This window comes from Canis lupus, chromosome 9 (assembly GCF_048164855.1).
Source record: "Canis lupus baileyi chromosome 9, mCanLup2.hap1, whole genome shotgun sequence".
NCBI classification, from domain to species: Eukaryota; Metazoa; Chordata; class Mammalia; order Carnivora; family Canidae; genus Canis; species Canis lupus.
Window position 1 is genome coordinate 33,237,152 of NC_132846.1, and position 60,948 is coordinate 33,298,099.

A 60,948-nucleotide genomic window follows, 5' to 3' on the forward strand; every position below is an offset into this window, starting at 1 on the left:
GATTTTATTTATTTATTCATGAGAGACACACACAGAGAGAGGCAGAGACATAGGCAGAGAGAGAAGCAGGCTCCATGCAGGGAACCTGATGTGGGAGTGGATTCTGGGACTCCAGGATCACGCCGGGAGCCAAAGGCAGATGCTCAACTGCTGAGCCACCCAGGCATACCCAAGCTTTGGATTCTTAATCTCTTTTCTATCTGCTAATTCCTGCTTCCTTAAGGCTCGGGCCCTCATCTCACCTCCAGGTCACCTGCTTTGACCACACACCCCTGGATAGCATTGGGCATGCCTCCTGGCACGCAGTGACCCCTGGCAAGCTTGGAGCAACTGAGGGTTATGTCTTGTCCATTTTCAAGCACCCACTACAATGTGGAGCATAGAGCAGATGCTCTGTAGACACTTTCATGAGTTCTCAAACATCGAGACCCATTTTACATACTTAATAAAACCATTAAGTATTGTGTGTACATTCTTTTTTTTTTTTTTAATTTTTTTATTTATTTATGATAGTCACACAGAGAGAGAGAGGCAGAGACACAGGCAGAGGGAGAAGCAGGCCCCATGCACCGGGAGCCCGACATGGGATTCGATCCTGGGTCTCCAGGATCACGCCCTGGGCCAAAGGCAGGCGCCAAACCGCTGCGCCACCCAGGGATCTCTGTGTGTACATTCTTTTATAGATTTTTTTTTCTTGATTTCATGAATGGTTGCCACTGTAAAGTTTTAAGTTTGTAAATGCAGCACAGAGTCTGTGTTTTAGTATAGATCTTCCCCATCCTTCCCCATCCTTCCAATAACATTTTGTGGTTCCCAGATTCTCCCCTGGGCTTCTGGGTGATTGTGGTGGGATGTCAGTAGGGGGCCTCTAACCAGCTTGTCTCATAGGAACCACAGAATGCCACTGAGGTGCTGTTAGGGCTTTTCTCAGCAGATGAGGAAACTGCTGTGCCAGAAGCAGCAGCTTGCCTGAAGGCTCAGCTGGTAAATGACATAAACAAAACACAGGCTGGGAACTGGGCCTCCAGATCACTAGCATTTGAAGTTTTGGTGCAGTTTGTGTCAGGTTGAGCTCTGATATGGATTTGTGATATGGATTAGGTGTAGGGTGAGTGGAGGTATGGAGTGTGCCTGGGAGGCTGGGCAGTGGTGACCTTTAGTACCTCCCATCTTCTGAATAGGATTCCTTGTTAGCTGGTCCTCATGGCCTTTTTCTTGTTCCTTTAGTTTATCAGTCATTCCCTAAAACAGTGACACTCATTATAGCTGCCAAACAAATGGTCGGGAACTAGGCAACTCCAATTATTAAACTCAGCATGTAAAATCATTTAATCAGAGCTCGCAGGACTGAGGGGCAGTATTAAAAAAGAAATAGGCACCCTGTCTTGTCCCTAGAATGAACTCTTTTCAGGAGAGAAGAGAGCTTATTTATTGTGGCAGGAGGAAGATATAGTGTAGTAATTCCATGAAGAAAGGACGTAGATGGAAGTGCTTAGAGACGAGGACTCCACTTGAACTCTGTTCCTGATTTCTTTTTTCAGTTTAATTTTAGAACAAGTATGTAATTACTATGTAACTCAATTTCCCCCACCATAAAATAGAACCACTGCCTTTTTAAAATGTATTTATTTATTTATTTTTTGTATCTTTAAGATCTCTTATGATACTACCCTGGAACCTGGAGCAGAAATGTCTGTATCATCTTGCATTCATCCAAATGGTTGTAGTTATGGACCTCATTTTATGGTGGTTTTAACTGCAGTATGTATGCCATCTTGGCGGTTCCACTGAGTACAAGGATACATTTTTTAAGGCTTAGAAGCCATAAGCACACATTTAAAGGGTAATTTTGTGTTCACCACTATTTGCCTTTTTTTTTTTTTTAATGGTATAGGCAGCCTTTTGTTAAATGTGAGATTATGGAGGATGGAGCATTGTGCTGGGAAATGTAATAGTTGGAAAATACATCAAACACTAATCCAGACAGATGCTGGTAGTGGCAGCAGGCTTTCCTTCATAACTTTTTTTTTTTTTTTTTTTTTAAGATTTTATCCGATGTGGGATTCCATCCTGGGACTCCAGGATCACACCCTGGGCAGAAGGCAGACGCTCAGCTGCTGAGCCACCCAGGCATACCATCCTTTATATCATTTCTAACTTCTTTTGGATTGAGAAGGATTCTTCCAGAACTGTGTATACAGGGGCAGGAGGCTGCAAGGGGACAGCCAGCCTCCGACCCAGCCACCACCACTTGGAACGAGCATGCACATGGGTGCCGCATAGTCCCTTTCTGTCTCTCCAAAGGTGTTGCTACAACACATTTTTTGGAAAACACGCTACTTGTCTTCAAGAATCTCATATTCTTTTCTAAGGAAAAAAAATTAACATTCTTCTCCTGACTGCCAGAATTTAAAGAAATAAATGCATAATCCTGGCAAATAGGATGGAACTTGTAAATGACCACACAGAATATGCTTTCCTCACAACATACAGAGGCATGGGCTAAAACCTAATACCTCCATTTAATAAAATTAATTTCACTTAGATGCTACCCAGAAAGCTATATGTGCATGTTTGTTTGTTTGCAATTTTTTCTTTCAGTTGTTATTGGCCTTCAAAGTTGTTTTTGTATCTCAGATAGCTTTGGGAGCCTAAGGACTAGTAGACAGAAATTACATAAACTGCCAAGGTGGGGAGTGTGCAGTGTGGATAGTTAGGGAATTAATGAGGATTCAACACACTTTATGGTTCCTGCAGCCTTCGTGAAGACCCTGTATCAGGTCTTTTAAATGAGGAGGATTTTATTTTATTTTATTTTATTTTTATTTTATTTTTTTTTGAGGAGGATTTTAATATGCAGTGTCTCTCTCATTTCATTTGAATCGAGCTCTCTAGGGTCCAATGTCAGTGGAAGAAACTGCAGTCATTTGCTCTGGGCAAAACCTTGTATTCTTACTGCTTGGTAGTGGGACTTGGAGGGAGAAGAAGGTTAACAGGAGGCCAATGGTAAGTGGTAAGCAGACCCACATTAATCAGGGTATTTTAGTCAAGCAGAATCACAGAGTCATTATAATTTTTTTAATTCCCCATATAAGCTCTTTTTTTTTTCCTGATTTTTTTCTGTCCTTCTGTCTCATTAGGTTTTTTTTTTTTTAATATTTTATTTATTTAGTCATGAGGGACACAGAAAGACAGAGACATAGGCAGAGGGAGAAGCAGGCTCTCCGCAGGGAGCCCGGTGTAAGACTTGATCCCAGGACCCCAGGATCACACCGTGAGCCAAAGGCAGATGCTCAACCACTGAGCCACTCAGGCACCCCAGTCTCTAGTTTTTAAATCTCTACTTCTTTTTTTTCCTGCCCCCCCCCCCCACCAGAAACAAACAAACCAAAATATTCAGAAGACAGGTTTTAAGAGCTCTAACCAAGAAAAGAGAAACCATACCGAACCACAACTTGGCCTTAGGCCTTACACAGCCAAGAAACAATCTTTTTGAATATTCTGATCAGGAGCTTTGAAAACAAAGATTTAAAACTTCGGCTCAGAAGAGTATGATTAACTTGGAGCGGATGTGGTAGTTCTAGTCACGTAATTTTAGACATTCTAATTGGCAGTTTAAAAATAGCAGAGTTGCAGCCTCCTCCACTGTGTTTTCCCTTTGTTTGCCTCTCGCCTCTGTATTGCATTTAAGGAGTCTTGTGTTGCCTGCGGCCTGGGAACCACGAGTCCCTGGGTCCTCATCTCCTGCTTCCCAGTTCTCCTGCCTCTGCCTTGAAATACCACGAGGGTAATAAAAACTTGTATTTTCTTAGGAATGCTCTCAGCCTCGGACTCACAGACATATTCCTCTTCCTTCATCTAATAACTAGGTGCTTAAGGGGTATACTTCAATGATGATATTCAATTAAATCAATTTCTGGACACTTTAAGCTTCCAGCTGAACTGCAACATTCACTTGCTAGGTAATAAGTACTTTAAGATGTCACCAGAAAAAGGAAAACACTGATTTCAAATAACCCAATTATTTACTAGATTCTTTCCCATATCTCTGTGAGGTAGTGTCCAGAAGCTAAAACCAATGTTTGTTCTTCTTAGCTGCTGTTTCAGCTGACAGCAAGATAACATATCCTGGTAGGCACCCACGACAGAGCTGATTTCCTTTCCCTGTGTGTTTCCAAGGGGCCCTAAGAGGCTTGTCCAGTTAGGCATGAAGTCGCTTATCTTTACCTCATTTCAGTCTCTGAGTTTCCCTTCTGGGAGACACTTGTTGTGTCACTGAGGTGAGGGTAAGAAATGCCCAAAGCAGTGTAGCTGCCTGTGGCAACCCCAACCCCCTTATCCCACATGGAGGTTTGGTGGGACCCGTGCTGCCGGATTCTCAATTGCAACCACATTCCCTGTGGGATGTGGTTTATCTTCCCTGCTTTGAATTTTTATTAACACGGAACCTTGCAGTTTCCTAACCAACAAGGCCACAAAAGCATAAACTATATTAAGTTCATAAATCCCAGAGTGCCAAATCTCTGGAATATCAAGTGTCTGTTTTCTAACCCCCGGTGAGTAATAAATCTCCCTGTCCATTTGTGTGGCAGGCCTTTGGTGCACCAAGAATACTGTTATTCTCAGGGCACCCTTTTCTTCCTGCTCTTTTCCCCAAGGGGTCTTGCGGCCACCTCTCTCTTACATCTTAAACCCTCTTATAATGCACCATTTTTTCAAAAACTGGAAACAGGGAAAAAAAACAAAACCCAAAGTTGTTTTTTCCTGGCTGGCTGGTCGCAGCAGGTGAAGCCTGCTGACATGAGGCTTGTCTTTCATCCCAAGCTCTCAGAAACACACTGGGAATAGCAACAGAGATGTGTGTCCCTCCCCTCATCACTCAGTCTTCTCGAGCCCCCTCTGCCCCCATGGTGCCAGTAGTCAGAGAAACTGTTCACCCAGAACCAGAGGCCAGTCCCTCTTTTGCTTTTCCCAGAAGTCATGGTAAGAGTAAGACCCTCAGTGTCCCAGGGAGAGGTGAAGAACAAGCCTCATCCCTTATAAATTTCAGCACTGACAGTCATCCAAGGGCCCTGACAAACAGCTCTGGAGAAATGAGGTGATCTGTACTCTAGGAAGTGGTGATGACATTTCTGAACATGAAGGATAGTGAAGAATATACTCAAATTTTAGTTTTGGTGTAGAAAAAAGGAACTCTCATGCATTCATTGGTGGGAATGTAAATTAGTACAACTGTGGAAAACAATATAGAGTTCCTTTAAAAAGTAAAAATAGAAATACCATATGATCCAGTAATTCCTCTACTGGATATTTATCCAAAGAAAATGCAAACACTAATTCAACAGGATAATATACAGCCCTGTGTTTATTGCAGCATTATTTACAATGGCCAACATAGGGAAGCAGCCCAAGGATCCATTTATAGATGAATAGATAAAGAAGATGTGGTGTATATAGTGTATATACAAAGTAGAATATTATTCAGCCATAAAGAAGATTGAGAGCTTGCCGTTTGTAGGGACGTGGATAGACCTAGAGGATATATGCTAAGTGAAATAAGCCAGTCAAAGAAAGACAAATACCATATGATTTCACTCCTATGTGGAATTTAAGAAACAAAATAAAGACAAAAAGAGCCAAACAAAAAACAGACTCTTAAATACAGAGAACAGAGGGGAGCTGAAATAGATAAAGGGGATAAGATGACACATATTGCGATGAGCACTGAGCAATGTATAGAAGTTTTGAATCACTATTGTACACCTGAGACTAGTATAACACCACATGTTAACTCTACTTTAGTTTTTAAAAAGGGAAAAAAATAACACACTCAAGTGGCTCTCAGTGGGGAGAGGCTAGGTGTCACCTATGTGTCACTTTGGGTCTAATAATAGTACCTACCTCATAAGTATTCATATCATGTGGATTAGCTAGTTATTTTATTTATTCCTACATATTTGCATTTATGTGTATATACATACTTATACATACATGATGTGTGTATAATATGTATGCATGCATGAAGTCCTACGGTACTGGTAAAAAAGGCTTAAGATGGAAGCAGCACTATGAAAGCATTTGCTAACTAAATAAACAAGGCTTTGAGGTAGGTGCTACTTTTCTCTCCATCTCAAAGATGCCAAGAGTGGCATAGAAGGGTTGAACAACTCTCCCACACTTATAATGGCTTGTTGGTTTCAGAGATGGGATTGGAGCCCAGGCCACCTGCACCCTTTAAATACTGTGCCATACTGGTGCTTGGTAAATACTGGAATGCATGAGTGAAAATACAGGTAAACTGATAAGAGTTCCACACTGTGACTTATGCCACACTCTACAGCTAGTTGGAAGAATTGGTATAAAACTCTAACTCCTAAAATTGAAGGTTTACAAGGATGGTTAGGAGCCTACAGGTTCTGTGCCCCTTAATGAGAATCAGTTTGATGAGACTATTATATCTCCAACACTTCCTGAGATGAGCTGTGCTGATGGAGAGAATAGGGATACCGAGAAAGAGAGACAAGGAGATTTGGGAGTGCGAGGCTGTGTGGGATTAAGGCAGGCCAGGACTGAGAAGCAAAAGTAGCAAATGTTTGACCTGCAGGGAGAACTGAGGATAGGTTTGACTTCAGGCAAAACTTCAAAGTTGAAATTTTCTTTTGCTTAAAGTCAGGCCTATTCAGAGAATAGACTGCAGTTGGCCATGACTTAGAAATGTGAAGCCCTGCTGAGCATGCTCTGTGCCGCCTGGAAGAGTACAGGCTGCAGGAGAAGGGAAGAGGGGATTGCTGCTCCTATTTCCAGGCCATAGGAATCCTACCTACTTAGAAAGAAGCACCTCAGGCTCACTTTGCTGTCTCTCACATGATAAACTGCTTCTAGAGAAGCAGGGATAGATAGGGGGATCCACAGACCCATCCAGGGTCTTCTGTACATAACCTGCGAAGGGCATGTATAAAGCTTTAGTGATGAGATAGCTATTACCTATCACTGCTCGCCAAACACTGGCTTTACACTTAAAATTATTTAATCCCTGTAGCTCTGACATAGTTAATCCAACCTATGTGTATATGTTTAAAATCATGAGTTAGAAAAGGAAAACATCTTAGACCATGACTCCAGAGCCAATAGTCAATATAGTCACCTCAAGGAGTCCATCAGCCACCAATAAATTGTTCACTTCAAGCATATGGTATTAGGGTCTTTTCTAGACACAGCTGAATCTGTCCCCGAAACCTGCAGCCTTGGTGCATCCTCACTTGCAGTCTGTCTGGTTCCACTCAAACTATTAAGAAGTCGAGGTCACTCTGCAAGGCATGGCCTGTAAATTTCAATCTCCCAGCCTAAATGTGTGCAAAGTGGTATGTGTATGTCTCCAGCCAGATTTCACTGCCACAGGAGGTGAGAGAATCAAAAGCAGGGGGTTGGTTTTTAAAAGGCCCAGAGAAATTTATGACTCAATTTAAAACCACTTGTAGTTTATCAAAGCAAAGGAAATGGAATCACAAGCTCCAGGGCAGGAGCAGATTTTCTGTAAGGGAGAAAGAAGAGCCTGTCCTTCTACCCAGTCTTCCATGACAGCAAAATCTTTCCCCAAATCCCACAAATCTGGCAACAAAGCAGTTTCTTTTTGACATGACCAATAATTGTGCAGAATTTATAAATGTCAAGACTGCCTTTATAAAACCTTGACTAATTGGGGGGTTGGGCAAGAGCTTCTTGGGATGGCTCTGTCTGTTCTCTGACTAATTTCACTTAGCATAATGCCCTTAAGTTCCATCTATGTTGTCACAAATGGCAAGATTTCCTTCTCTTTTATGGCTGAATTATAGCCCATTGATATGTATACCACATTTACTCTGTCCATTCATCTATCAAAGGACATAGGACATTTAGGTTGTTTCTACACCTTGGCCATTGTGAATAATACTGCGGAGAACATGGGTACTCAGATACCCATGATTTTCTTTCCTTCAACTATATACCCTAGAGTGGGATTGCTGGATCATATAGTAGTTCTAATTTTAATTTTCCAAGGAACCTCCATACTGTTTTCCATAATGGCTGTACCAAGGAGATAATGTCTTCTTTAACACTTCTGCAAGATGTGTTATCCATAGGATGGTACACGAATGAAGGAATAAAACCCGAGATTCATAAGTATCCTTCCACACCCATTTTAACTCTTATTCTCTAAAACTTCTCTCTTCCTCTTTTATCTAAAGAGAGATTACTCTGTCAGTTAACAATATCTACTTCAGTGTACCACGAAAAATCAAGGAGACAGATCTTGTAATTCCTGATCCTGGCTGCAAATCACAATCACCTGGGCAACTGTTTTAAAAATATAGATTCCAAAAATAAAAATAAGAATATAGATTCCCAGGGCTCTATCCCAGAGATTCTTTTTTTTTTTTTAAGATTTTATTTATTTACTCATGAAAGACACACAGAGGCAGAGAGAGAAGCAGAGACATAGGCAGAGGGAGCAGCAGTCTCCCCACAGGGAGCCTGATGCAGGACTCTATTCCAGGATCCTGGGATCACGCACTGAGCCAAAGACAGACTCTTAACCACTGAACCACCCAGGTGCCCCTCTCCCAGAGATTCTAATTCAGTAAATCTGGGATGGTGTTACTAAGCACTTCAGATAACTTTGATGTGTCTCCAGAGACGGAGTCCTCCTTTCTTTGTGTCAATACCTTTGCTTCCCTGTAGAGTATTTATAGGATGCTCCAGGAGCTTGCTCTCATGCCTAGCTCTGCCAAACCCTGGAGGGTGGGAACTGTCTTTTCTCTTAGCATTTTGTCTGTAGCACAATGTTTGAGTGCCTGGTGCATAGTAGGTACTCATTAATTATTTTTTACATTGTTTAAATGAATTAAATGTATAATTTACCTCTATGAAATGCTGCTGAGAACACTAGTACAAGGAAGTTTGTCTTATCTACTGAGTGACCTGTCTTAACTTCGAACTCAGGAACAGAATGTGCTGTGGAAGTGACTAATAAAGGATTTTTAATGACCTTGGTAGTGAGTCACTTGATAGTCCTGAGATTCAGGACTTCTTTTTTTTTTTAAACAAAATAACATGTATACAAATAACTGTGATGCCAGTTACCCATGGTGATCAAAAAGTTTATTTGGAATAACACACATTAAGTGCTTAGTGCAGTGCCAGGAAGAAAGTGATCTAACAATAAATATTAGATGGTGATGCTAATGATATGACAACTCTAATTATAAGAGAAAACCCTTAAAAACAACTTAGAATATATAGAAAAATATAAGGAATAAAACTACCCTTAATCTTGCCAGCAGAATCAATACCTTACAGTATAATTTCTTTTAGTTTTTTCTGAGTATCTATATTAACATGTACTTTTAAAATATATAAAGTATATATTAATTAAGAGTATATATTATATGTTTTTGAATGGCCAGTAAACACATGAAAAGATGTGCTCAGCATCAGGAATCATTAAGGAAATGCAAATCAGAATCACAGTGAGATACCACCTCATACCCATTAGGATAGCTACTCCCAAAAAAACAGGAAATCACAATTGTTGGTGAGGATGTGGGGAAATTGGAACCCAAACACTGTTGATGGGAATATAAAATGGTTTTGCTCTATGGAAAAAAAAGTATTGTAGTTATTCAAAACTTAAAAATGATCCAACAGTTCCATTTTGGAGTATATACCCAAAAGTATTGAAAGCAGAGTTTTGAAGAGATGTTTATATACTGGTATGGGTTGAATTATGTACCCTCAAAATTCTTATGTTGCAACTTTAATCCCCAATATGATGGTGTTTGGCAATCAGGCCCTTGGGAGGTAATTAGGTTTAAATGAGATCATGAAGGAAGCCTCATAATGAGATTAATGCCCTTATAAGAGACATTAGATATTTACATATTCTCTCTCTCTGTCTCTTTCTCTTTTTCCTGCTCCCCCTCCTTCTCCTTTTTTCTCCCTTTCTGTCTCCTTTTCTCTCTCTATCTCTCTTTTTCCCCTCCCTCTCTTCTCTCCCTTATGAGGACACAATGAGAAGGCCATCTGCAAGCCAGAAGAGCACTTTCATTAGAACCTGACCAGGGTGGCACCCTGATCTTAGACTTCCAACATCCAGAACCATAAGAAAATAAATTTCTCTTGTATAAGCCACCCACTCTATAGTATTTTGTTAAGACAACCCAAGCTGACTAATATAAATCCATATTCATAGCATAGCAACCCAAGTGTCCATTGACAGATGAAAATGGTATATACATATAATGGAATATTATTAAGCCTTTAAAAGGAAAGAAATTCTGACATATGGTATGACATGGCTGAACTTTGAGAACACTATGCTAAATGAAATCAGCCAGTCACAAAAAGACAAATACTGTGTAATTTCATATATATGAGATAATTACAGTAGTCAAAATCATAGGGACAGAAAATAAAATGGTGATTGCCAGAGGCTGAGGGAGAGGAGAATGGAGAGTTATTGTTTAATGGATACAGAATTGCCTTAGCTATTCAGGGCTTTTGTAGTTCCATATAAATTTTAGAATTGTTTGTTCTAGCTCTGTGAAAAATGCTGGTGGTATTTTGATGGCGATTGCATTAAATGTATAGATTGCTTTGGGTAGTATAGACATTTTAACAATGTTTATTCTTCCAGTCCATGAGCATGGAATGCTTTTCCATTTCTTTGTGTGGTCTTTAATTTTTTTCGTAAGTGTTCTGTAGTTTTCAGGGTATAGATCTTTTACTTCTTTAGTTAGATTTATTCCCAGGTATCTTATTGTTTTTGGTGCAGTTGCAACTGGGATCAGTGCCTTGACTTCTTTCTCTGAAGCTTTAATCCCGAATAGCCAAAGCAATTCTGAAAAAGAAAACTGAAATTGGAGGCATCATGATTCAAGATTTCAAGCTATATTACAAAGCTGTAATCAGTATGACAATATGTTACTGGCACGAAAACAGACACATGGATCAATAGAACAGAATAGAGAACCCAGAAATGGACCCACAACTGTATGGTCAACTTATCTTCGACAAAGCAGGAAAAAGTCTCTTCCACAAATGGCACTGGGAAAACTGGACAGCAACATGCAGAAGGATGAACCTGGACCACTTTAGTACGCTATACACAAAAATAGACTCAAAATGGATGAAAGACCTAAATGTGAGACAAGAAACCATCAAAATCCTAGAGGAGAACACAAGTAACAACCTTTGTGATCTCAGCCACAGCAACTTCTTAATAGGCACATCACCACAGACAAGGGAAACAAAGCAGTAATGAACTATTGGGACTTCATCAAGATAAAAGCTTCTACAAAGCAAGGGAAACAATCAACCAAACTAAAATGCAACCTACAGAATGGAAGAAGATATATGCAAATAACTTATCTGATTAAGAGTATCCAAAATCTACAAAGAATTTATCAAGCTCAATATCCAAAACAAATAACACAGTTAAGATATGAGCAGAAGGCATGAATAGACACTTCTCAAAAAAGACACCAGGTGGCCAACAGACACATGAAAAGAGGCTCAACATCACACATCATCAAGGAAATACAAATCAAAACCATGATGAGATACCATTTCAAACCTGTCAGGATGGCTAAAATTAACAACACAAGAAAAAACAGATGTTGGTGAGGATGCAGAAAAGGGAAACCTCTGCACTGTTGTTGGTGGGAATCCAAACTGGTACAGCCACTCTGGAGAACAGTATAGAGGTTCCTCAAAAAGTTAAAAATAGAACTACCCTATGATTGAGCAGTTGAACTACTAGGCTTTTACTGAAAAGATACAAAAATATAGATTCTAAAGGATACATGCACCCTGATGTTTATAGCAGCATTACCAACAATAGCCAAACTATGGAGAGAGCCCAAATGTCCATCAACTGACAAATGGATAAAGATGTGCTGTACACACACACACACACACACACACACACACATATGCACAATGGAATATTACTCAGCCATCAAAAGGAAAGAAATCTTGCCATTTACAACGACGTGGATGGAGTTAGACTGTATTATGCTAAGTGAAATAGGTCAGTCAGAGAAAGACAAATACCATATGATCTCACTCATATGTGTAATTTAAGAAAGAAAACAAATGAACACCTGGAAAGGGGGAAAAGAAATAAAGGAGAAAAGGAAACAAACCATGAGAGACTTTTAACAATAGAGAACAAACTGAGGGGTAATAGAGGGAGGTGGGTGGGGGATGGGTTAGATGGATGATGGGAATTAAAGAGGACAGTTGTGATGAGCAGTGGCTGCTGTATGTAAGTGATGAATTACCAAATTCTATTCCAGAAACCAATATTGCACTGTATGTTAACTACCTAAAATTTAAATATTAAAAAAGGTAATACAATGAAAAAAGATGGATACAGAGGTTCAGTTTTACAAGGTGAAAAGAGTTGTGGAGTTGGATACACAGCAGTTTGGATGCAGTTAATACCACTAAACTGCTCACTTAAAAACAGTTAGGATGGTAAATTTTATGTCATGTATATTTTACCACAATCAAAAAATTTAAAAGATATATATGGTTTAAAATATTTTAAGAATCTACTTTAAACATATTAATATTTTAAACATGTATAATGTTGCATATTATTATATATAATCTTATATCACACATAAATTAAAAATACATATTTACACATACTTAGATACACATACTTTACACATATTTTTAATTTAATATTTACACAGACTTTTTAATACATAAAAATATGTATTTAGATATATTATATCCAGCTTTGTATCAAGTAGCACTATTCCCTGAGATCCCTCCTTATGCCTCTCCCCATTTTACCAGCTTCATTGGTTTGGGATCCATTGGCCACGGCTCCCCTTCCTCTGTGTCGAGAGCCCTGCCCACCACTCTGCATAGGCCAGCCTGGGGTGGCAAGCCCAAACTGTTTTCACAGTGATGATAATTGGTATGACCAGGAGCTTGGACAGTCTGGTCCTGTCGTGGGGCTCTGCTGAGCTGTGGGGTCACTATAATGCCAACGAGGGGGACTTTTTTCCCCCTCAAGCTGTGACCACGTTCATTACTGGCCCTCCCTTCTGCTGCCATTTGGAAAAATGACATGTGGCCGTGGCTTTGTTGCCACACGTTAAGCCTCATCTCACAATGGGCACTTGGTCGGGCACTATCCTGGGCATTTGAAAGTGACATTACCATTTCCTACAAGCTGAGACCCATGAATCATTTCCAGCCAAAGGTAAAAATTTACATTTCAATGATCAGCAAGTTTTAGTACATTTAAGAAACCGGCCAGAGATGCTCAGCCCCCATATACAGGTTTTGTTAATGAATTTGGCAGAGAGGAGCTGCATTCCTAGGCTAAGTATTAGAACAAAAAGGACCTGTTTTCCTATGTAATGAATTGCTGAGAAATTATTCAAAATGTGACTTAACAAGCCTCTTGCCAGAGAGCTCAATTCTCTGAGTCATGAATTAGATAATGGGCTTTTATAAACCCACAGAGGGAAACCCTCTGAGGATTTATGTGGGTGAGGAGAGAATGTCTCTCCAGAGCTGCCACCTTCTCGCAAATGCTCATGCACAATGCAGAGGCTCAGGGACTTGCACACAAATGCCAAGGCCAACTGTATTACCAGCAAGGGTGGCATCAGCAGTGCTCACCGTGAATACTTGCCTAGGCTTGCAGCTGCAGATCTGAGCAGAATGCAGCAGAGTGCTGCCCTTGCCCTGCCACCAGGAGAGAATGAATGGTCAGGGAGAGAGGGAAGGCCTTCTTCCCAGCACCATCACTTTCTCAAATATGTGCTCCCTGTCCCTACGCCCTAACCCTAATTCAGATGACAAGACCTGAGCCTCCCATGAAACTAAGGCTTATAGCTCCTAAGTAGGTATGGTGGGAGTGTTTGAAGATGAGTCCACAGAAATGAGGTCTGTGTCACACAATAGAAATAGAGTCCTTTTCACAAGTAGAGCTTCAAGAATGAAGGAGTTAGTGACCAGTGAAGAAGGTCTCAGACTGTGACAATAGAGCTCCATGATATCTTCTCATCAAGCTTTCCCTTCATAAAGCCAAGGACACTTGTGGGCGCATAGCACTTATTCAATGCATTTTTTTCCCCTTCACTTAAATGTTCTCTGGTACAAGGGGTACAAATTATTTCTATCCCCACAGGAAACCTTGCCTTGTTTAACTTTGATTACTTCTCAAGCTAGCTGCCTGTTTTGACATGAGTAGAGCTCAGATTTGAGTATGCTGGTGCCCACTGCCCACTCTGACTGTGTGCCCTTGGACCACCAGCTTGGAGGTCTGGCCTGGTTCCCAATAATCACTTGGGCATGAGAACAACCTGGAAGTGACATCTGTCAGCCCAATGATGGCCAAGATAATCTGGCAGCACCTACCCTTTTTTGATTCCCAAGAGGTTCCAAAAACTATTTTGCAATCTCATATGACTAGTGGTCACAGAAGTCACAAAAGATTTCTTCTATAACCTAAGTTTACATGCCTTTTGAGAGAGAAATAAATAAGATGCAAGAGGGTCTTCCATAGATTAGAGCCAGAAAGATACAGTGGGTGAGAATGCCATGAAGTAGTACAGCAGACCACCCCAGTATATAAATTTAAAAAGAACAGAATCCTTTCCTAGATCATACTGGAAATGTCATTATTCTGGGGGTAAAACCCGCCATGTTTCTAATTCTAAAAGCTCTCACTGTTACTTCTCCAGAAACTCCAAAGTTCAATGAAGTGTAGACCTCATATCACTCTGGGGAACTAGAAAGGCAGATTGATATTAACAAGATATTTTGTGGTTCTTGGAGGTGTAGGCAGAAGCTGGTTGGTCGGTTTGGTTAGAACGCTGCAGCAAGCAGACCAAGTTCATATAACCAGATGGCCCAGACAACATTCTTCCCATTTGTGGCCATACTTGTGGTATGGTACTTATTTAGTGTATGGTCTCATTGGTAGATGAGTGTGTGTTTGTGTCATTCCTCCTTTATTTTTTTTAAAAGATGTATTTATTTTAGAGCAAAAGTATTGTGGGGAGGAGCAGAGGGAAAGGGAGAGAGAGTCTTAAGCAGCACAGGACTCAATCCCAGGATCCCTAGATCACCACCTGAGCCAAAACCAAGAGTCAGACGCTTAACTGATTGCACCACCCAGGCTCCTTGTGTCATCTCTCCTTTAATTCAGTAAGTCTGTCCTAAATACAATGCCTAGCATTATAGTAGATGCTTCAAGATATAAAAAATCACCTCAAATTTATCTTTTTCCTCCTCATTGTAAGGCTGTGGCAGCTGATAACTGAAACCTAAAAACTCAGCTCCAGGTTTCTCAGCCATTGTGACTCAAGTTGCAAGGTATAAGCACTTACACACCCTCTGATCATTGTAATCTGGGATTCACCTGGCAGTTGCATGCCCCAGATCAAAGCCACCCCTCCCCCCACAGTCTCCATAATTGTGCCATTATAGCATTTTCTTGACTATACCTGAGGTTCCCACTGGTGTGAAGGGTTTGTTGTTTTAGTGTTAAACCACTTGTCTGAGGTTTGGTGAGTTCACTTAGCTTTGGCCAGTACCTATTCTTGAGGGAAGAACACCAATCTCTCAGTAACCACTCTTGCTCTATGGAGCCCTGTCCTACACTTGAGACTTGGATACGGTCACCTCTTGACTTGCATACTGTTGGTTGTTTTATGCTGATTACCACATCAGGAACACATGGCTATTGATGCCATTTGGTCAAGGCTGAGGGCACCATTTCTATTTGGATGACTGACAAATGGTTCTTCTTGGTCCACCCTTGCTTCTGTCATGTCCTCGCCTCCTCTATCTGCCTGGCTCATATTGAAGTCCCTGTGTGAACTGGAGCTGAAACTCCAGAGATATGAAAACCTGTGATAGACAAACTCTACTGGATGGCAGAGTTTTTATGCTAGTTGTCAGTACTATTCCTTTCACAGAGCGATAGCACCCAGGTCATAATCCCTCAAAGAACGTCCTAAATCAGGGCTGTTTCACTCTCTACTTCATTACTCTCAAAGCATTTAAAACCAACTCTTCTGTATTGGATTTAAACAAAAAATCATAAAGTCCCCATTTCTACACAGCCTCAGTCTTCTCTCTCTCTCTTTTTAAAGATGTTATTTATTTATTCATGAGAAACTCAGAGAGAGAGAGGCAGAGACATAGGCAGAGGGAGAAGCAGGCTCCATACAAGGAGCCTGATGTGGGACTTGATCCCAGGACTCTAGGATCGTGCCCTGAGCTGAAGGCAAGTGCTTAACTGCTGAGCCACCCAGGGGTCCCATCAGTCTTCTCAATCATGCACCTGTAGGTTGAAAAGCCAGAAGTCTGGAAGAGACATTAGAGGGCAGGAAACCTGTATAAAAAAAATAAGTATTAGCTATACTACAAATTGGTGGTAAAATAGAGTCGGCTATAAAATACAGTAAGATGAAAAGGCTGAGACCTAGAGAGCATCCACAGATGTTGAAAGTAACACATTATTTGTCCTCCTTATTCTTAGAGTTGTTGGATTGCCCTGTAGTAGTATCTGCTACGCTCTTTTCTGGTGATAAAATCCCTCTTCTTTATTTTGTTCTTTTCTTATGCTCTGCTCATGCAGTACCTCTGGCTACAAGGGTGGCATGGGGACAATACTAATCACAACACTTTGTCCCCCAGCTATGGATTCATTGACAGGTGAGCACATGTCATAAGCCAGAAAAATCAGAGGCAGCCCATTCTGGGATAGTAATGCAAACATGAAAGACTGTGGGAACCTTTAACTGCTGAGAACTATTTTGTCCACCACACAGAGACAGCCTGCCACCACAGAGGAGAGCAAACCTTAAAATGTGAAGAAACAGATTTCTGATGACACCACTTGACCCAGCCATGCTAGAAGTCAGCAGATCTATGTCACATGGTCTATTTGGTGGCATAAACAAAGAAATGATGCTTTTGTTAAGTTTGCTTGAATGAAATTTCTCTCATTTTAAATCAAAACCTTCCTGACAAGTATCCACCCTATTTTTGGGATGATGAGGCTATAGCCTGGACACAGTAAAAGTTATGAGGAAGGAAGGTTATTGGTCCATGTACCAATAACTGGAGAACACACTTGCAGTGAGTAACACATAAGGCAGTTCCACAGCAATTAATGGGATTTAGTTTTAAAAGTATTTCTTCTTTTTCATGGGGAATTTGACACTTGATAATAAAAGATTTATTTTGTTGCAGAGGTCCATATAGATGACATACAAACCACAGTTTTCAAATATGCTAGCCAAAGTCATTGGGAATTACTACAAGATCAAGAAAACTTGAGGTTTTTTCAAGCATGGAACTAGACTGGAATGAATCAAATGACAAATCTCTCTGCCCTTCCACTTTGTCATGAAAATACTAGGTGCTACACCTTATCATGAAAATGAGCATGCCATGATACATAATTTATATTAGGGGTGGAATAATTTACAGGGACTATGAATCGATTCCATAGAACCGAAAAGGCAAAAGTAACAGTGGTTTGAATAGGACAGGAGCTTATGTCTATCTCAAATGAAAGAAGTCTGAAAGCAAAGAGACCAGAGCTACTCTGGGGACTCTACTAACTCATCAGAGATCCAGACACCTCCCAGCTCTCTGCTTGCCCTTCCTCTGAGGGCCAGCTCTGAGATGGCTTCTTGAATTCTAGCCATCATACCCTTGCTGCAGGCAGCTCCATGGATATATGGATAAAGAACAAACCTGTCTCAGAAGTCACATGGGCCTCTGGCCAAAAGTTGTCACATGGTCTCTCTTCACAACTTTTATGGCCTAGTGAACGTGTTCTTTCAATTGGGTGGCAATATGCCCGACTAAAGATCCGGGATTATATTACATAGAAAAGGGGCAGAGTGGATTTGGGGAGGGGAGCAATGCAAGAGTAGGGCGGGGATTCAGGGATCTTGAACCTTTCAAGGCTCAAAGATTTCTGTGTCTTAAACTTGATGTGTCTGAAAGGAAGCTATGGAATTGTTCATTATATGTATACTTGGGCTCTTGCTTTTTTGAAAAACTTTGTGTTTTGGCTTTCTCTGCCTTGTCCTTTATAAAAATCAGGTCCCAAAAATGCACACATGAAAACTAGATGTTTCCATTACTCAGGGATTTTTATTCATTGCATGAACTAGATTACTCATATATTTGCTGGTGATAGGTATAAGTCAAGATTTTAATGATAAACATAAAGTGAGTACATTATTTCCTTTCTTACTATGCATAATTTCTAGTTCTTCCCTTTCTGCTTCAAAGAATCTTCATTTGGTTTAAACATTTGGATGATGGCAGAAAAAGGACTAACACCGTTTGGAAGAGGTAGACTTAAAATTCTTTCTCAACTCTTCATTGTTTTATCAACCTCCTACCACCACCTCTTTACCTCTCTCTAGCCTTCCAAAATCTACAAGGCACTGTACAGGGAAAAAAGTCTCTTCATAAAACTGTGTGTAGATTCTGATACATGGCTGTTTGACTGGCTGCCTGATTGGTGAGAGAAAAAAGGATTAAAGAGTTTACACAGAGACCTCCGGTCAAGATGTCATGATAGATTCAGGCTTTGATGTACCCATGTGGCAAGCATGTAGCAAAAATGGGTTAATTAAGATGAACCATATGAAATTGCCAATATTTCACCATTTTGCCAATAAACTGACAATTTTATATAGTTCAATATAATGTAAAGAAAAAAAAAAGAGAGAGAAAACAAGTTTCAAAATGACATAGCCAGGATCAAAAATAAGATAACCATAACTTAAGGCCAGATTTGGAAAAGAATCACTAAGCAGTGAAAGGGGCTGAAACCACTGGCCTGTGTGGACTCTTGGATTCAGGCAGTAGCATATAGGAGTTTGGCTTTTGTGGAATAACAAAGACTCAAAGCGCTCTGTGCATGATATCTAAAGCTCACTCTTAAATTAGCAAAGCCACCCTGATCCTGAAAGAAGTCTGAAAAATCTGCTTTTGACTGCTGCTTGGGGCAGTGGTTCTTGATAAGGTACAGGTTTGGGAAGATAGGAAAATCCAGAACCAATCTCCCAAACACTTACATAGGTATACATTTTAAGAATTCAAGGGTGTTCACCCAAAGAATAGAAGGAATAATGCTCATATCCTGCTGAAGTATAAGTTTCTCTAACAATTTTGAAAAGTAAGTTAACAGTACATAATAAAGTTGAAAATATACAAACTCCACAAACCAGCAATACTATCTCTAGATGTAAACACAGAGAAAGTCTCAGAAACATATGCTGGAGGTGTGCAAGAATATTCATTGCCAGAGCGCCAGAATGGTTCAGTTGGCTAAATGTCTGACTTCAGCCCAGATTATGACCTCAGAGTCCAGGGATCAAGCCCTGTGTCGGGCTCCCTGCTCAACGGGGAGTCTACTTCTCCCTCTCAAATTAAAAAAAAAAGAAGAATGTTCATTGCCGTGTTTTTGTGATATGGAAGTGAGGAACAATTCCATTCATAAATGAAATATCATACAGCAAAGAAAAATGAATACACTTGACTAGAATCACATGTACAAACTATATAAATCTCAAAAAAATGTTGAGTACAAAAATAAGTTGCAGAATATGTACAAAACTATACTATTTTTATCCAGTTTGAAAACACATAATACACTTCTATATTGCTCATATGTAGTAAAAATATAAGTTTCTTAAGAATTATAAGTCCCTTTTGGGATATGAATTATCTCTGAGGAAGGAGGAAAGCATATGGAAGGGAGAAGTACTTAGGTGGCTTCAACTGTGTATGTAATATTTTCTTATTTTGTTTCACCTTTTAATATAAAAACAAGATTTTTTAAACTTGAGTAATAAGAACACAAGTGCCCGTTTTTCTTATACTTCTTTGTATGTTTGAAATATTTCACAATTTAAATAATTTTTAATGATTTTTTAAAAGATTTTATTTATTTGTTTGACAGAGAGAGAGAGAGTGAGAGCGAGCATAAGCAGGGGGATCAGCAGACAGAAGGAGAAGGAGAAGCAGACTCCCTGCTGAACGAGGAGCCCAACATGGGGCTCGATCCAAGACCCTGGAATCATGACTTGAGCTGAAGGCAGATGCTTAACCAACTGAGCCACTCAGGAGTTCATGATTTTTATACTCATGGGAACCAGGACCTAACTAAAATTAATATATGGAAAGTAAGAGATCCGGGAGCTTCAGAGAAGTGGTAAGAAAAAATACAGAAGGAGTTAACATCACACAATTTCATAAAATCAGTAATGCTTCTGTCTTGTTCATTGATATGTTGATTCCCAACCTAGCATATTGGTGCTTAATAAATATTGATTAATAAATTAAATGAGAATGTGTTAGGTGTAAGAGAACTAACACATAGCAGTGGAGGGCAGATGCCCACAGACTAGAGCAGTCGTCTTTCAACATTTTTGTTCACATAATACCGAAAATAATTTTGAAAAACTATATGACCCTTGCACATTTTTAAATGACATTCAAAAAATTTTATCCTAAGTCTAAATAGTTGGAAAAGGTGCAATTCCCAGAAACTGTAAATATTCACATTTAAAAATAAAACTTTGTCTTGCTCTTTTAAAAATATCCAGAGGTGGGGTGCCTGGGTGGCTCAGTTGGTTAAACTAATGAACTATTGGGACTTCATTAAGATGAAAAGCTTCTGCACAGCAAAAGAAACAGTCAACAAAACTAAAAGACAACCTACAGAATGGGAGAAGATACTTGCAAATGACATATCAGATAAAGGACTAGTGTCCAAGATCTATAAAGAACTTATTAAACTCAACAGCAAAGAAACAATCCAATCATGAAATGGGCAAAAGACATGAACAGAAATCTCACAGAGGAAGACATAGACATGGCCAACATGCACATGAGAAAATGCTCCGCATCACTTACCATCAGGGAAATACAAATCAAAACCACAATGAGATACCACCTCACACCAGTGAGAATGGGGCAAATGAACAAGACAGGAAACAACAAATGTTGGAGAGGATGTGGAGAAAGGGGAACCCTCTTGCACTGTTGGTGGGAATGTGAACTGGTGCAGCCACTCTGGAGAACTGTGTGGAGGGTCCTCAAAGAGTTAAAAATAGAAATGCCCTACGACCCAGAAATTGCACTGCTGGGGATTTACCCCAAAGATGCAGATGCAGTGAAAGACCCTGCTTAGAGGGAAGCCTGCTTCTCCCTCTTCCTGCCACTCTCCCTGCTTGTCCTCTCTCTCTTTCTCTCTCTCTCTCTCTGTCAAATAAATCAATAAAATCTTTAAAAAATATATCCAAAGGAAAACATTCGGAGGTGATAAATATGTTTATGTCAGATTGTGATGATGGTTTCATGGGTGTGTATTTCTCTCAAGACTCATCAAATTGTGTACATTAAATATATACAATTTTTTGTATGTTAATTATACCTTAATAAAGTGGTTTTTAAAAATCCAAAGAAATCTACAACATAGTAGTCTGATACTCAACATTATCCACTTAAAAAAATAGATGTGTTATGTATAAAAAAATCTAATATCTCAAATATATATCAAATATAAATATAAGAATGAGAAAAATGCATAAGCCTACTTTTAAAAACTGGTCATTTTATATCATTTTTCTCTTTCAGTGCCCCCAGTTAATCTTAATGTAGTATTTTTGTTTAAAAATCTTATATTTATTACTCCATTATACTTTGCAACCAAAAAAATGTATATACATAGAAATTTAATTTTTTTAATTCCCCGTGACCAAGTCTATAAATGACAAAATTTCTTCTGAATTGGGTATAAATTTTAGCAATGTGAAGCTGGTAAAAAACAATAAGAATGTGTTACCAAGTTTAGTAATCAAATTTAAAAGTACAATTTTATTGGAAATTTCTCTCAATATTGATAGGGATTTTAATAATTTCAATTCATTCATGTATCAGTGGATAGATATATTTTTGCTAAATAAGTTAGGGTTCAGCATCAATTCCATTGCCATTATTGCTTTTATTGCTGTAAGCTGAGGAATAATATTAGTATGGCAATAGCCATGATCCACACAGACTCTGGAGTGGGTCAGAGTTTAAATCCTAATTCTGTGACTTGCTGCTCTGTGAACTTGGATGCATAGTCAACTTCTCCGAGCTTCCTTTTTCATCTATAAATTAGCTGTAATAATAAAACTTACCTTATAGGATTGTTGTGAGTATTGAATGAGTGTGTGGAAAGTGCAAATACTCACTGGTGGCATATAATAAATATCTTTAAATATTTAAGCAAAATGCTAAATAAGCAGACAAAATAGAGTTTTTGCTATAGCATAGCATCCAGTTGTGTTCATTCCTCTGAGCTATTTGCCAAAAAAAATCACATCATGATCTATTTTCCAAAATTATTTCTAGTAATATATCAGGTGACAATTCCTCCTTCATGTCTGTAAAAGAAGTGAATTGGAAATTATCTGACTTGAGGGAGGAATTGTTAGTCATCTGAATCGTTTACTTTTTCAGTGTCTGCACTAACGTCTCTAACTTTCCTTTGCTTGATGACCCCAAGGTTTTTATACCCCTGGGCATTGCAGTAGAATTCTAAATGGAAAATCAGGAGGCAAAAAAAAGAAAAAAGAAAAAAGAAAAGAAAAGAAAATCAGAAGGCCTCTTTCTTCCAGAGGCAAAGGCAGACTGTAAAATAGATTGTTTGTCTAAAGGTAAGATCCCAGGATCAGTCATAGTTAGGAGCCCGCCTGAAACTCAAAGGTCTTCTTGTTGGGAGTGTGCTGTGGATGTCTTGTGACTCCCAGCAGAAACTGCCCTGTTGGACGTCTCTGATGAGTAGCAGACCTGGGGGTGGTTAGGGCAGCCTGGGATTCAGTTCCTTCTACCCGAAGGGAAGCAGTAGAAATAACCTAGTTTCTCAGTGGCCTGGAGAGTTAAGATGCCAATGGTTGGCCTGCAGTTTGGAGGAGGAGCCACAACAAGAAGCCAATTTTTTCCAGAACCAGGAAAATAAGTGTACAAAAGGATCCAGAAGCAGGAATTGCTGAGACTTACCTCCTAAGCCAGATGTAGTCAGTGGCCCTCAATGCTTTCCTGTAAGGGGATTTTTTTCTCACGTTCTTCCTCTTACCTGTAGGAAATTGCTTTTGTTTGTTAGCAGAAATGCTGCCTGCTTTAGGACTGGGGGCTTGGCAAGGTCCTCGGCTCACAAGGTAGAGCACACTGGTATTCAAGAAACGTGGGAACTTGGGGAGGACAAACAGGTGGGCCTGACATTGGACTGTGCTCTCTTGGTGAGGCACATGCATTTCCAGGGTCATCTCCTAGGATGGCAGAAAGCTCAGAAGAAAAATCCCCGCTGTGGCAGAGGATTCTTTAGCCTGAACTGAGTGGTGGGTTTGCACCAGAGACATGACTTTCCCTCATTCACCTATTGATATAAATTATGAACCTCCTCTTTGTATTGCCTGGAAATAGGATTTGTAACTATTTTCCTACACTTAATTCTTACACCTACAAGTGGATGCAGTGAAAGAGCCAGTTATTTTTTAATAACTGGTAATTTAAAAAATTCCAGATCATAGCTGGCTAAGAAATGCTTCTGTGCTTTCCTGAGGTGTAAGTGGGTGTGGTGGTATGCATGCATACATAGCCCATGCAGTGAGGGGCCCAGCAGCACACCACCAGCAAAGACCAAACACTTGTTCTATATCTCCTGATTTGGGCTGCTCTTGGGTTATTATATTTTGCTTCTCTCTTTTTCGGTGGGGGGAAAGGGTCTAAGAGAGAAGAAGTATACGGAGAATCAAGACATTTGTTGAAATTCCATGTGATTGTGAGAGGCTTTGCTAAACCCCAGATGCTGTATACAATCTAATAAAGGCATTCTGTAAACAACAGCCAAGATGTAGACAACTAGTAGAACACTCCCATAGAAAGAAAGAATGAGAAGAGGTAAAAGAAAAAAAAAAGTTAGGCTTCAAAAGACCTTTGGAGATTATTTATAGAAACAGCAGACAATGAGAACTGACAAAATTATTTTCCAATGTTAGATGGTCTGGTATCACCGAGGGAACTTTCCATCTGATTAAAAATAATTATTGCTGGCATTAAATCCAGTTGGAATCACCCAGCACGATTTATCTTCTATGTCATGCTGCTACCATATGCCCGACATTGTGGAACAGAAACATTCTCTTTCATTCTGATAAATAGTACTTTGTAAATATTTAGAGACGGAAGCTCTGGATCACTGAACAGTTCTGACAGGGAACATGTGCAAACGAGCTGGTTATTCATGTTCCTGACAGAGACTCTGTTTGAGGTGTAGGGCCCAAAAGCATTCATGAAGCCAGGTATGCCTTTCCCAAAAGTCTTGTTCAGAATTGACAGCATTTGGAGCAGCGTGGCTGGGCTCTTCAGCATGAGCTGTGCTTTTCAAAAGTGCATACATACATACATACTTGGGAATAAGACGTTCTGCTGTCTGGCTAACGCTGTATACGATGATAAACTGCCATATTTATTAAACTGGCTGTTTCCAGAACACTTGATTCAAGAAAGAAATCATACTTAATGTGACCTTATTTGGAGAAAGGGTCTTTACAGAGGTAATCAAATTAAAATGAGGTCATTAGGGTGGACCCTAATCCAGTATGACTGGTGTCCTTATAAAAAGGGGAAATTTGGACACAGAGACAAACATAGAGGGAAGACAATGTGAATAGAAAACTGTCACCTACAAGCCAAGAAGAAAAGCGTAGAACAGCTTTTCTCCTCAAGGCCCTTAGAAGGAACCAACCCAGCCAGTGTCTTGATTTGGAACTTCTGGTCTCCAAAACTGAGATAATCAATTTCTGTTATTTAAGCCGGTCTGCTCTGTTACGGCAGCCTTAGCAAACTCATACAGAAAGAAACTATGCCCACTGCTTTTGGGGGGCTTCTGTTTGGGGAATTTGAGTCCCCCCAGAGGAGAAGGATTTCTACTTTACTCTCCAGGTAGGAGCTGTTTGGAGGAATCCCTGTTCCTCTCTCCCCTCCTGAGAGGAGTAATTCATCAGATCACTAACACTGGGACACAGGTCACTAATTGCATGGCCCAGCTTATTGTGCCTTGCTCTCTCTGGGACTGTCAAGCCCTCAAACTCAGCCTCCTCTTTTATCCACTCTGCTGCCTTGCAGCAAACTGTCCAAACTAAGGTGCACACTCCCTGTGCTGGGGTGACCACCTTCCTCCAGGGCTTTCCTTGGGCTTCATTTGAATGGGAAGCATAAGAAGCTCCAAGTCAGTCTCATGCTCAAGCTGGCTCTCTAGCATCTGCAGTGACAAAACTACTAATTTGATATTCTGTTGTCTTAGTCCATTACAAGGATACTCTATTGTCTAGGACTATAGCGCCTTGAATAAACTCCTGCAAAATATTAGTTTGAGGGGGTCTTTGGCTCTTCTAAGGAGTAGAATTGGACCATGATATACATCCTTCTTGTTTATGTGTGGGTGTGCCTCCCCCCCCCAAAATCGGAACTGTTAGAAAAACATAAAGAGTAGGAATTTCAACATTCAGTTACCTTTGGACTCAAGTTGGAATTTTCTGTGCATGCCTTTTATGGATATCTGACATATCCCCTCCAATAAGGAAACTTGCCAGATCAGCATTCCTCTGTAATTTTGATGTTTCAATAAGCCTATAGAAAATCATTCTCTATGTCTAGATAATTTCCAATGAACTTTTTTAAAAAAAGGAACATCTCATCTGCCCCATCCTGCCCTCATTCTGAAGCCTGTAGCTTTAAATTTAGCATCCATCAGGAGCAAGGATGAATATCTTAGGACATATGTCTTACCTGTTCATTGTTAAAAATCATTTATCCATCTTGAATACATCTTCCAAAGTATTTACCATGTGTAATTTATCAGGGTGAAAGGGGGTTTTCTACTCAGCAAAGTTAGGGTCTGGTAGCTCTGTGATACAGAAAATGAATTGTGCAGAAAATAATGTCAATTGTCATTAGAAACAAAGAGTAAAAGGAAGAAATAGAAGAAAAATGTAGGGCAAGGGAGCAAATTCATTGTTGTTAAAGTGCCCAGAAAAGATGCTGTTAAGAGTTAGAGAGCCTCCTTTCCTTGTCCTGGACTAGATGGACCAGAGCCCAGCCATGCAGTCAGATGGGGGGGGGGGGGTGGAGAGAGGGGAAGTAGGGAGAGAAAGGAGATAAAGAATGAATGCTAGCAAAATGTGGAGACACAGAAAAAAAGAAGTAGAAGAAATTATGTGTCTGCATGTATTTTCTCCTGATTGAACATACACAGATAAAATTAAATACTAGGTCTTTTCTGAATAGTCACCAATTCCTATAGCTATATACTAGACAGTGGTATTTAAAAATAGCATTTATGTAGAATATAGTTCTTTATCCTTCATTAAATAAAAAACACTTTACTTAGGAGAATTTGGGTTTTGCAGGTTATGCACCCAGCTGATACAGGTTAACAAGTCTTTAATGGAAACAATGGATGGTTTGGAAAAGAGCAGATTCAGCATTTTTCACCAACTGGTGAGGAGGAAAAGTTGTTTAACTCTGAGTAGCAAAAAGAATACACACACAATGACTCTGCAGTCCACAGTTGTTATTAAAGGATGCAACTCATTTCTGATCCATGTGATGCATTTTCTGGTTTTGACTGCTATAAGGGTAAAGAAATACTGGAGAAGCCCGTGTTCACCCTGACTCCAAAGGAATATGGCAAAGTAAGATGTGGAAATGCAGTGTCCCATCACTGACAATCTTCAGAATACAGCTCAAGGGGATGAGAGGTGGATGTGTAATGATAATGATAAAACTGTAGCTCCAGCTTAATGATTCTAATACATATTGAGAAGGGTTGGAGACTCTTTAGAAATAGATATGAATAGTTTTGCTTAGAGCTTGGATGCCACCTCAAAGATACGGTCATTAACGTTGTGCCTTCAGTGCTTTTTTGAGAAGTACCTAATATATCTCATCTCCGAGGAACAGTGTGTCTCATCTTTATGTTTTTGTCTACGCCATTGGAATGTTGCCCATTCCCTCCTTTCTGTTTTCTCAATTTTATTCAATCTTCAAGGATTCTATTAAATCTCTTTTCCTATGAAATTTCTTGACATGCCCAGACAGTGATGATTTTAATGTAATCCCATAAAACTTAGTGTATATATTGCCCATAGCTGGTATGAATTTTGCTTCACTACCATGCTGGACTGACAAAAAAAATCTGAGCGATGAATTCATCCCAAACACTAAATTATATGACTTGGAATTCCACTGGCCAGGATGACAAAAAAATCAGTCTCAGTTCTTACTGGGATTTGCCACACCATCCCATTGTTCAAAGGCCCCATGGGTCTTACAGAATCTAACATAGTCTGCCTTTAATCCTTATTTGGTACTACTGAGATGATGCTCCTTGTCCCACACAGTTCTGCCTTCCATGCCACATGGGGCATGGAGGCCTCTGACAAGGCTGGGGGGTCTATCGTACAGGGCATAGCCTTCCCTTAAAGACAGCACTCTGCCATTTTCCTCTTAGCTTTGTCCACTTTCATAGGATGCTAAAAAGGTTAAGTCTTGAAAATTTAACCCTGGGATTTGAAAAACTCAATCCCAATCTACTCTCAAGGAATCTCATGTACCCTGGTTCCCTGGCTTATTTCTACCACTACCCCTACAAATATTTTTTTAGTAAACTCCTCCCCTGCCTCCTGGCAAATCCCATGTACATGTCTTTCAATGAGCCTTTAGAAATACATCCTGAGAATGGGGTTTGGGGGGCAGGGTTGCTGATACCAGTCAGTTCTCCCTTACCTACTCACCCAATTACACTGTCATTTGGCATTCACCATATAGAGCTTTATAGTTATTACTTGTTACATTTTTCAAGTTCAGTGTCTCACCTATGCAACTAGATTATAAATTTCTGCAGACATTGCCCATACATCAAAAGCCTTTATAATCCTTACAGTGCCAGGCATACAATGATTTATTTTTATTAATAGGTGGAGAAACACTGTTGGCTAGGTGTTTTGTTTTTTTTCTAATCATTTTATCTTTGCAGAAACTGCTAGTAAGTCAGTTTTCTTGTAGGGCCTTTTTTAAAGGTGAGAGAAATTCACTATAACCACTATTATATAAAATATAAATGCTATTTATATTTTAGGACCTTGTTCAAACATCATCCCTTCAATGAAGGCTTTCCTGAGTTCTCTAAATAAGAGTAATTCTTTTTTTCCTATAAACTTATAAAATACTTTAACCCTTTCTCTCCTTTTCTTGGTCTAGATTTCTGGATATTGAGAAAGTAGTGTGTGGGGTGGCTAAGGACAAAGATTCTAGAGCCAAATCACTTGGGTTCAAAATGTAGGTATGTTGTTTCCTAGGTTTGTGACTTTAGGTAGTTTTATCATTTGGAAAATAATGATAATAATAGTAACTATCTCCTGTTAAGTATTATGTGAGTTTATATACAGAAAGCACTCGGGACAGAGTGGGTATTCAATATGCCTTAGCCATTAATATATGCTGATTTGGCTCATAGTGTTGCAGCATTAATTTAAAAATCCCTAATAACAATAGTAATGTGATAATAACTTGGAGTGAATGGAAGAAAAAGAGATATATACTAATAGAAATGGATTTTTAAAGTAAATCACTGATTGAACATACACAGTAATCAGAACTAAACTGATAAAGATGTTTCCTAAACGAGGACCTCTGATGATCTGCTTTAAAGAAGGAAATTATTTGGAGTTAACATATCGGTTTTTGCAAAGAGTGCTTCTAAAGAGTCTAAATGTTGAAAGTAATTTGCTCTATCTAGCCCTTGAAAGACTTAACAGTTTTATGTAATGTATGCTAGATATATGTACATTTTACAGGCCAAATAGAGGTGTGGTTCTACATCTAAAAAAAGAGAAATTACCATATTATTTTAAATGAGCCAAGTTAAGTAATATATGATGGACGACAGATACTAATTTGTCCCCAATCAATGAGGTTTTCCAGTTTTGTGATCTTTTATCCAAGTATACCAGATACAAATGACCTGGAATGCTTCTAGGAATGGAATTAGACCTAGTTTTCAAAGGATGGTAGAGATGTAGTTTAGGTTGAGACTCCTTGAAAAAAAAAGACTTTGAGATGGAGATTTGTTTGCAGGAGGTTTATTGGGGAGTCCTCTGAGGAACAAAACCTGGAAGGAAGTGAGGGAGCTGAATTGGGCAGAAGTGGAAGATGAATTTTGATGATGCTGCCACAGAGATCTGTTTTGATCCCACAGGAGCTTTGGAACTAGGGTGGCCCTTCATAATTACCCAAAATTGAGTCAAGGGTCTAAGCTTCTGTATAACCATCACACACATGCACACACACACCCCGACCAACCCGGGAAAGGAAAGGGGCATAACACTGTGCAGTGTAGCTCCTGTCAGCTGTTGGCAATTCATCAGCCAACACTCCAGAGAACTGAGGGAATGAATGTCCAGATTCTGAAAGCAGGATCTGAGTGTAACAGCACAGCATCTAATACACCACACCAGACAGACAACAGTTCATATGATTTGATTTTAAAGTTTATGAAGGAGGTGACATAAACCCTACTAGCAGACTCTAGTTTCAGTGCTGAACAAGTTATCCATCTTTTCCTCACTCAGGGTTCTTACATGGAAATTAGAGATACTATATGAAGAGTGGCTAAGATGGATGTTAGAAGAAAAGTCACCCAAATCTACTTTGATAGAACATTCATAGACAGCCTCTTACCAAGGCTTATACTACTTTAATTAAACCTGCTCCAATCCCTTGTGATTTTTGCCCTCAGGCCAAAAGAACAGCTCATCCATCCCTTGCCTATCAAATTTACTTTGACTCTCCATGGTCCAAAAATAAGGAGGGGGGTCGGTCTGGCAGTTATGTGGACAATTAAATTCATAGAATATTCTTCCTCGCCATCAGATCTATACTGAAAATGAAAAAAATGGAAAGATTCTGTTTCTGTGCTGGGAACTTGTGCACATCTTAATTCCCTCAAGGTGTCATAATACTATGCATTTATTTTAAATTTGATTAAAACCCAGGAGTAAACAATGCATATTAATTGATCCATGCATTGCAGCGGACAATAAATTTGAGTCCCTGGATTGATTTCTCCAAGCACGCCAATAAAGTAAGTAGACCTTGCATTATTTATCACTGGTCATCCAATGTAGTGTTTAAGTCGACAGCACTGCATGCTTCCTGTGTCTCCTCAGGGAGAGGAGCAGGCTTATTTAGGGGATATTAGGGTATAGCATCAGATCTTTACTTTCAGTCTTTCCAAACCCAATCCATCCAGAGCTTTCTGTTTTCTGAGTACACATGTGTATAAGGAAAGACAGTTCATCTGTAACCTTAGAAAGAAGTTAATAGACCAAAATGAAACCAAGTATATTTTTGCCTATCAGATGAGTCATTTTCCCATGAGGTTAATTATCATTAATGACTTTAATTAAGGAATCGTGTGAAGTATTTATCTTGGAAAATGTGTATCCATATGGTTCACACTATTGGATTTTAGCTCTCTGCTGTGATGGTGCCCTTTCAAAACACCCTATTAATGTGAAATCTCTTTGGTGCTATATGCTTAGGATGTGGTGCGGAGGGCATATTTTACAGTGACAGTGGCCAGGTGTAACCTGGCATTTAACTAAGTGTGGCGCTAGAATTATTCTTGTTCATCTGAGTTTCCAACTTGGAACTTGTAAGATAAATGAGTCAGTTGCATCTATTCTCTAGCAATTAACTGGTAATTGGGGCATTTAATCAGAATACTGACTTGAAGGACTTTAGCCTGATTAGATGCTGTTGGTATGAAAAAAAATTCAAGTCCTAGTTCATCTCATTCATGTGCTGTATTCGCACCTTAAGCCCAGATCAAACCCAAATCCATATAAATGAATACTGATGAAACTGCTTTATGAAGATTAAATAGATTTAGAAGCCAAAATTCTCCAAAATACTTAGGGTAATAATATTCTTTCTATAATTATTTGTTACTCATCTACTTGGTGCAAGAAAGTTCCTTATAGGTATACAAACAAAAATAATATGGCTGTTGAATTCAAGAAGCCTTCCTAAATTTCACTTGTATAAGTCAAGATAAACAACTGTTCCTCAGTGTCATCTATGAAAACCAGGTGACCACTGTACTTCATGATCCACACAGTGAAGATGCAACAGAGGAGTAAGTTTTTGTGGTTTGCACCAAAATTATCAAGGTTAACATACATAATTAGTTAAAGTCAGGAGTTCAAATCTCACTGTGTGTTAGAATCATCTGGAATGTTGGGGTGCCTGGGTGGCTCAGTTAAAAGTGTGACTCTTGGTTTCAGCTCAAGTCATGATTTCAGGGACCTGAGATCAAGCCCTGAATCAGGCTCTGTACTCAGTGGGAAGTACGCTTGGGATTCTCTCTCCTCCTCTCCCTCTGCCCTTTCCCCTGCTTTAAAATAATATATATATTTTTAAATGCAAAAAATTAGTCACCTGGGATGTTTTCTCAAAGTTTCCTTGACCAGACTCTGGATCTATTAAATTAGAATATCTGGTCTAGGGACCTTTGTATGCATTTCTCAAATAGCTTAGGTGATTTTTAATGTGTGAATTAATAACTGTAAAATTTTAATTTAAGTAAAAAGTTTTTAATTTAAGATTATGGATACAGAGTTATAGCAAGAAGATAGAAGATCCTAACAGTCTGTGGGGCCATAGGAAAACCAGGTGCCAGGTGTGGGTATAAAGGGGTAGAATGGAGTTGGAGGTACAGGGGCCAGGGAGCCATCCTCTGGCCATCTGAATCTAGCCTTGCAATTGTCTCTCCACTCACAAATGTGTGACCTTACTTACCAGCAGAAAGCTGCAAGAAGATGGCCTCTGCTTTACATCTGCCTTCCAAAGCTCAGACAAGTATGACTTGAGGCCTCTTCACCTTTGCAGAATAGGAAGATACCATAAAAGGAGGGTGGAATGGGTTGAGCTACACAATCTAAGTATCCCTTACAAGCATCCCTCAGAGGTGGAACACATCCATTTTCTTGGTTTCAACAGCTATCTAAATGATGATGCCACTCAAATCAATACCTGCAACTAATACCTCTCCTCTGCAATTCAAATTTATATACCCAGATGCCTCCCAGACAGCTCCACCTAAGAATTCTAGAGTTAACATATTCCCAAATGAGTTCATCTTGCTTGCTACACTTGCGTCTCTTCTCATGTACCAATTCCCAATTGCTGGACATGTCACCATCATCCACCCAGGCACCCTGGCTGTGTTCTTAAACTATATGCTGAGATCCTTTCTTTGCCTCATCTCCCATATACATCTCCCATATGAGTCTTTCTCATTCATTCTGTCCTCCCCAGGCCTGCTACCACTGTTCTAGCTTAACCCCCCATCATTTCTTACCTGGATTTCTGCAACAACTTTCTAATTGGTTTCCCTAGTACCAGTCTTCAACTCCTCAAATCTATATCCTCCATAAAGTTGACTATGATTGCTTTAAAGACAGACAGGATCACATCAGCTCCCTTCTTGATGGTTCTTTATAACCTAATAAAATGGCCTTAACATCTGCCTGCAGATTAAAATTTATTTAGAAAATATTATAAGACACATCTTGGGGGCTTTTAAAACTATTAATGCCTGAGCTCCACTTAAGACCAGCTGGATCATAATCTCTGGAGCTAGGGTTCAGGAATCAATATTTCTTAAAAGCCCCTTAATTGGTTCTAATATGCACCTAGAACATGTTAGATCAAATTCTGTTCTGGCTATCCAGCAATTTTATTGCTACCCAACAAAATTTATATGCCCAACAACTTAGTGATTTAAACAACCATCATTTCATCATATCCCACAATTTCATGGATCACAAATTAGGAGAGGGCTTACCTGGGCAATCTGCTCTATATCAAGTGGGATCACTTGTATTTAAAAGACAGATGGGCTGGTCTTGAGGACCGAAGATGGTGTCACTGAAGTCGGAAAGGCTGGGCTCCCCTGGCACCATCAACTAGAGAGCCTACACATGACTTTTTCAGTATAACAATCTCAGATTAGTTGGTCTTATTACATGGTGGACCACTTACATGGCTTTGCTGCCCAAAATATGGTCCACGGAACAGCAGTACAGGCATCATCACCTGGAAGCTTGCTAGAGAATAAAGAATCTCTGGCTCCACCCCAGTCCTTCTGAATCAGAATCAACTTCTTAACAATAGTCACTGCGGTTTGTATGCACTAATGTTTGAGAAACAGTGCTACCAAAATATTTGAGGTCTTCTTTTATCTGACACTTGCCATGCTCCTCCAGGGTTAAAACTCTACTCTTTTCCAGACTTTAGGATGCAAGATCACTAAGCAACTCTTATCTCCCTGGACTTTATTTTCCATGTTTCTGCTCATTGCTGTCCCTGCCTGTAGTATCTTTCCTCCTTCCTCCTTCCACTAGACATTTTTCCTGCTAAGTCCGAGTATTGCTTCTAGCAGGATGTCTTGTCTGCCCTTCCCCACATGTGACTTAGGGTGTGGTGCCTCTCCTCTGTGCTAGCATAGCCCTTATGCAGCCCTCTATCACTGCACTTGTGACATTGTATTGATATTTTTACCAAGTTTTCTGTTTCTGGGTCAGCATCCTCTATTAAACTGTGAACTCCTAATGGACAAGATTTGTGCCTTAACTACATCTATTTCCCACCACTTAATAAATAATAGTTGCTCAATTAATGGTGACTAAGTGAAAAGTAATATTTATGAGTATATAGTTATGATTGAAATTGTTCTCAGCAAGTTGTTTATCAGAAGCATCCATGCAGCTCTTTAAACCTATCTTCCTGAGTGTGCATCATTGCTAGAGATTCTGACTGAAGGACTTGAGTGGAGGCCAGACATCAGTATGCTGAAGAAATGTCACAGGTAATTCTGAGCCACAATCAGGATATGAGAACTGTGGTTCTGGATATTATGAAGAATTTATGTTTTCCTATTTTGCACTAATTTATGTTTTTCCTATTTTGCAGTAATCTTAGTAACTAGTAGTTTTGTCCAAATGAGCAAGCAGAAAAATGTTAAGATACTTACAGTGCCAAATTGTGGCAGACTTTGATAATACTATTAATACATTTGTAATTCAAGTAGCTCTAGGTTACAAGTCAATCAGTATAGGTGTAATCTTGTTAATAGACACCTAATATTTATACTAGACATTGGATATAAGGCAGAGGAATCCCTGAGACAAGGGAGTGAACCCTGTGATCCACCTATTCCTTTCTTGAGTTACTATAGTTCTGGAGGGAGAGCCCAGGCCTCCCTGAGTTGAGGAGATAGAACTCAAGAGTCTGGAAGTGGCCAAGGCAACTAATGTCTGGAGGGAGAACCCCAGGGAGGCGAGAGTTGCTGAGAGAGAGAGAGCTCTGAAGATTTGAAGAGGGACCTCTCAAGCTTTCACCTGATTGCTTATTAGCATGTGAGGAAAGTACCCAAGGCTGGAGAAAGAACCCCCAGGAAGCATTAGAGAAAACAATTTTCAGGGCTCGTGTGGTGCTGGAAATAGTTTGGGGTTTTGCCAGTCAAAGTGGAAAAACTTCATCATTTACATAACTCATCAAACATTAGGTAGAGCCCTCAGAAGAGTATTGTCTCAGTAGTGAGGAAAATTATCCCTAGACAAAAGACTGCTCTGAGCCTGCCTAACAAAGCTTAAAATCAAAGTCTTGCAAGGATCAAACTGTTTCTAATTAACTGTGTCCCAGAACAAGCTCAAAAATAGTTACAGGAATACAAAAATATTGACACTCAATAAAGTAAAATTCACAATGTTTTAGGACCCAATAAAAAATAACCAGGCATACAAAGGAACACAAAAATTTGACCCATAATGAGAAGAAAGTCAGCCAACCAAAACCAACCCAGAAATGACACAGGTAATAGAAGCAGTAGGTAAGGACATTAAAATAGTTATTTTAACTACATATATATGATCAAGAATGTAGAGGAAATATTGAGCATGTTAAGTAGAGACATGGCATATATTTTAAATAAAAAAGGGGGGGAGAGAGAAGCAAAACAACCAAATAAAACTTCCAGAGATGGAAATGTTGTATCTGGGATGAAAGCTACACAGTGAGATTAACTACAGATTAGACACTGAGAAAGGAAAAATTAGTGCCTTTAGAAATATAGCAGTTGAAACTAAAATGAAGCATCGAGAGAAAAAAGACTGAAAAAAACCCCCAGAGAATTCATGAGCTGTGGGACTAACTGAGATGGCCTCATAATACATGTTGAGTGCAAGGAGGAGGAATGAATAAAAAATATGTATACATTTCAAGAAAGTGACCAAAATTTTTCCAAATTTGGTGAAATTAGAATCCTATAGTTTCAAGAAGCTCAATAAGCCCAAAAACAAATATAAAAAAAAGAAAAGAAAAGAAAACTACACTGAGGACATCAGAATCAAATTACTTAAAATCAGTGATAATGCAAAAATCTGCAGGGGCACATGGATGGCAAAGTCAGTTAAGTTACAACTCTTGATTTTGGCTCTGGTTGTGAGCTCAGGGTGGTGAGTAGAGCCCCATATGGAGTGCAGAGCCTGCTTAAGTTTCTCCCTCTCCCTCTGCTTCTAGCCCTCTCCCCCTGCTTGCACACATGTGCTCTCTCTCTCAAATAGATAAATAAAATCTTTTAATAAAAGCAATAAGGACAAAAAAGATACATTATTTTCAGAAAAGCAAACACTAAAAATTACGGCAGATTTAATCACCAGAAGCAGCGCAAGCCAGAGAAACATCACTGATGTACTAATGTAAAAAAACAGAATCTAGAATTCTATGGTCAGCAAAAATGTATCAAAAACAAAGATAAAAGAGAGACTTTCAAACCTTCAAAACTGAGCATTCTTCACCAGCAAGCCAGCATTTCTGGAGATGTTAAAGCAAGTCTTTTAGGCAGAAGGAAACTAAAACCAGATGGAAACCTGATTCTACACACAGGTATGAGGCACACCTGTAAATACAACCATTTTTTTCTTATTTCTAATTATTTTAAAAGATAACTGGTAATCTAAAACCAAAATCATAACAATGTGTTGTGAAGTTTAGAACATATGTAGAAGTCAAACCATGAGAACAGACAATACACTAAAAAGGCCTGGAAAAAGGAAAATGGAGGAATATTGGTATCGGGTTCCTAGGCTATATGTGATGTGTGTATCTAATGTCAGCTGAAGTTAGACTGGGCAGGGAGAGGAGCAGGAGGGAACGATTATGGAAAAACATGAGAAAATTTGAGGGGAGAGGACATTGATGTTCATTATCTTGACTTTAGTGATAGTTTCATACAAGTATATAAATATGTCAAAACATCAAACTTTATACTTTTTGTGCAGCTCAATGTATATCAACTATATTTCAACAAAGCTGTAAAGAGAAGAAAAAGAAACACCTGAGATACAATTTCACAATCATTAGACTTGCAGAATTCAAAGAGGTCTTAACAATGTCAGGTATTGTCAAGGATATGATTGTACACTGCAAAAGGAAGTATATTTTGCTCAACCTCTTTGGAAAGCACTTTGGTAATCCCAAGCTGAAGATGGGCAAATGAATATACATTCCACTTTGCATTTCTATTTCCAGGTAATGACAGAAAAATTAGATACATGCACCTTAAGACATATATAAGTGTATTCAATGAAGCATTATTTCTAATAGCAAAACATTGGAAACAACTTAAAGGTCCTTCAGTAGGGAAACAGTAAATATAAGCATATTTATATGAATATTATAACATATTTGTATATCATAAAGCATAAGTAAACGGTGGTGTTGTCATATGATGAATTGGATACAGAAATTTTTTTCTGATTTTTGTGTGTAGAGGAACCACCACCTGGGGATCTTTAGGTCTGGGGTGGGGCTTGAGGTTATGCCTCTTTTAAGAAGCCTCTCGGTGATGCTGCTGCTTCTGGTCTGTGGTATTTTGTGTAGTAAGACAATATTGCATGCATGAACTAGACATATTTGTATCGATATGGATCAGTCAAAAAAAAAAGGAAGGAAGAAAAATATAGCAAGTTACCAAAAGATTTGTACAGTATGATTGCTTTGATGTAAACGTTTAAAAATGCAAAAGAGTACTATACGTTCTCCATGAATATGAATAGATACAAGATTTTTTTTTAAAGATTAAAAACACAGACATAGAGGATAAGAAACAGGAGAAGTTGATTGTAGGAAGAGAGAAAAGGGAATACATAGTGCTGAAGAGGGAAACATGGATGTCCACTTTAATTATGATATCCTATTGTGTTTATATTTTTAAAAAGCCCTAGAGGTAAACCTAAAACAGAACCATTTGTTCCTTGTTGGATGTGTACCTGATGTTTTATAGATTTTGAGAACTATGACATGTTGTAAGCTTATAAAAAAACAAAAAAGGAAATTAATACTTAAATACAACCTATTACACAGTTCAACTTCCATAATAATAATAACAGTGCTAGGCTGTTGGGGATTTACCCCAAAGATACAGATGCAGTGAAACACTGGGACACCTGCACCCCGATGTTTATAGCAGCGATGGCCACGATAGCCAAACTGTGGAAGGAGCCTCGGTGTCCAACGAAAGATGAATGGATAAAGAAGATGTGGTTTATGTATACAATGGAATATTACTCAGCTATTAGAAATGACAAATACCCACCATTGGCTTCAACGTGGATGGAACTGGAGAGTATTATGCTGAGTGAAGTAAGTCAGTCGGAGAAGGACAAACATTATATGGTCTCATTCATTTGGGGAATATAAATAATAGTGAAAGGGAATATAAGGGAAGGGAGAAGAAATGTGTGGGAAGTATCAGAAAGGGAGACAGAACGTAAAGACTGCTAACTCTGGGAAACGAACTAGGGGTGGTAGAAGGGGAGGAGGGCGGGGGGTGGGAGTGAATGGGTGATGGGCACTGGGGGTTATTCTGTATGTTAGTAAATTGAACACCAATAAAAAATAAATTAAAAAAAAAAAAACAGTGCTAGGAATCTACACTCGATGCCAAAATGGCCATATTGCCACTGGATCTTGAAGCCAGAGAGCCTCACTAATGCTTCATTAAATGAAGCAGCATCTCCTTTTGGTTGTGTGCAATATTTTGGTAGATAGAGACCCTAATGCCCTGCTGTTCATGTGCCCTTAGTCTCCCTAAGCAGAGGCCACCTTGTAATGAGATTTTCTTTCTTTGGACATCAGGTTGTATCCTAGTGTGGTTGAAGTTTATGGGACAGATGTGTATATGGCTGATGCAACTTGATTATAATACTATATATTGAATATGGTGATAACACTACATTAGAAATGTAAGTGTAGGAATGGATGTAGCTATGATTTTAAAGGGTGAATTATTTTCCTCTGATTTCCTATGATGTGACAAGACAGCTCAGCCTTCACATCTGGCTACTCTCCTTCAGAAACAGGTCCACATTAGCTAGCCCCCAATAATAAGGTCCCCAGAGCAGTCAGTCTGAGTAATTAGGACAGTCACCTTGTCTGTGCTACTGCCATTGCAGATTCTGAGACCGAACACTCAGGCTTTTTTTTTCCTTAAGTGAATGAAGAAGGACCCAATTTCCCAGAAATTCATAGGCCAACAGAACAACTCCCTCTTCACCACCAGATCACACTAAGCCCATCTGAATTGATGAGAAACTTTAGCCCTTTTATTTTACATTAATCCTCCCCCTTTTCCCCCAACTCACTTATGGGCGGACTGCAGGTAGCATTAAAGTGTGCTTGTTTTGGGTGTATACTCTGAGTTTCTGGTTTTGTGTAGTGGAAAAAAGATCACACTTCATTTCCAGGCTAGAAAATGGACCTCAACCATCCTGATAGATTGAATTGGGTGCAGGAGCCCCCACCACAGTAACCAGTGAGTCTGAAATTGATGCAGCTTTTCATTCACACACATGGCCACTGTGATCAACGTGAAGCCAAGCCAGGAATCTGAAGCCTGGGGCCCTGGCAGGTCCACAGAGGTGCCCCTCTAGGGGTGGAACTTGGCTCTTGTTCCTCTAGCCACCTGTGGAGATGGGAATCCACTACACTCATTGTTTGGAAAATTGGAATAATGCCACTGTACCTTGAGGCCAGAGATGTTTGTCTCTATCTTGGCAAAGAGAGAAAAATGTTCTTCTGTATTCAGCCCAGGCAGAGGAGTGGGGAAGGAGAAGGAAGGGTTGTTAGTAAGATTTATTGAGCCCCAAAGTGCTATGGTGCTTAATATACAGCTCATTCCATTTCATACAACTAAGTTCTTTTTCTACAATGACAAGTGCTGGCACTAGGACTAGGTCAGGAGGTTTCTGGTATCACCTATTGGGCCATTCCTAAAAACACCTCTCCATTCTGGCTCACTTGTCCAGATTCCCCCTTCTCTGTGATAACTTCTCTCTAAAGACTCCCTTGTCTTTCTGGCTCCCACTGGGGCCAACCCAGTCCATCAGACATGGCTGTGTGTGATTCCCAATAGTGGGCAGCATTCAACTCGTTTGTCCCCCCCCCCCCCCCCCCCCCGCCAGAGGCTTTCAGTCCTGTGTAAATTAGTGGCTATAAAAGGAAATGTCAGAGGGAAGAGTAGAGCCCAAATCTACTTACCAGGGGCCCCAGGGGCTCAGTTCCTGTCTAATGGAGGCTCTGTATAGTAGGCATATTGACTTTTTTTTTTTTCAGGTATTTCCATTTGATTATCACATGAACTCTGTGAGCCAGATGATGTTTTCCAGATATTTAAAACCAAGCTCAGTGAATTATAAGTGAAGCAATAGTTTAGGGAAGAAAGTAGTTGGAGGAGGTAAGATGGAACCAAGTTTTGAAAGAGAAGGATTTAGAAAGTGACTGTGAAAAGTGGCCTCTTAGGTTCTAAGTTTCTGGGGGGAGTCAATAGCCCAAATGAAGAACTCTCAAAGTTGGAATTTGACTCTTGAGAAGAACAATTTAAGATCGAAAAGTAACCCTGCATTGCCTGGAATTGTCCACATGTAGATGTGAGCCAAATAGTCTCAGGAATTAGAAGTCTGAGGAAAGGTCATCAAGATAACATTCTGGACTGTGGAATGATTCTGTTGACTGTCACGAAGACCAGAAGATGAAGGTGTTACCAAGGAGAAAAGTAGCTTATTCATTTCTTATTTGGCTACATCACATCATACTCAGAAGTATGGACAAAATGGATAAAAAGTGAACAAGTGTCTGAGGTCTCTGGATGTTGAAGGCTTTAGTGTATTTCAGTAAAAGAATTTAGCTAAAATCCCAAAATTTTTATGGGAAAGTAGGGCCAGAAGTTTGAATTGATTCAATAATGTGAAGAAGAGGAAAATTGCTATTACAATTACTGTGTCCTTGAAAACTCTCCTGACTTGCCGGACAACTTTTAGGTTTTACTGATACAAAGCAAACCGTGGAACTTTATTTATTTTTTTTTAAGATTTTATTTATTTATTTGAGAGAGAGAGAGCACAAGCAGTAGGGAGGGACAGGAGGAGAGGGAGAAGCAAGCTCTCCACTGAGCAGGGAGCCTGATGCACGGCTTAATCCCAAGACCCTGAGATCATGATCTGAGCCAAAGGCAGAGGCTTAACTGACTGAGCCACCCAGGTGCCCCATGAACCCTAGAGCTTCAGAAGTTCAAATGGATCTATACTAGAGGGAAAAGAATTTGGAGTATGGGCTTGGCATTGAGGTTCATCTAGAGTGTATGGAGGTGAAAGGCCAGGGGATAGCGTTAGCCTGAAGCATCTCTGCCCAGAGTGGCTAGTGTGAAGTCTTGGTGGAGAGGAGGCCACCAGTCTAGATTAAATTTAAAATCACTTGAAATCCCATATTAAAAATACCTCTTCTTTGGAGTAAACAAAGATTCATAAACTAGGACTTAAAATATATGAACCACAAAAGAAAAGCTGATAGGTTTGACTTCACCAGAATTAACTTTTGCTCATCAAAAGACCATAGTAAGAAAATGAATAGATACACCACAGAGTGGATCCAGAGATTGGACCTCTATAAGACCCAAAACAAGAGCTCAAGCCAAACTTGTCAAGATGTCAAGGAGGTAGGGAGATCCCTGCAACCATGTGGGTTATATTAAGAGCCTTCACTCAGGCTCACTGGGTTTGTCTAAGTATTTGAAAACATTGTATCAGAACTTGAAGGATTTTTTTGGATAAACTTTCAGTGTCCGTTATGCTATATTCTCCAGTAAGATCCAGTGGTGACCCAAGTCCAGTCATTAAATTCCTTTTTTCTTGCTCTTTATAAAGGCTCACACAAGTGTATCCTCTCTATCCCCACCTCCCTCTTCTTACACGTCCTTGCTTTGTATTCCATTTCCTCTTTACTTCCTTCCTCTTATTTTCTACTTCTTTACAACTTTTCTACCTTTATTGACTTCAGTATTATTTTGTGCAAAGTGTTTCTGTGTTGGTAAAAGGGTCACTAATTATTCAAGATTAATTAAGATTGGCTTTAAGTATTATTTAGGTTTTAATATTTATCCTACCCTCTGAAGTGAAATCCAGAATTCAAACAATTTGTTTATATGGCAGCTCTAATCGGAGTGGATTGGATCCAGATTTTACTAATTTATCACCTAAAACAAAACAAAACAAAACCCCAACTAACCAAAAGGTCTAGCTAATATATGAATGAGAGCCTTGAATCAATTCACACAATGAACACAAGCTGTCCTTATAGTGTTCTTCTGTTGCTGCTTTTAAGTTTGTAGTGTTTCATAGTAAACATCAACATGTAATGTTACTCCAAGCATGCACAAGTGCAAAGCAAACTCACTGACATGTGCAGAAGAGAATGATAAGTGTTATTTTTGTTTTTCTTTTGTTGGTATTTTTTAAAGTCTGAACTTGGTTAAACTAAAAACCCATAATCAATTTTGAGACAGACATAAAAACTTCTGCAATTCTCTCTCTAGAGAGAGCAAAAATAGGCAGCTTCCAATGCAAGAAATAGCTGTGGTTATATGGAAACCTTTGACTCTCAGTTTCTCTTTCCATCTTTCCAGGGCTCCAAGAACAGCTTACAATCATGGAGAGAAAGCCTTTGAGAACTTGTTCTAAAGGGGGTTATTTTGGGGAAAACATAATTTTAAAAAATCATGGCTGGTTGATTTAGAATTTGCTCATGTAAAATACATGTGCATTTGTCTCCTCAATGCACAAAGGATTCCTGTTATAAACCTCCTTCATACCAGTGAAGAGAATTGGTCTACTGGCAAATTTATCAAGGGATTTCTCAGCTTAAGTACTATTTGTAAAATCTTTTGCAGATGGGGAAATTATTTTAGTCCACTCTTATGTCCTCCAGATTTGTGAAGAAGAAGAAGGAGAAGGAGAGAGGAGGAGGAAGAGGAAGGAGGAGGTGGGGAAGGAGAAGAAAAAGAAGAAGAAATTGAGACCTATGAGTTGTTAACAATGTCAGGACCTATTATTTTTTATTATTTTTTATTTATTCATGAGAGACACACAGAGAGAGGCAGAGACATAGGCAGAAGAGAAGCAGGTTCCTCAAGTGGAGCCTATGTGGGACTCGATCCCGGGACTCCAGGATCACACCCTGAGTCGAAGGCAGATGCACAACCACTGAGCCACCCAGGCATCCCGACAGGACCTAATTAGACACACTCTAAATATTTTTCAAGAAGTTGTAATATCCAGTCGATGTCAGCAACTCTTAATTCAAAAATAAAAATAAAGGTAATCCAAACAATCCAATGATTTTGGGCAACTAGCAGACAAAGAAAAGAAAAAGAAGGAAGAAAGAAAGGAAAGGAAGGAAGTGAGGAAAGGAGAAGGGAAGGAGCTCTCTCTCACTTAGGAAAGAGAAATTTTGCTAGAGAATGAAATCTGTTCATCTGCCACTAGAAGCATCAATTTTTAGCACGCGGGTCACTGCTTCTGAATAGGGTGCCAGCTGTGTGCCATACATGCTGTTGACAAGGGAAAATTCTGCTTTGAAACCTCAAGTTGGTGTCTTCTCACTGGGAAATCAACCAACCTGCAACACCAAGAGTGTCATTTGTCTTTACAGACTTGATGAACCGCTGAAGGAAAGGTGAGCTCCCTAGCCTGCAACGCTAAATTATGTTAAGAAAGGCACAGGCAGGGATCCCTGGATGGCGCAGTGGTTTAGTGCCTGCCTTTGGCCCAGGGCGGGATCCTGGAGACCGGGGATCGAGTCCCACGTCAGGCTCCCGGTGCATGGAGCCTGCTTCTCCCTCTGCCTATGTCTCTGCCTCTCTCTCTCTCTCTCTCTGTGTGACTATCATAAATAAATTAAAAAAAAAGAAAAAAAAAAAAAAAAAAAGAAAGGCACAGGGGTAGTGGAAGGGGAGGTGGGCGGGGGGATGGGGTGACTGGGTGACGGGCACTGAGGGGGGCACTTGACGGCATGAGCACTGGGTGTTATACTATATGTTGGCAAATCAAACTCCAATAAAAATATGCATAAAAAATAAAAAATAAATAAAGGTTGGGGAAAAAAAAGGCACTTGACCCACATTCCCACATTCTCACCAGGGACTTGATGGTCATGGCAAGCTCCAGGGTTGGTAAAACACTGGGATGGCAATGATGCGGAACATGTGGCTTGAGTCCTCTTTCCATTTCAGTGCTAGCTCCTAGGGGGTAGAGTGCACACCTTTGTCCCCTGCAGTGGCTAATGATAACTAGAGTGCAAAGAAGGAAATAGAGGCCTTGGGGAGTTAAGTAAGGTGTCAAGGTCAGATAAGGAGATAAAGAGAGGCAAAACAGGTTTTAAATCCAAGTCATCTGACTATAGGTTCTTAACCCTTGTTTTACATTACCTCCCACAGCATGGGAGGGGGGCAGTATGAGGAATATTAGGAATACTTGTTCTTGATTGTCTCCAATTTCAAGAGTTCTTTTCCATTAGTCACCTTCTCTTACTTTACTCCCACCCTCAAATGGTATTGCAGAGAAAGGCAAAAATGTCCCCATGGATTAGACAAAGAAAGAATAAATAAATGCCTGTCTCCTTAATACTAGCAGCTTTTCACTGCAACAAAAGCCTAAAGCTCTAAAAAGAAATATGAGGATGGGGCAGCCCTGGTGGCGCAGCGGTTTAGCACCGCCTACAGACTGGGGTGTGATCCTGGGGACCCAGGATGGAGTCCCGCATCAGGCTTCCTGTCTGGAGCCTGCTTCTCCCTCTGCCTGTGTCTCTGCCTCTCTCTCTCTCTCTCTCTCTCTCTCTCTCCCTTTGTCTCTATGAATAAATAAAATCTTTAAAAAAAAAAGAAATATGAGGATGAACTGGGAGGGGTGGGTATAAGGAGCAGAAATGGGACAAGCAGGATGCATGATGCATTTTTCTATTTACCAAGGAATTTCTGGTTTGGTTTTATTTTGGCTTCACTTCTGTGTTTCTTTTAATGTAGAGAAAAGAAGATGTGAAGCTGAGCTGCAGAAAATTCCAAAGTGATTGGAAATAGCCAGGGGTCTAAGAGATTTCAGGCAATAGGAGGAAGGCAGAGAGGGTCATTATTTATGTGCTCCCAAGTCTTGGGGGGAGAATCTGCTCTGTGTATCCTGCTTCCATATGGCTAGCTTTCCAGGCCACAAAGATGGATGAATACAAAGATGTGTTGGAATATAAACCATTGTGGAATTAACAGAAAGATTTTTTTTCTTTCTTACTTCAGTATGTATTCTGATCTCAAGGGAGTACATCTACTGTCTATTAGATATTCACAAAGGTGAACAGATTGTTACGATGGGCTCCAAAGCACAAAGGTTACAGGCCACCAAACATAAAGCCTAAATACACTAACATCAGAAACCTCATGGAAGGGAGTGGTAAGCCATGAAAGGACAGCAGCTGGGGAGAGTGTCCCTGGGGCAGGAACTCAGATGTGCTACTAGCAGCTCTGAGTTGTCATTTTCAGTCTGCACCTGTCTCTTCTTCTGGACTCCAACCCCCTATTCCCATTCCCATTTCCATCTCCCAAATCGGTCTTTGGATTTTGATAGAGATATTGACAGTTTTAATAGCTCATTGAAACTCATCCATGGCCAAGCTTGTAGACTTCACTTTTTCTAGTTATTTTCAAGAAATCTTTTTATTAATCTATTTTTACTTCATTCATTTGAAAAATGTTAGCAATGATTGTTACACACATATTTGGTTAGAGTCCATAGAGAAACATTCTGGGTCAAATCAGGGTAGCCAGTGCCCAAACCCTAGAACCAAAGCAGGACTTTCTCCAAGAGACTGGGCCAAAAAAGTCTTTGTGAGTATGGAATCAAACTGTTCTTCCACAGTAATATGAAAAATCAAATAGAAGTTTAGAAAGCATTTTTCTTGTGATTAACTGTATTATGTATTCACAATTGTTATCATCATCCTTGACGTTATCTCTTTTATCCTCCAGGCAGCAGAGAAGCTTTCAGAGAAGGAAAATCTGTGTCTTCTGATAGAAGAAATTGGTGGCATTGATAAAATTGAGGCTTTGCAACTTCATGAGAATCCTCAGGTTGCCCTTACTGCTTTGAACATTATTGAGAACCATTTTTGTGAGGGAGAAGAAAGTGGTGCAATATTACCAGCCCTGGACCAAGATAATGAATTCCTAAACCGCTTAACAAAAAAATACCAAGGCCCCACGACTTCTAAACAAAGGACCAAACCCTAATGGGTAACTTCTTTGAGGACCTTCTGTGAATTGGCATGGCATGGGTGTAAAGCTTTTTAAACTAAATGTTAATAAAATTTTCAACACATTAAAAAAAAGAAGGTATTTGGTATTTGGTAGTCCTGAGAATGATGTTTTTCATGGGCCTTTTTTGTCATGATGCCGATTTTGTATTTTTTTCTGCAACATTTGTGTAAATATAAGAAACACTAATAGGAAAAGTGAGATAAACTGAAGGTTTTGAGTTAATTCCTTTATGTATTTCCTGCCCAAGTCATAAACTGGTAACAGAGTATGGGTGATCTGAAAACCACAAGTATAAGCTAAACCTGTGTTTTACAAATCAACTTGATGAGTGCCAACATTTTTTTTAAGTGAAAAAAAAAAAAGAATGGAATAGAGAATATCGGAGTTGATCACATATAATTTAAATATTTTTTCATGAAGTGTTTGCTTTAGTTGAGTGTATGTTGGCTTTTAATTTTATTTCTATGGGTTTCATAAAAATTTGGGGGGGAATAACTACTGGCCAGAGAGCAGAGGAAAGAGAACCGCCAGTTAGGTTGAGAGAGTCTGGATTATTCAGAATGCTGAAAAGCAAGTTAAGGAACTTGACTTTATGTAGAATCCACTGTGTCTTTTTAAACATATATTAAAAAATGATACGGTAAAAGTGAAGTTTTTGTAATAGTTCGGCAGGGTATGAGTGATTGCTTGGGAGCAGGGATAGATATAGATAGAGATATCACTGACATTTCTCAGAACAGACACCAATCCTTGCTGTCTTAAGTATGAAAGGAATTTTTCAAACGGATATTGGATAGCTCACAGAAATGCTGGGAAGTTTAGAGAACCAGGCTGAGGAAATGAGCAGAACTGAAGGGTACTACCTAGCCAGAGTCACAGTTGAAATCACGCCCATATAGCTGATTTGGTGAGGACACTGTGCAGCAGCTGGACACCAAAGCTGTAGCTGACTTGGCATGCATGGGTCTCCTGTGTGGCACTGAAGACATCCATCATCCATTGGCACTGCTGCCACTGTGACTGCAGCAAAAAATTCTCAACTGTTTCCATCCCCTATGCATCATAGTCTCAGATTTAGTGTCCGGGACGGGTACTTCTGATGGCCAGCCCGGGAGACAGACACTTGAGGTCTAGCTGCAGAAGAGGCTGGGAAACATCATCTGCACTTTCTGGCTTCTGCAGAAGGAAGTTGGCTTTGCCTCTAATGATCCTGAATGCAATTCTAGTATGTGGTGGTAGTTCCCACGCACTACCAGGCAGTTCTCAGACACCAGCTAGGTGTCCTACAATTCAACTCAATGCTGACACCATCTATTTGGAGATAGCAACAGACTCCACAGGTTAAGGGCTCAATCCCGCAAGATTGCTCTCCACTTCAGATGCCAACTGCAAGTCCAGGTTGTTACCTGTACTTCTCAACAACTGGCTCTAAATCAGTTCTCACAACTGCCTCCTTGGGTTCAATTAATTTGTGAGAGGGGCTCACAAAATTCAAAAAAAGATCTTATGTACTAGGTTATTGGTTTAATATAAAAAGGACATAACTCAGAAATAGCCAGATGGAAGAGATATATAGGGCAAAATATGGAGAAAGGACACAGAACTCTCCCTAAATCTTTATTTGTTCACCAATCAGGAAGCTCCCATCCTTGTTGAGTTTTCATGGAGGCTCCATTACATAGGGATGACTGGATAAATCATTGGCCATTGGTGATTGATTCAACCTCCAGCCCTTCTCCCTTTCCTGGAGGCCAGGGGTGGGACTGAAAGTTCCAACCCCCTGATCATGGGGTTGAGTCCCCTGGCACTCAGCCCCCATCCTTTGGTTACCTAGGGGCTTTCCAAAAATCAGCTCATTAACATAATAAAAGATACCTTGATATTCTCATTACTTAGGAAATTCCAAGGGTGTTAGGAGCTCTGTGCCAGGAAATGAGACAAAGACCAAATCTATATATCTTATTATAAATCACAATAATCACAGCCTCCTGTCAGGATTCACACAATGGAAAAGTCTCTAAACATGGAAGAGGAGTTGGTTAATCATGGACTAGCTAGATGATTGCAGTTTTCCAGCTGGGGTGATGTGGGCTTTGGAGTAGGATGCTGACAAAGAAAAAGCCCAAAGAACTAGCCCAAGAGGTTAGTGAACAGAGAAACAAACAGATTTGGTGACAGATTATGTACAGATGATTAACAATGGGGAATGGAGAAAGCCACTACCAGGCTTCTGTCCTAGAGGAAATGAAGAGAGGTCGTACTGCTGGCAGATATAAGAATGGAAAAAAGAAGAAACTGAAGAATGTTTGTGAAGCCATATTAATGACCATAGGACTTAATCATTCTTGAAGATAGTGGCCATGATGAAGACAACTCCTTCAGCTAGTCCTGTTCTTTGAGATCATTTGTAAGATAAATTACATAATTATACTGTTGTCTTTTGTGGCTCCTCTATATATTGTCACTGGTGGTCTGATACTCTTGTGGGTTCAGAATTTCCTAAGCCAGTGTTCTCATTTAGCCTTGTAGCCTGCATCCTACTCTCTTTCAATATTTATTTTTACATGTATTTTGAAGACTCAAACTAGAAAGAACCTTAAAGAATGCTTTATTTCTTTAAAATTGTAACACTTAGTGCCTACATGAATCACAATTTCCCATTGAGATTCGGCATGTTAAAAGACTCAAGAACATATTTATAATGCAAACTCAGAAGCACAGATAAACCCTGGATAATAAATCTATATGGCATTAGCAGCCCATGCTTTCCCCTCCCAAGATGAGAAAGTGTCAACTATCCATCACACTCCAGTGCCCTTCATTTTCCCCATTTGGGATAGGACTGAAATTCCATATCCATGCATCCAGTTGATGTGTGCACTTGCTCATTTGCATCTTGTGTCTCCTACAACTTCTCATTCTAGACCTTACAACTTAGAAAGTACAGTGAGTTAGGTTATGAAGAATATGAACAAACCAAACAAGAGAGGTGCTCAAATCAGTTTGTAGCAGTTCACATCTGGAAGTGTGCACTAAAAACCACTAACAGTCCTTCCTACAGCATTACTTCCCTGGTGTCTCCTTTCCTAATTACTCTTTCCCACCTCCTTTTATATGCAGAGCTTACTTACACGTTTCAAATTTCCTTGCTTTTAAGATTAAAGCCAGATATTGAGTCTCCCTAGTAATTCTGAAGCTCTTATTTCCTCTCTGGCATCATGGTCTCTGGATGCTTCCAAATTTATTCTCTTTTACTTGTATTTCAGACAAAGAAACTAGGAAAGTGTAAATGGACTGAATTTAATGAGAGTTAGATGACAATCAAGAGACTTGGAGTGAGGCAAATGTTTTCCAGTTCTGGAATAATATGAAAGAAGACTGAAAACCAATGCTTTGAATGAGTTTAGAATGAGTACTAACCAATTCTTCATTATCATGATTTTTAAAATCATACCAAATAAGTCACTCCAGACTCCAGTTTTACTTTCCTTCTAAACTAGTGCTTGCTGATTCTTGTTATCAACAGGGATTGATGATTGGAGATTATATTCTTTTTTAAAAATATATTTTTATTTATTTTTCTATTCACGAGAGACACAGAGAGAGGCAGAGACATAGGCAGGGGGAGAAGCAGGCTCCCCACAATGTGAGACTCGATCCCAGGACCCTGGGATCATGACCTGAGCCGAAGGCAGATGCTCAATCGCTGAGCCACCCAGGTGCCCCCAGAAATGTTCTTTAAGAAAAATTCAGTGTAAATTCTTACTGATAGGCAAGAGTAAGATGCTGTTTCACCAGTGCAAGCATATTATCAGGATAGGCAGACTGGTTATTCTGAGCTGGGATAGAATGCTTATTTTGAGATATTGGTAGATTTCTTGAATGCCTTAGGCTTTTGTGTTTTGGGACATTCAAACTTGGATAAATTGCTGAGGATGAAGGGGTAGGTGTTGGGGGTCAGAACATCTCTTAAGGAAAACTGAAAAGCTTGTTACAGAGAAAAGTGGTGAGGATAATAAGAAAATATTTATAATATATGTATACCTATATATTCTGCCCTACTTGAACAGATGGCAGTGAATCCTTCTGAAAAGTGAATATTTGTATGCTAAAGTATTTTGTAAATTCAGTTTTTCATCTGATGAGATTCTGAAAGCCCTGCCCAACCACATTTCGATTCATCTGCTTGCTTCTTTGCATCGAATTCTTCGTTCTACAACTTTAGTGCCAGTTTTTTAGAAAGATTCCCTGGTTGAAGGGGGAGATTGAACTCCACATGGGGCCCTACCTAGAAATGAATTTCTGCATCTAATAATAACCAGAAGGAAATATCCTGTGCTAATATTTGAAAATGAGACAGAAAGCTTTTGACACTTTTGCCAGTGTCTTTCATAAAATGTTTGTCTAAAAGAACAACTGCAACCCAACCATCTCTGAACTGTATCTCATTTTGCTTTAGGACATTTATCATTCTGTTCCTTTCTCTGCTCTGCTTTAATCTCATGGGAGTTTTCATTAAAAACTGATCTGAAGAGGAGAAGCCATGTCAGTGTTATGAATGAGGACAGGTTTCTGATACCATCTCCTATCGGTCTAGGATAGGAGATGTCTGCTGAACTTGGATGCTGGGTGAGAAGCAAGCTTGAGCTAAGAAATGGCCCTGGGAAGAGCAGGAGGCGGTAAGTGGCTGCTGAGCTGCCATTTTAGCAGCACCCAGGTCTGGTAGCTCAGGCTTGGAGACTAGTGCCCAGTTAGAGGGACAAAAGAGAACTGCTGCCCTTAAGAATCATTGCCTAATGTACAGCATAGTGACTATAATACTGGACTATAATGCAGTTCAGTTAATAATACTGGACTGTGTATTTGAGGATACTGAGAGAGTAGATCTTAGAAGTTCTCATTACAAGAGAAATATTTGTGACTATGTGTGGTGACAGATGTTAACTAGATTTATTGTGGTGATCATTTTGCAGTGTATACAGATATTGAATAATTATGTTGTATACATGAAACTAATAAAATATGTCAATTGTATCTCAATAAAATTTTTTATAACGGCAATACAGGTAATACTATATTGTCCCTGACAAGTTTTCTATCGATTACCTTTTCATATGCTAGTAAATTCTCTGATGATTATGTGAGAATTATGTACTCTAAAAAAATAATAATTCAGTGCTAATAAAATAGCCCTCTAGGGATGCCCGGGTGGCTCAGCGGTTGAGCTTCTGCCTTTGGCTCAGGGTGTGATCCTGGGGTCCAGGGATCAAGTCCCACATTGGGCTCCCTGAATGGAGCCTGCTTCTCCTTCTGCCTATATGTCTGCCTCTCTCTCTGTGTCTATCATGAGTAAATAAATAAAATCTTAAAAAAAAATAAAAATAAAATAGCCCTCTAAAATAAAAATTTAAAAAGGAATCAGTGCTGTTCACTGAGAGAGGAAAGGGTAGCCCAGAATCTACCATTCTAGGCTTCCTCTTGTGTCATGCCCCTGATAGTACAGCATAGCTTCATCCTGGCTACCAGCAACTCTCAAGGCCAAGGCAGAGATTTCAGTTCAAGATGCTCAAAAGCTGCTGCTTCAGGCCCTTCATCACTATCATATTTCTCTTCTCTCCTACGAGGATTTTTTTAAAAAGATTTATTTATTTGTTTGTTTGTTTGTTTGTTTGTTTGTTTATTTATTTATGATAGACATAGAGAGAGAGGCAGAGACACAGGAGGAGGAAGAAGCAGGCTCCATGCTGGGAGCCTGACGTGGGACTTGATCCCAGGACTCCAGGATCACATCCTGGGCCAAAGGCAGGCGCTAAACTGCTGAGCCACCCAGGGATCCCCTCCTACGAGGATTTAAGTGAGAGGTAGAAATAGACTGATACCACCAAATAATAATAATAATCAGTATTTGTCGAAGTCTTGACCAGGCAATGTGCTGAGTGCTCTCCATACTGCCTCTTTAATTCTTTTAAACTGAAGCACAGAGTGGTTAAATAACTTAGCCAAAGTCTCTAGTTGGACAGTTGTAGACCAAGCTTTGAACCCAGGATATAGAACTTCAAAGTCTATACCTTAAAAGTACATTATCAGATGACTCCAAACATCTAGCTGAGGCACTTAACACATCAAGTACAATGGACCTTGGAACAACACAGAGATTAGGGGCACCAACCACTACACAATTGAAAATCCATGTATAACTTTTGACTCCTCCAAAACTTAACTACTATAGCCTACTGTTGGCTTGAAGTCTTACTGGTAAGATAAACATGTCTATTAACACATATTTTGCGTGTTAAATATTTTATTTATTTTTATTTTTAAATATTTATCAATTTAAATATTTATTTTTGTATTCTTACAATAAAGTAAGCTAGGGAAAAGAAAAGTTTACTAAGAAAATCATAAAGACAAGAAAATACATTTACAGTGCTGTAGTTATTGAAAAAAAAATTTGTGTGTAAGTGGATGCTCATAGTTCCATCCTGTGGTGTTTAAGGGTTAACTATTTTGTAGATGGACTAATGGGCAGGTGGTCCTTGATCAGGCCCTATACTTGACATAGTAAAGATTAGACAGTAGTCCATCTTTACATAATTTATGTAATTTATATTACTATATCTTATCACCAAGATTCTCCAGTTAATTTTAGAAATACTGAAAAAAAAATGGGAAATCATTGACTCAAGATCAAGAATTAATTGAATCCTGAATGAAATCAGGTCTTATGAAATTCCTGCTATACAAAAATCTTTGTTGTTTCTATGAATCATGGTTGAGGGCTTATGAAATGGGGATGAAGTATTTCCTGAGGTTTAGAGCATGATTGTGAAAGGTCTATTATGGTCTGGGAGTCAAAGAGCTCTGAGTCTTAGACCAGGGCTAGCTCTGTGTTAACTCAGCCACTCTGGGGCTTTAAGCAAGACTCTTGGAACCAGTTCTCAGGTTTCTCATCTGAAAATTGAGATGTGATTATATCAGTAGTTCTCTCTGGTGGCACCTTAGAGTCATCTGGGGAACTTCTACAGATAAAAATGCCTCATCTCAACCTAGGAGATACTGATTGAATTTGTCTGGAGTGAGGCTTAGACCTTCATAATTTTTAAAAATTGTTCAGGTGGATGATGCTGATGTGCAGTCAAGTTGAGTCCACACCCTGTATCAGATATCATCCTATTTTTCTGGCAGACCTAAACTTCTAAGAGTCAGTGCTTTTGTCGCTAAGCCAGGAGGTAGATAATTTCAGAAGCCAAAAGTGCAGAAGGTTGAAACTAGAGCTAGATATATGAACCAATGTCAATTTGAAGCACCACCAAGTCTGGTCCAATTTGAGGACCGGAAGATGTCTGCATAAGGTAGCCTTTTCACTATTTTCTAAACTTTATAAAGGAGTTAGATAAAAATCCCTAAAATATTGTAGTTTTTAGCCTGTTTTGGCAAACCAGAAAGTGCATTGTTAAGAGCAGAGCTAAGGATTGGATGTGCTCAACAGTGAAAGCTATAAAAGAGCCCAAGCAGGAGACTAGGGGAAAGTATTTGTTTTATACATATATGGCTTCAAAGTCTTTCTTGGTAAGTCATTCTTTGAATTAAACCTGGTTAAGAATTTTCTTAGAAAAAGGAGGTAGAGGGACAGGTAGGGAATAACATGAATACCTTAAGTCAGTGGTGTACTGGTAAATATTTAACAACTGTATAATAATAATAGTAATAATAATAATGCTCTAATTTGTAGCATTTGTCAATTTCTCTGGTGTAAATATTCCTACCACTGCTGATTTCAAGCTATCAACCTGATGTCACTGAATGTAGAGTTGGAAAGAGATATACACAGTTGGTTCTTGTAAACAATTATAAAGAGCTCCAGCACACCACTGCTTATGTCCATAAAACAGCATAGTGTGAATTAATTGATCAGATTGACTTTCTCTGTAATTGAAATGTCTAAGCAGCCTAAAAGCTCAGGATTGACAAGAAGGGTTATCTGAGGGTGGTGACAAGGTCAGGATGAAAGCAGGAAGGATATTACCTAATCAATTGTCACCCATTCAATAAATGTTCCTAAGTAGCTATTTGTGAGCTTCTTGGGCATGTGTATGGTTAGGGGTAAGATAGCAGTCCACACAGGTGACTGTGTGAGAGTTTATTCTTCCCTTCCTTTGGTTTACAATCTGGTTTTCCCCAGAGCTAACTACTGAATCTTGGTCAGCGCTGATGGTGGTGGAAAGGGATCCTTCATCCAGCTGTTTATACTGAGGAAGCACTAAACGGATCATTTATAGCAGTAGGGAGACTTGGTGGAAAGGGCTGCTATCTTTGTCTAATGATTAGACAACCATTAACAGCAGACAATCACTTGCTGTTAATGTTTACGGGAAAGGAACAGCAATCGATAATCTTAAGAGAAGGAGGAAGAGTAGAACTTCCCAAATGGCATCGTACCATCATACCAGAGCTTCTGCCAACATATTGCAACTGAGCATTCTGTGCAAACTTCTTTGGGCAACCGCTTTTGGGGGGAGGGGGAGGGAACACTTCAGGCAAGCTGTTAAAAATGATTTGAAGAGAAGCCTGGTCCAAAACTTCTGTCTTGAATCAGTAGGGAAGCTAGATGGTTTAAATGACGCTGCACTGCAATATCCACTGCTTGAATAGGTAAGAAGTCTTATTTCCAGACCATGCCAGACAACGGAGCTGTGTGTTCATTTGTTCATTCACTAATTCATCAAATGTTTATTGAGGGTCTTCTGAGTGCCAGGCTCTGTAGTAGGGACAAGAGCTACAATAGAGAATAGGAGAGCTATGTTCAGTCCCCCTCGTTATGCTTAAAACCAACTGGAAAGAATAATGTGATAAAAAGTTAGTAAGCCAATGATTACCAACTGGAAGTGCTAAGAAGAAAACAAGTTGCTAAACAAGGAAATAAAGGAAAACATTGGAAATCTAGTCTTTCATAGGGTATTCAGGAAAGTTCTGAATAGACTACATTTCGATATAGACATGAGAGCAGAGAAACCAGCCATGCAAGATGTGGGATGAAGGGCATGTGGAACCCTGAATAGTAGGCTGAGAGAGATGTCTAAGCAGAGGGAATCAGGTGTGCAAGGCTCTAATGCAGGTAAAATCTTGGTGTGTTCAAAAGCTAAAACTAAAGCCAGACAAATCTGGAAAGACAGAAAGTAGATTAGTGGTTGCCTTAGGCTGGAGAAGCTGGGGGGAAATGGGAAATGATTGCTAGTGGGTACCAGATTTGGGGGGAAAGAGGTGGTAAAACGTTCCAAACTTGATTGTGGTGATGATTACACAATTCTGTCATTATACTAAAAAACATTAAATTGTATACTTTAGTGAGTGGCATGTTATATGAATTATAACTCAAGCTGTTATTTAAAAACAAACAAACAAACCCTGAATGTTTGCAGTCTAATGAGCAAGAGTAGTGAAGTGAATGAAATAAAGTCAAAAATTATCAGGCAGGCTCACATCAGTTGGGACCTGAGGGCCCTTGTAACAAAGTTGGATTTTATTCTAGGCACAAGAGAAATCATCACATTGGTTGCTGTATGAGGGGAAGAGAAGGCAAGGGTGGAAGGAGAGAGCACTTAGAAAAACATTGCAATAATCTAGGTGGAGAATGATGGTTAACATGTAAGTGGGTGTGGAGAGAAATGGGGATTCAGAATACACTTTGGAGGGCACAGCTGATAGGGCACAGAATACACTTTGGAGGGCACAGCTGGTGAAGAACTGAACGTGGAGCATGAGGAGAAATGGTATGTCAAGGAGAACACCTTCTAGTTTGTATTCTTTCCCACCTGCAGCTTCTAGATTCTGAGGCAGAAGATGCAAGTAATCAGAGCCTGTAGCCATCCAGCCCAGGACTTCCCTTAAGAATCTTCTACAGGGTAGAGACAAATGGTGAGTATCGTGCTGTCTCTACTGAATGCCCTTCCCATAACTCACATGTACCCCTTCCATGTCCCATCTGGATCTGTCCCAGTGGATATAGGAAGGAATACTGCAGGGTTGCAAGAGTCCACTCTCAGAATGGCCCTGAGGCTGCATGGGACCCCCAAGTCCCAACAGCCCTTGCTGTGTCTTGCAAGCCATAGAGGATCTCTTCATTTTACTCCAGTTGTGTTAGGAAAAGAAACTGGGCAAAGGGAGGAGGAAGGAGAACCCAGTAAACAGATATATGAATTCTTCTCAATTGCTCAGAAACTGCTTTTTCATCATCAGTACCATAGTCCCATTTGGCACAAAGTGATATGTGGGCTAGGCTCACCTCCACTATCATAATCAGTTGTTTGACTTCCAATGCTAAGATAGTAAGTTTGGACCCCAGCAAAGTTTCCCTCACTGTGTTTCAGTGCTTGTATCCACTGTTGCTGACCCAGGATCAGAGAACTCTTACAGGACAGCCTGAGTCCAACAGTAGCCCCTCTGAATCTGGAAGTGCACACATTCCTTTTCCTGGCTGCCTTCTCTCTTACCCACATGGCTCTTAGACTAAGAATATGATCTTCTGCTTCCCTGGTCATTCCTCCATTCCTATATTTGTCACTTGTCTCCTCACGTAACAGAGCGCGACACAGTAGAACAGTGGTTTAAAGAGCACAGACCTGGGAAGCTTCCTAGCTGGCTTATTTCGGCTTGACTTCTCTGAGCCTTGGTTTTCACATTCCCCTCCTTCCCATAACTCCACCAAGAGATACAAACAAAACATGGACAGAAATAAATATGATAACATAGGATGCAAGCCCAGACATGGTGCCTTTACTCATTCAGTGAATATCCTTGAGAACCTACTCTAGGTCAGGTCCTACCTGGAACCCTGTCCCATGGACTGTGTGTTATTTTTCCTAACTTTTAGAAAATTGTAGTACAACATATATACAGATGGGTGTACAAATATTTGGGGTACAGCTTGTTACTGCATGTGCATACACCAGTGTAACCACCACCCAAACAAAGGAATAGAACATTCCCCAAATCCCTAAAGATTTCTAATGCTTCTACTCAATCAATAACCACTCCTACCCAGAGGTAACCACTGTTCTGACTTCAATTACTGTAGACTAGATTTGTCTCTTGAATTCATGTAGATGAAATCATGTAGTATATATTCTATTGCATTGCTCTTTTGTTTTTGGCTTCTTTTCCTAAAAAATGTCTGTGAGAATCACTCATGTTGTCATATGCATCACTACTTTGTCCTTTATATTGCTGTGTAGTATTTCATTGAATGAATAAGCCAATATTTATCTGTTCTACTGTTGACAGATATTTGGTTTGTTTCCCTTTTCAGCTTTTATAAGTAAAGCTGATAAGAAAATTCTTTTTTTTTAATAAGAAAATTCTTAAATCTGTCTTTTGTTTGACTTATGCACTCATTTCCCATGTGCATATATATTTAGGAGTGGAATTATTAGTAATATGGAAGCTTTATAACCTTGATAATTACTGCCAAATAGTTTTCCAAAGTGGCTGTTGCAGTTTATACACCCACCAGCAATGTATGAGAATCCAGTTTCTGGTGGGAAGGTAGACAGGCTCAAAATATAATAAGTTAAATTATACAATAGAAAAAAATATACAATATGTTAGAGGGTGGTAGGTGCTCTGGAAAAATAAAACAGGAAAGGAAGACTTAACTCCAAAGTTCATTTGTGTTCCTATTTATCTTTTTCCCATAGCTAGATGTAACACATCAAGAGATGATTTAATTATCAGTTAAAGGGAAATTTATTTATTGAGCATCTACGATGTACCCAGCACTATGAAAAGAGATACAGAAGCATAAGGCAGGGGCCACAACTCGAAAGAGTTTACAATATGGTCGGAAGTGACACTGATCCAATCAGAGAATGTGCACTGCTGCCCTGGGACAGACCTTCAGTATAATAGGAGCTTGAGAAAGGAAGAGAAAGATGTCAACTCTAGTAAAGAAAGGGAGATTATACAGGAAAGATGGAAGCATGTGCCTGAATGTGAGCTTATTTCTTCACATTTTCCTCCTGTTTAAATCCTCTTCCTTTTTAAAAAAATTTTTTTGTATTCCAAAAGGCATCACAATATCTTTGTGCAGCTGTAACTTGCCTTTTTTGCTTTTTTTGTTTTGTTTTGTTTTTTGGATTTTTTTTTTTTTTTTGGAGGCTAGCCCCCCATACATTACTTCAGATTTCAGTGAAGTTTGGTGCATTCTTTCAGCTCTGGCCTTGTGTCAGGCTCTTTCCTAGGTACCAAAGATGCACAGATGCATCAAAATAGTCTCCACCCTCAAGAAGTTTATATAGTCCACAGGGAGAAATGGAATGGATGCATAAAGAACTACAACAAAAGAGAAAGTAAACTCTGGTAACTCCACCTCTGAGTATATATCCAAGGAAGTGAAATCAGAATCTCAAAGAGATACCTGCACCCTCATGTTCACTACAGCATTATTCGCAGTAGCCAAGACCTGGAAACAACCTCAGTGTCCACTGATGGATGAATGGATGTGTGTGCCTGCGTGCGTGTGCATGTGTGTGGTGTGTGGAGTGTGTGTGTGTGTGTGTGTGTGTGAGAGAGAGAGAGAGAGAGAGAGAGATGGAATATTATTCAGTCATAAAAAGAAGGAAATCCTGCATTGGCAGCAACATGGGCAAAGCTGGAGGCCATTATGCTAAGTGAAATTAAGGCAGACGGAGGAAAGATGTATACTGTATGATCTCACCTCAATGTGGAATATAAAAAACAGCTGAACTCATAAAGACAGAGAACAAATTGGTGATAGCTAGTGGCAGGAGGTGGAGGATGGAGGGAAATGGGTGAGGATGTAATCTACTGCATGCATGTAATATTTATTACTTATTTATAAATATGATTATATGTTAAAAGTTCTCATCCCAAGAAAAAATTGTAACTATGTAAGGTGATAGATGTTAATTAAACTCATTGTGGTAATCATCTTGCAGCGCATACATCTATCAAATAGCTATGTTGTACACCTGAAACTACTACAGTGTCATATGTCAATTCTATCTCTATGAAAAAAAAGAGAATAAAAGAGAAAGTAAGATGTCCCCAAGAGAGCTTTGGTACTAAAACATTTCAGGGGTTTGGCAGAGAGAGAGAGATGTTGAGAGATGAAGTGGCTAAAACTACACATAAACAACACGCACACAGACGCACGTGCGTGCACATACATACACGTGTGCACGCACACACCCCAGATCAGCTGCTTCTGCAGCCAGGAGCAGAGCCCATGCTTGGCTGCCTGGCTGTAACTTTCACCCTTTGTGTCTTGCCGTCTCACTCTCTGAGAGCTAATTCTCCCAATGCTGCTCAGACAAGAAGCCTTCATTTGTGACCCCTGCCCCCTGATTATGGGCTCTGGCAGCCCCAGAGCAACCTCAGCATCAGCAAACTCTTGAGTTGTGAGCGGTGCCTGCTTGGCTAACCAAAGTGAGGCGCGCAGGCGGGGAGATGAAGGAAGGAGGTGCAGAAGGACGGGGGAGGTGGAGTGTAGAAGAAAAGAAGTGAGTGCCTGAGAAGAGGGCTGCAGGTGCTCCTGCCCGGTCGGGGTGTCTCAGAGCATCATCTGTGTGTCACATCCTCCTGTTAGAGAATATGCTCTCTCACCGTGTGTTACGCTCTCTTAGAATATTGAGGGCAGTGATTTAGGAAAATACATGCGGATGGCGGATCTGAGTCTGCCCCTGCATGACTCCCTTCTTTGTTCTTTCCTCCACTCTGCTTCTGGGAACAGGGTTGAGTTGATTCTTCCCCAGATCCTATCTTAGACCACAAGGATGAGACCACCTACTCCAGAGGGAGGAGTTGCAACGGGAGCAGAACTGCCAAATTAGCTCTGGATTGTCTACCTCCAAAGAACAAGTCCTTGCTTGTCTAAGACACTGTTATTCTGAGTGTCTATTATTCACAGTTAAACCTAACCCTGAGATCAGTTTTTTTTCTGGTACAGCATGGTTTTCTTAACAAATTAAAATTTGCAATCCGATTACCAGATGATTACCATTACCATCTCACATGATGAGAACTGATGCAATCTTTCTTTCAGTTATACTTTAAATCTCAAAAGCAATTTTGTACTTCAAGCAATATGAAGATATTATAGTAAAGAGTGAAAATTTCTCTTTGAAACTCTCATCTTCCTCCTTCCTTAACCACCGAATTCCACTCTCAGCCTTCAAAAGTTCCAGGATCATTTTTTGGGTCCTTATCTGGACCCTTAGCAAACATCTATGAGGATTTCATAAATACTTTAAAAAGAAGTGTGGACCCACTGTGCATTACTCCACAGTTCTTTTTTCATTTCAACGAAATGCAGTATGAGCATTTGAGCATACTGGTGCATTCTTTTCAACCACTTGAAAGTACTCCTTAAGTTTGAACCAACCAAAATTAATTAACCAGTTGCCTTTTGATAAATTTTTAGGTTTTTCCAATTTTCAGTATCATAAGCAAAGTTCAGTGAACAGTTTTGTGCACAAGAGTGAGGTTTGGTAGAATAGATTTCTAGAAGTGAATTTGCAAGATTTTGATCTTCTGAAGTAGACTTAATTCTTTAAGGTACAAAGTCCCTTTGTAGTTTTTTATCTTTGCTTCCCAAGAACAACTATAAGATGTGGAACTAAAGAGAGAGAGGGTAAGCATGAAGGCTGAATGTCCATTTCAACCTTTTGTCCTTTTTAGTCACAGAAGGCTGAAGGAGATGCTCCATGAACAAAGGCCCTGTGACTCCAGAAAAAGGACAGACCTGTGTTCACATCTGGATTCAGGAAAGGAAAACATCTTCCCGGAGACAGTTCTGCAATTCAGTCATTTGCTTTACTTTCCCCTCATTATAACCAATTTTCACAAACAATTTAAACTCTCAGAGCATCATTCTGCTAAGTGATGTTCATCTAAGGGTGCCCCACTCTGGGATCAGTCTACAACATCTTCACCGTGGTTCCTGGCTCTCATTTGCAAATTTTCCCCAAGAACAATAAATGAAACTAACCCAGAGCACATTTTGAGTGAGAGAATGGATCCATAAAGACCAACTATTTTGAGGAAAGAGGCCAGAGGCTACCTGACCAAACAAGCAC

General features: G+C 39.7%; 1 long non-coding RNA gene across 2 annotated transcripts; it reads left to right on the plus strand.

Moving 5' to 3' along the window:
* The first annotated feature begins 36,012 nt into the window (after nucleotides 1–36,012).
* Nucleotides 36,013–45,941, plus strand: LOC140640004 (uncharacterized). Of its 2 annotated transcripts, none has more exons than XR_012036653.1 (3): nucleotides 36,013–36,108; nucleotides 42,446–43,230; nucleotides 45,569–45,941. It is a non-coding gene; the product is annotated as an uncharacterized lncRNA (long non-coding RNA). The 2 variants fall into 2 exon arrangements; XR_012036654.1 differs by having other exon boundaries at nucleotides 36,020–36,108; nucleotides 42,484–43,230.
* The last annotated feature ends 15,007 nt before the right edge of the window (nucleotides 45,942–60,948 follow it).